Source organism: Tetrao urogallus, assembly GCF_951394365.1.
Source record: "Tetrao urogallus genome assembly, chromosome: 1".
NCBI lineage: Eukaryota > Metazoa > Chordata > Aves > Galliformes > Phasianidae > Tetrao > Tetrao urogallus.
The window spans coordinates 62,072,914-62,129,430 of NC_136813.1; the positions used below are offsets into that span (position 1 = coordinate 62,072,914).

The 56,517-nt window shown below is 42.3% G+C and overlaps 2 protein-coding genes across 2 annotated transcripts; both read left to right on the forward strand.

The window, feature by feature from the left end:
- Positions 1–1,324: 1,324 nt before the first annotated feature.
- Positions 1,325–29,419, forward strand: RFX8 (regulatory factor X8; the record flags this gene model as incomplete). The annotated part of the gene is made up of 15 exons (XM_079543169.1): positions 1,325–1,374; positions 4,164–4,287; positions 7,252–7,313; positions 8,403–8,489; positions 11,644–11,703; positions 14,104–14,167; positions 15,158–15,286; positions 15,371–15,448; positions 15,911–16,024; positions 16,734–16,884; positions 18,513–18,571; positions 22,099–22,255; positions 24,958–25,052; positions 26,109–26,223; positions 29,154–29,419. 15 exons carry the CDS (start codon positions 1,325–1,327, stop codon positions 29,417–29,419), a joined length of 1,611 nt encoding a protein of 536 aa, XP_079399295.1.
- Positions 29,420–36,121: 6,702 nt separating this feature from the next.
- Positions 36,122–50,978, forward strand: CREG2 (cellular repressor of E1A stimulated genes 2; the record flags this gene model as incomplete). Its single annotated transcript, XM_079538986.1, has 4 exons — positions 36,122–36,514; positions 37,638–37,807; positions 48,263–48,376; positions 50,831–50,978. The coding sequence occupies 4 exons, from the start codon at positions 36,122–36,124 to the stop codon at positions 50,976–50,978; spliced, it is 825 nt and encodes a 274-aa protein (XP_079395112.1).
- Between the last annotated feature and the right edge of the window lie 5,539 nt (positions 50,979–56,517).

Genomic DNA, 56,517 nt, shown 5'->3' on the forward strand with positions numbered 1-56,517 from the left:
ACAACAAAGAAAGTGAGGCTGTGTCATAGCCGAGCTTCAGCAGCTAATTAGCACTGGGAAGCCATGGGAGTTTCTGAAAAGCAGAGCTCTGATGTAACACAACTCCATCCACTAGGAAGCTTTCAGTTGCTCCAGCCATACATAATTTATTTTTGTCAGTCACATGGTAGTCAAGCTCGTTCTGCATAATGGATACATGCAATGGAAAAGTGCTTAAAGGGTTTCGGTGGAGGAGACAGCCTTTTCATCTATCTATATCAAAGAGAAATTAAATAATTATGGGAGTTCACGGCATCCTAGTGTAAAACTCTAAAACTCTATACAAAATTGTGTTTCCAATGTGTGCGAATCTATTAAAACTGTGCTTACGTTGTTCAAATATGCTGCTGTGTAATTGTTCATTTATACCTCTCTCCAACATCTCCTTACCTCCTGATTTACATGCAATTAACTTCTTACCTGTAATTCCTATTAAAAACCCTGTGCAGTGATACACAGGACAGGTACTGAGCAGCTTCTGATGCCTGGGGACAAATCCAAGGTGCAGGATCATGGTCATTTGTCTTAGTTTCAGTTGGGATGGAATTGTTTCCTTCAAAGTGTCTGGTATGATGCTGTGTTTTGGTTCTAGGAGAAAAACAGTGTTGATAACACACTGATGTTTGTAATTGCTTCCAAGTTGTGTTGTACAGAGCTGTTTGTAGGGAAGGATCCGAGGAGCTGGGAGGAAACAGAATAAGGACAGCTGACGTAAACTGAACAAAAGGATATTCCATACCATATAGCATCACGAAGAAGGAGTTTTGAAGGGGATAGGAGTTCATCTTGCTCTCTTCTGCTCAGGTGGCCTTAAAGGCCATCTAGTCCAACTCCCCAGCAATGAACAGGGACACCTACAGCTATACCAGGTTGCTCAGAGCCCCGTTCAGTCCAACCCTGGATGTCTCCAGGGATGTGGCATCCACGACCTCTGTGGGCAACATGTACCAGTGCCTCACAGCCCTTATCATCAAAAACTTCTACCTTGGATCCAGTCTAAATCTCCTCTCTTTCGGTTAAATTAGATAGATAAAACAGTGAGCAATACAGTGCGTCAGGTCATGGAGCCTGCAGCTCGAGCCGAGAGGCTCGCACCACCCGGCTCCCGGCACGGCCGTGCCCGGTACCCGGTACCAGGTGCCCGGTGCCCGGTGCCCTGTGCTCGTGCTGCCGCCGCCCCGCGTTCGTGTAGCGGCTTCGAAAGGCAGCGCGGCTCGCGAGCACCCGCTGGCCGGTAAGGAACGGCTCGGCGCGGAGTGGCTCGGCTCGGCACGTCCGGCCCGAGATGGCGGAGGGCAGCCCCACCTCCCTCCTGCACCTCTCCATCACCCGCTGGTGAGTACTGCTCCTTCCCGCAGCTCAGCCCGTGGTTTTGGGGCGGCGGGGGCCGGTCAGGACCGCGATGGGACGCGGCTGAAGCCGGGCTACGGGGGCAGCCCGCTTTCCCTCCCACGGGGGTCTGCAGGAGCTCCGGGAGTAAAAAGTCTGGGTCTGGACACGATTTGGCAAGACAGAAGTTTTGCTGAATGCAAAGGCTCCATCGTGGCGGTGGGGCATGAGACATCCGATGAAAGTGGGTGAAGTTCCCTGAAAGTCTGTCTTCTGACATAACTCGTACTGACGTAGAGGTGCCTTGAGGCTGCAGGACCACCCCGATCGGAGCTGGTTGCCGTGACAGCCTGGCATACAGCGATGCTGAGCGACTGACACTCCCTGAGGTCATGTTTCCTTGGAGTGAAGGCAGTGGTTGGGCTCCTCTTCAACAAGGTGCTCTGTGGAGTGGAGTAAGGTAGTCACCATCACTTTTACAGGGCTTTGAGAAGGAGCATCACCTGCCAGATGACAGGGAAAGGGAAACCAGGGCTGCTTTCTTCTTACCCCAAACGTGGCTGGGTCTGGCTAGTGAGCCATGCTGAAACTTCAATATACTTTTCGAAACTGTAGATAGACTATTTCCATTTCAGAAGAACTAAAGAAAAGGAGTTGTGGAGATCATCCCACAGCTTTGAGACACCGCGTAAAACTGAATCGTAAACAAGCCTTGAAAAGATCAACTGCTGTTTCTTTCATCACCATAACCTTCTGAATCACCTTTCTGTGTTTTGAGGGTTTTTGAGTGTTTAGCTCCATTGTATGGCTGGTGTATTGACAATAGCAAGGCAGACTTAGCTTCAGAAGAGGCTTCATAGCAGACCATGTGATGTCCCAGCTTCACATATAACAGGCAGCAAATCCCAGCAAAAGGTGAAAAATGGCTCACATAGTGATCCCAATGGACAGTGTGGACAGGAAGGTGTGGTAGAACAGGAGATATTTCCTCAGGTGTTATTTTTAACCTTCCCTTACCATTCTCTTCCCTTTTGCTCTTACTGGTTTTGCTGTCAGCTTTGCTTTGATGCACGCACGTGTTTGGTTTGCCATTTGAAAAAGGCTCGTGGTTTAATGAATGATAAATTCATGGAACAAGATTCCCAAATATTTTGTCAGCAAATAATTAAATGCTGAGATGAAACTATTGGCAGAAGTCAGCTACAGAAGCACAAATTAATTCCTTCTGCACTTCCAGTGACTTTTGCAGTGAGATATTAAGGATGAATTTGGACTTAGGTTTAATCTCCTCTGGGACTGCCTGATTATGAAGAGTTTTGAGACAGCTGCCTTAGAAGAACCGTGTGCTGCTGTCAGCTGGGATGCAAAGCCAGGGCTCTGTTCTGGGATAAATTGATTTTTAGCCCCATGGTGTGAAATGTCCCATTGGATCTCTCAAAGCTGGAGATGGGGAGGAAGCAAGAGATGAGCAGACATCACGGGGCCATGGCATGGTGATGCCAAATGGCATCTGCTACATCATATCACTTTGCTGCAGAGCTTACCTATTATCTGCTACCAGTAAAGCTAGTGCTTTAGACAAACACTGAGTAGCCTGAAATCAGGATATTGAGAATGTACTGAGTTAAAGTCTGACCTGCTTATCTCACCTGATGGATATGAAAAGTCTGTATTCTGAACCAACCTAATTATTGACACAGACAATTGAGGCACTGTGCTGTACCAGCGTTCATCTGATGAAATAATAAAATATGCATAAATCATTGGTTATAGCAGAAGTGGAGTCACTGTAAGACAACACTATCACATGTGCAGTGTGTCATGCTCTAAAAATTAATCCTCTCTGCTTCTTTGCTCCTGTATTTGTACTGCAGGGAGCTATTATCCTCTGGCATCGAAGACATTGCCGCTATCTCGTAACTAAAGGTCTTTATTCTGGTGAAGTCAATAAGTTGGGCTAAAAAGAAACTAAGTTCACTTCTTCCTTCTTGGAAGGAGTGCTGATGCAGTGGCACAGGCTGCCCAGGGAGGTGGTGCAGTCACCATCCCTGGAGGTGTTTAAGAAATGTGTAGATGCGGCACTGAGGGATGTGGGCAGTGGGCATGGTGGGGGTGGGCTGATGGTTGGACTGGGTGATCTGAGAGGTCTTTTCCAGCCTTAATGATTCTATGCATCTCTGAGTCTTCATCCTGTTTAAGGAAATAGTTCCACATTTAGAACACAGTTCTGTTCTAAACTTGTGCTAAAAGCACTGAGATTGTATAAGAGCAGTATTTGGACCTTCATAATTTGTGCAGTCTCCACCCCAAACCATCATGTTGGACATTTTAGAAGAGAAAAGGCTCTTATTGATGTTTTGGTAGAGTGGAGACCTTTAGAAGATAAAAGTTATGTCTTATTTAAGAGATGCTAATATCTCACGTAATGGTTTTAGTGTTAGATTAGATAGTACCACTAAGTTGTATTTCTTTGTTAAAAACTATGAGATCCTGTCAATTTCTTAGCAGAGTCTCACACAATTTCTCTTACACTTTGGAAAAAAAGAAAGTTGAAGGTAAAAAGTTGAAAACTTAGAATGTATATATGCCTATGAAGATGTATTTTTTTTTTAACTAAAATACAAATCAGCATAGAAGTGATAGTCCTTACTTTGACTTTATGTTCCTATAAAATAGCAGTTAGTATTAACTAGTCCACTGTAACCTTGACAAACTATCAAAATAGTAAGTTAACAATTCTTTTTTTCTAATTCTGACATAAACTGATATTTTTTTTTGTTTTGTTTGTTTTAAAGGATAGCTGATAATTTCTATTTGTGTGAAGGATGTACCATACCACGTTGGCTGCTGTATGAAATGTATCTAGAAAACTTCAGTTCCAGTGACAACGACAAAGTAAATTCAGCCACCTTTGGAAAGGTACAGAATAGAGAGGATTTGTAAGATTAGAAGCTGAGTTCCAAACAGAAAATAAGATGCTTGCATTTAATATGCGCATTGTGTATCAAGAAAAATTAAATAATAGAAAAGGACGCATACATAATATATTATTAATAGGGTAATTCAGCCTAAGAGCTTAGGAAAGACTGTGTTTGAAAGCTTCTATGTTATCCTTTCTTCTTCTTTGGCTTATCTGGATGTTGTATCCATGTTTTCTGTGGCGGGTGTACTGAGATTTGTGCTGATCCAAAAATGACAGCTATATTCATGTCTTTGCTGATATACTTCTAGTAAGCTCTCGTGTAGATACAGATATACTGGGGAAAAAAAAAAAACAAACATTGTCTGTAATGGAATTCATTTTCTTCAGGGAAGATGTGCATGTTACACTGGCAAAGATCTCTGGGCTCCCCAGGTCAAAAAAGACAGGGTGTCCTGGAAGGAGTCCAGTCAGGGCCACAAAGATGATGAAGGGCCTGGAGCATCTCCCATATGAGGAAAGGCTGAGTAACCTGGGTCTGTTCTGCCTAGGGAAAAGAACACTGAGAGGGGATCTGATAAACATTGATAAATATCTGAGAGGAGAAGGGAGACAAATGGGTGAAGTCAGGGTCTTCTCAGTGGGGCAAGGACAAGGAGTAATGACCTAGAACTTGAAAGTAGGAAGTTCAGTACTAACATGTGGAAGAGCTTTTTTTATGGTAAAGGTGACAGAGCACTGGAACAGGTTGCCCAGAGGGCTTGTGGAGTCTCCTATGGAGATATTCAAGACTCATCTGGACACCTACCTGTGTGACCTGTTGTAGAGTATCTGCTTTGGCAGGGTGGTTGGACTTGGTCTCTTGAGGTCCCTTCTGTAATCTTTTTTTTAGAAGGCTTTTCCAGGGTAAACAGTGCAAGGTTAAGAAACCAGTCCTGAGAAGCTGATTCTTCTGTCCTTAAAAGACCCATTTGGTTGTTACGTAATTTTAAACTTCCTTTTTTAAGTACACTTAGGGTGATTTTGCTCCAAACACACACTAAAAATTCTTCACTGAATCTTCCAAGCAAAACAAAAGCAGATGTAAAAAACAATCTCCTTTAAGAAGTCACACTCTTCCACTAAGTGGATGTTGATACAACCCACAAGGCAATTACCACTTAGAAATCCCACATGCAACACATTCTCATAGCTACTTGACTTTATTTGACCAATTAAGGAAAACAGAATTGTGTGTGATTGATATTCATGATTTTGTGTTCAGAACTTCCTATTTTTACAGCTAATAGTTTTCCAATAGTGCCTGTGATAGGAGCTGTTTTAGCATTTTTAAAGAAAAAATTCAAGAAGAAGTTGTGCCTGGAATCAATTTTGTGTGTGGATAAACTCATTTTAGGAATCATTCATCTCAATTCAGTTGAACCTGTTTCATTTTGTTTTGTTTTTACTGGGTGATAATCACTCTTACTTAAGGTTTGAGTGACCGATCCTACACAATTGGCTCCTCACAGCCTAATGGCTCGTCATCCATCAGCCAAGCCATGGGTGGAACTGGTCTGGTTTGGTACAGAGGTCTGCCATGAAGATCATCACCTTACCATCTCTTGGTAGTCGATGGAGAGAAATAAGTAGTTTCATACAGTTCCTCTCACTCCTAATGAGTCTTCTTGGTCAGCTCAGGTGACTCATGCCTTGGAACTGCCTGCTTTTCTCTATTGACCATGGAGTCAGCCAACAGTAGCTTACACAAGGAGCCACGTGGCTAAAATGAGTCCCACCTCAGCATGAGCTGCGGCTGTGCAGCAGGAGACTGAGGGGCAGGATCTGCAGTTACACTGCTTTAAAATACAGGTGCACATGTAAGAGGCTAGTCAATAATATGAGCTACTAATAATTTGTCAAGCTGCAGTAACTTGACCGCACTGCAGGTAAGGATTTTTGCCATCAAACCTTGTGTGAGTGAAATGGCGGTTATTTGAGATGGCATGAATTTAATCTGCCTGGTCCCTCTGCTCCGATATGCCACTGCCTGTAGAAGAGGCCCCAGTTCACAGGACGGCCTTTTGGGACAAGGGGAGTATGTACCACGTTGAGAAAAGGAGCAGCTGAGGTGGGTGCACACAAAAATGTGCACAAAGCAGAACCATACCAGCACTGTTATCACCTGCAGGTCAGAGAATGCGATCTGTTCTTGTACAGACCCTTCAGCCAACAAGGTGCACTCTGCACAAAGGCAGCGTTGGGCTGCATTGAAGGATCACCTGGCTCAGTGACAGCATTGTGCCCTCATTCCTGTACAGCTCCAGCAGCCCTTGTTAGGCTCTGCCTTCACAGGAGAGCTCATGCAGAATAATCGTGCTGAAGTGAGGTATTACCCTGACACTATCGTGTTATTCTGTAGGGCTTAACCTTGGCAGATGCTGCCTGACCTCAGTTCATATTACCACAGGGGTGGCCTGGAGGTCGCTGTGCAGTGTGGGGATGCAGCCTCTCAGAAACATGAAGCCAGAGCCCAACATGGAGTCAAAGCTCCACGTACAAGTGAGAGGGTTGTGTGAGTGAACCCTGCTCAGATGTGGAGGGCTGGACAGGGGGAGAGGAACTCCAGCCCCTCCACAGGCTTAAGACAGATGCTCCTTGAAAATCAAGTTCCCCTTGCTGTGCTGCACTCAGTCAGCTGTGGGTGGTCTCCTGGGCGTGCTTCAGTGCAGGCAAACCAGGCTGATGTGAAACAAGTCTCACCTGAGGGAGGTAATCCATGGAATTACTCACATTACTATCCACAAAAGCCTGATTGAGTTCAGTTCAGTAGTTCCCATTTGAGAGGTATGTAGGGACAGGTATTAGCCAGCAAGTGATGGGAAGAAAAATAAATGATCAAGCAGAGAAAACTGTAATGGGTACCCCTTTGTGTTTTTTGAATGAACTTGCTAAGAATCTCTAATTTTCTGCTTGTTTTTTAGCTTATCCGGTTAGTTTTCCCAGGTCTGGGGACAAGAAGGCTGGGTACAAGAGGCAGTGCCAGGTATTGCTTCTGAATCCTTTGTTTGCAAAACATGATGAATGATTGCTCTAGTAAAATTAAAAAAAAAGAAAAGGCAGAATTCTCAGCTCCAGCTCTAATATATCTTCTGATCTCTTTCTCCATCTCCTTTCTTTTCCCTCCCTTCTCTCCCTCTAGCGGAAGCATGAGTATTGGGATAGATACGCTTTCATTGATTCAGCATCCAAATATATATTCACACTCTGAACACCCAGTCTGGGAGAAACAGTGCAATAAAGGGCACTGAAATGCAGTCATTTTACAAGCATTTGGAGTAGCTGTAGAACTCTGGCTTTGAATGACGGGCCCTTACTTGATCTGTGATTTTTCTCCACTGGCCTGGACTTGCTGTCAGCTTGATATAGCAGTTTGGAGTGCTTGGCCATAGATGCTTCCAGCATTGGTTGGGATCATGTGTGGTACTCCGCATCCTTGTGCAGTTGTTTCCCACAAGCAGAAGCTCACCCTCTACTGGCTGCTGAAGGCCAGGAACCTCCCCCTTCATGCTGCACCAGATGCTGGTGTACTCTTCCGAGACCAGAGCAGAATGATAACACCAGGATGGGCATAAAACTCTAGCAGTTCTTCTAGATTTCTTGGTTTTACCTTCCACTCATGGGCTACCCAGTCCCTTACCTATTGTAAGCCACTGTGCTGCGAGTGCATACTGTCCTCCGGCTCAGTGGGGACATGGGGACGTTTGCCTGCTGAGAGGTCTGTGACTTCTCTAATTATCCTGTGCAAAACTGTTGCACTATATTTGCTGGCTTATGTTTGTTCATTTAAAAGAACGTATCATTCAAGAGCAAAAAAAAAAAAAAAAAAAAAAAAAATCCCAAACAGCTAAGTAGAGCTTGTTAAGTCATTCTAGAAACACTTGTGTAAATATTTTGTGCCAGGGAAATAAATTTCCAACAGAATTATAAAATAAATGTAGCGTTTTTGTTTTCACTTTGTCCTTTCTAATCTGAACATGCTTTCAGTAGGGGAATATTAATTCTTTGCTAACTGTCTTGGGAATCACATGCTTGTCAGTTCATTCTTTTTTTTCTTTTTTAAATTACTTTCTAGATATCATTATGATGGAATAGCTATCAAGAAGGAGTCCTCCTTTTATGGACACTATTGTTTTCTTCTGTCTCAAAAAAATTATCGCAGGTTTGTTTTCTAAATAGTTCAATCATGAAATGTCACATGGTAATTTAGATATTGTCTGTATATAGAAGTCTGTTATTTCTCTTTGCTGAACACTGTCAACAGTATGAGTATTTTCTTCCTCTTATACATGCTATAGAAGTGCTGTGACCTTAAGCAATATCTCTAACAAGAAAATCCAATTTGAAAAAGTGCCCTGTCTAATCAGATTTCCATGAATTAGACAGTGTAGAAAGGTAGATCATGCCAAACCTAAAGGAAGAACGTAACACGTTGAGGCTCTAAATGGAAGCTCGGATAAATGACAATTGCTTCTTGACACTGTAGCACTTCTGCTGGTTAACAGTAGGCTGAAGGGATATGTATTACAATATAAATGACAGTGCTCTTTTTGACAAGTTTTATACACAACAGTGTTATCTATTTTTTTCTAAAAGATCAGGCATTTTATTTTAAAATGTCAGGTTTTAAAGTAACCTCTTGTTGGAGATGATATATCAGACAGGAGTAGAAATTGTCTGCAAAAACAGAAAAACAATCTAAGAAAGGGATGAATGTAAGATAGCGTAGAAGCTAAGTGGAGACTTTATCTCAACCAAGTTGTAGGCAGGATGATGAAGGTCATCGTTAAGGTCATGGTTGAGGTAAATGAGCTTCAGACTTGCATTTCTCCCGGGGAGAAAGGAAAAAAAGAAATGTGTATACAAATGAATTCTGTACTTCGGTTTCCATTCTTTTAAATGGGGCTATAATAGCTCTCTACGGCACAAATGTTCTAGGGATACAAGATAGACTATTAAGCACTCAGATATTCTGGCGATGATGAAAGCTGTTTCACTGTCTGTGGTATTTTATTGTATAGTTAATTGAATACACGCTGCAAGAGAATGGAAAAATTATACCCGCGGGTTTGCTGCCTGTCTTTGCTGGTTTGATGGCAGAGCTAAGCTGCAGCAGCCCAGGCAGCCACAGCAGAGCAAGGATAAAGAGTGGAACAGGGCAAAGGCTCAGGTTCTGCACACAATCAAGTGGCAATCAGTTGTTTTGAGACCAAACAAATTATTCATAGGCAACGCGAGGCTCATTTCACATGAGAACCTTGCTAAAGTGATATCCCCAGCTATCAATGCACACTATATTAAATATATATACATTCAGATAAACATCAGCTTTCTAGCTGCAGTACTCTTAAGTAAGCCTCTTAACTATGAAATTGTTCTGTCTGACACTTCCTTCACTGAAGCTGTTGTGTGAAGCCAAAGAGCTGCATTTAGAGCATCTTGCACTCCAAACTCAGCCACGTGCCCCCATCTAGAGCCAACACGTGCACCAGCAGCACCCGAGTGTCACTGCTGCTTCTTGGTGCCTGTTAAAGGGCAGCAGAAGAAAACAGAGAGAAGACAGTAAAAAACAAACAAATGAAATGCAGCCAGAGACACTTGGTTATCATAACCCTCCTCCCACAAAATAACTAAGGAAATAAATTAGGCCACATACAACTTAAGCAGCAGCCTCAGTGAAATAAGTCAATTTCCATCTGTTCTTACAGTTATGTACTACATGCTTTACAAATGCACAGGAACACAGTAAGCAAATATCTCATCTTTACTGCCTTCTCTGTAGAGCTCAGTACTTTTGGAAATCAGAATTAATTTTTGTCATCCAGTAACACCACCACTGAACAAACAAACAAACAAAAAAGCCATCTGTGGAATAATTTTTTTAAAGTAGAGAAATGAAAGTTGGAAAAAATAGTAATAAAAAAATTGAGTATTTTTCTACCCGCAAGGACAAACGTTGTTCTTGTAGAGTTAAATTGATGGCTGCAGCAGACAGTATTTGACCCATGACACCACAGTCTGGAAGAGTGTGCTGGTGTGAAAACTTCCAGATACTAGTGAAGCAGATTATTAACATACATTTACAGTGCAGTCCAAACACTTGTCTTCAAATCAGACCCAATAAATTGTAGAGACCTCACTGGCTTGATGCCATATCCCCCTGGCAGAGACAGGGATGTGTGCCATAGCAGTCAGCATGTCCCAAGTGACTACTGCATCCTCCTACACCTGGATCGAGTCTGACAAGCAGGTGCTTCTTCTGGAGCTTCTACCTGAGGGGAAGGTGGAACTGAGAGCCCAGCTGAGAGATGAATGCATCCACCCAAACTCCCTCTGGGCTGTTAAAGAATGGACTGGTGTCAGCACTACAATCCACTGTCTCTAATTACTGAAAACAGTATTTCTTGACCTTTTTGAAGTTACCAGCACTTGACGTGGAGCTGGTAGTAAGGAACTGGGGCCGTGAAGGGTCTGGCACATTGAGAGCTTTGCTTGTTGGTGTCATAAAAACAGCCATAAGATTATAATGGTTGCCTTTCACTGCAAAGAAGGCATTTGCCTCTTGGTAGTCAACCAGGCTTTGGATGTGTCAAGTTGCTGGGATGGAATGAGTTCACACTAGGAGTGATGAGGATTCTCTTACAAAGCACCTGTGAGCTGGTCTGTTTCAAAATGTTGAGTTTTCCTGAAGATATTCTGTTACGCTGATGATGATGTGAAAGCAGTGCAAACAAGCAGAGCTGTGACCAAACAGGTCTCCAAAGGTATTATGGAGATTTAAGAGGGTGTGGGATAATTTGAAGTACACTAAGGTGACTTTTAGGAATGGGAGCTTTGAGGATGAGGTCTCCCTACAATGGCAGTTGCTCTGGTAGATCAAAGTGGCTTGGAGTATGTCAGTGCTAAAATAATGCCAGTGAGTTTTGGCTTTGTAAGAGTAGAATCATATCATAGAATCACCAAGGTTGGAAAAGACCTCTAAGTAAGAATTAATTCATGATCTAGTAAAAGGGAAAGACTTGGGTCTCTGACTTTCTAGTGAAGCAAACCTGTAATTTTTCAGTTACAAATTCTAGTGTGTTTCTAGGATATTATCTTTGCTGATCTCAGTGTAATCTGTCAATCCCATTCACCATTCTCCCTTCATTAATTTTCCCTTCTTCCTTCCCATTCACCTCAGTCTTTCTGCCATCCCTACAGTCAGACCTCCCCTATCAGCTCTCGTTCCCCCTCCCCAGCCTCACAGGAGGCAGAGCTGAGCTCACTGCCCTCGTCTCCCATCCATCCTCCACTCTCTGTGCTCTGTCTTTGCCCAGGCAGTGCTCTCCAGGGAAGAGTGTTTCAGCGTGGCAGCCAAGCACCCCTATGGGCACTGGGTGAGTCTGGACGTTTTTTGCTACGATGCTTGCCTCAACTGGCAAAGGTGAGGTAGGGACAGGTGGAGGAGTAGTGACAAGGAAGGCTTCAGCCTGCCACCCAGCAGGGGGCAAACGGACTAGGCAGCCCACCAAAGAAGAGGTGAGGTGCTGAGGTGTGTTGCCATAGCAGCAGCAGCAGAATGCAGCTGGCTGCCTGCTTGGGAAGAGCGGGAGCTGGAAAATGTTTGTTAATTGTATTTCACAGGCTTTAGGAACCTGCAAGAATGAGACATTTGACAGCAGTGCATCTGTATTGACCCTTTCTTTTGTTTGTGGGGACCAAACAAATGCAGTATTAATGTTGTGCCAGGCCTTTGGTGGGTGGAGTCCTTTGGCTTCCAGCACCAAAGTGGTGATGAAGGGAAAGGGAGGTGACGTGTGTACCAGCCACCAACAAGGACTGCACATTTTGTGCAAAACACTGGCTGCCACCTTCCAAATAACAGTCCCCAGGAGTTTGAAATGACTTCACAGACAGGGAGCACATATCAGCAGCAGATGTGGGGCTGGCTGGAGCATGTCCCATGTCACAGGATCACAGTATTGCAGGGGTTGGAAGGGACCTCTGGGGATCACCTGGTCCACGCCGCTGCTGAAGCAGGTTCTCTACTGGTTGCACAGAAAAGAGTCCATGCATGTTATGAATATCTTCAGAGAAGAATCACAGAATCACAGAATTGTAGGGGTTGGAAGGGACCTCCAGAGATGATTGAGTCCAACCCCCCTGCCAAAGCAGGTTCCCTACACCAGGTCGCACAAGTAGGCATCCAGGCAGGTCTTGAACATCTGCAGAGAAGGAGACTCCACCACCTCCCTGGGCAGCCTGTTCCAGTGAAGAAGACTGCACAACTTCTCTGGGCAGCTGCTCTGTTATCCCGTGCTCTGTCACCCTCTCAGTAAAGTTTTCCTCGTGTGCAGATGGAACTTCCCCTGTTGTACTTTGTGCCCATTGCCCCTTGTCCTGTCACTGGGCACCGCCATCCACTTGGCACCCGCCCATTAGATATCTATAAAATGTGATAAGATCCCCTCTCGGCCTTCTCTTCTCCAGGCTGAACAACTCCAGATCACTCATTCTTTCCACAATACAGGAGATGCTCCAGGCCTCTCATCTTCTTTGTAGCTTTCCACTGGACTCTCTACATTAGTTTTCTGTCTTTAATGAACTGGGGAGTACAGAACTGGACACAGTAGTCTGGATGCTATCTCCCTTGTAGGCCTTTCCTCTGACTCTGATTAAGAGAACCCAGTCCTTCCATTGCCATTACCCAGCTCCATGCAGTTCAGACCTTCCCTAATGTTGAGGGTTACACCTCCTGCTCTTCCCTGCCCATCCCTCCTGAGGAGCCTGTAGCCATTCGTCTCTGCATTCCAGACTTGTGAGCCATCCCACCACATCTCACTGAGGCCCAGAATATCCTGGCCCTGAGACTGGACTAAAACTTCCAGTTCACCTTCCTTATTTCCTATGCTCCGTGCATTTGCGCTGAGGAACTGAAGTTGGGCCAGAAACTGGCTTACTGGCTGGTGTTCCTTTGTGCTGCTTTTCAAGTTCTCACCCACAGATCTCTGTTCTTGTTGTTGTCTCTGGGCAGCCACTGCTCATACTGCTTTCACCGTTCCCCTTCCCCAGCAGTTTTAGGCTTGGCAAGCCTGTAGCCAAAGTTGTTCTTTGACAGATGAACCACATCAGTTCACAACAGACCAGATTTCTCAGATAGAGTGCGACTGCCTTTCTCTCTTGCAGGATTGACTTCATCAACACAGGCGTAGGAGGAGGGAGGAGATGACAAAGCAAGAAAGCAGCCTACTGCTGCCCAGCTCATGGTTTTCCAGCCAAAAGCTGATTGTTGAGCTTTTGCAGGCCCATGAGAATACTGAGAGTGTGGAGCATCAAGGAAGACTTTCAAAGTAGGCAGGGGGCAGCCAGGAAAAAGTTGCTGTCTGCATTAATAAAGGGAACAGAAAATGGGGTTACTTTGCAATCAAAGCTCAAGGATGATTATGATTTCATTATTTCCATGTATATGATTTTTATTTTCATTCCAAATGAACTGCCACTACCAGTTCAAAATCACAAATTTGGTACAAGAAGTTGGAAGAGATTGTGCTGCTAAATGGCTAATATCTTGCTGTCTGCAGTGAGTGGCTCAATTTTATCTTGAAATTAGTCTCCAGATTCATTAGAAAATCCTGGGACCACTGAATGATGGGAAAGGGAGGGATTTTGTTTCCTAAACACACTGCTGTCTACTTCAGCCTAGAGCTCTCCATCCACTTTGAGATTGTTTTCTCACTGAACACTGTATAAATTGGTGGGTTTTTTTAAAGGGCTTTATGTTCTGTATTTTACCACAGTGCAGACGCCTGCAGTTCTGGAGATGCAGCTGGTTACAAGAGCAATAGCAAAAGAGAAGGAACAGTGAGTTTCAGATAAATTAGTCTTATAATAAAATGCTTCTCTGTGTGCTTAATTAGAAATGCTATATAATGTTGTAATGAAATACAATTAACCCATCACACTCCCTGAAATAACCTTTGTCTGTGGATCCTCACTAAATGCTTACTCCCCCCACTCCTGATGTAGCTAAGTATTTTTGTTGTCTAAATGTCAGCTCAAATAATCTTTGCTATGCCGAGTGTTGAAATTGTGGCCGACAGCCCAAGTTTCCAACACTGGAGGAGTTAGTTGGGCACAGCCTTCCTTGCCTGAAACCCACCACTGCAGGCCCTCATGCTGTCGAGCCAGTGTCCTTTCAACTCAGTGAGACTATATTGGCATGGGAAGTCTTTAAAACACTGTGAAGTGATTAAGAAAAGAGAATGGCAACCCTGCTTGCCAAGGAGTCTGATGTTAGGCTAACTGCTGTCAGCTCAAATGCACTAGGGAATTGGCCTGACTCTGGGGTTGTTGGAAGCCAACCCACAGAGCATGAGCAGCAGCATTATGGGATCACAGCAAGGGAAAAGGAGACACTGTGTGTCTTTCTTGTTTCTTCATGGTGCTCAAAGTGTGTGTAACAACAGCTGAAGAAAACCTTGCTGTCACCTTTACAGCTGAGCCAACAATCTCAAGCCTTATTTAGAAGATTGGAACTGTGAAAATGAGTGCTATAGAAAATATATGCATAAGATGTGCGTAGCGTGAAATATTCACTTGGTTTGAAAACAAATTATTGTTGTTCTGTTTGGAATTTGAACTTTTAGTCAACCATGCTTGCTTGTTTCACCCACCTCTATTTTTTTGAGCAAAAAGAACAAGCATTTCTGTGAATAATTACATCTCATTAAAAAATAGTAATATACAACTTCAGGAAAGTACTTAGTAACTTTAACAGAAGTGACAAGATAATTGTGTACTTCTTTTTTTTTTTTTAATTCTTTCAAATTCATTCTGATGCTTTGGAACAAGGATTTGCACTGTTTTCCATCAGTCACTTACCTGAAAACTGAAGAAGACAGACTTACATACATTTTGCCTGAATTTGGGCTAGCCTGCCCTTGGGAGCAAGAATTACTGAACAAATACCCCTATGAGATGGTATGTTTAAGTATCCAGTAATCAAGCCATTTAGCTCCTTGACTAGATGATCATTTTTACATTCTTCTTGCTCACTTTGTCCAGATCATACAGGTCGCAAATGAGTACAGTAGCCACTGCCACGATATTTTAGAGGTTGTGAAAATGCAAGAGCTTGACAAGGTACGCCTTTGCTTCAGTAACTTTCCTTGCATGATAGCAAACAAATATGATAATGAAATTGTTTCTTTGTAGCTTATTTTGTTGATGGTTTTATCTAAAGAAGACGTTCATTTATGGACAAAAAGAGCACTCATTCAAGATGTACTGGAATTCTTAATGTGACCACCTCTTAGAATGTGATGTTGCGGGCACAAAACACAAGGCCATGGATGCATATCTCCCATTATATCCTCATATCCACAGCATGTCTCTTTGTCTTCCTGCTCTTTGTTATGCTTCCTTGCCAGGTTCACCCCAGGATGCTCCCACTAGTGTCTGAGCTTGGCTCAAGCCAGGTGGGGAGCCAAGCTCTGTGCTCATCCTCCTGCTTCTGTGCTGATGTGTGTGTCCTTTCACTGAATCACACTTCACATGTCACTAGTGTAAAATTGGTGAAAATTCATAAAGGATTTTGTGCAATAGGTGGAGGATTGCATCACATCATTTTGGAGGTCTCTACCGCCTGAAAAAATAGCATTTATCTCCTTGCCAGATATATGCCAGCTGTTCAAGTACTATGACAGATATCTATTCAAGGTACTGTAGACATGTTTGTTGTAATTACTTTAAGATTTTTGTCTTTTTGGTAGTTCTAGCTGGAGAGAAAGACCAGCCGTTTATTGTGTACCGTACAATGAGATTTTCTTTTCAGTCTATATGTATATATAAATTTTGAGCCAGCGAGTTTGGATTTTGAAAGGAGACAGTGGAACTTGAGACTACAGCCATTTGCTGCCATATCTTCAGTTCACAGAATCACAGAATATGTGAAGCTGAAAGGGATCCGTAAGGATCATCAAGTCCAATTCCTGGCTTCGCATACGACCACAGTCGAAAGTTCTTAACACCAATGGAGGATGATGTTATGTGATCTGGGGTTCTGGAATGAGGATATGCATCTGAAATTCAGCCTGATAGCTGGATTCTAAACTACAAGAGGGTTATTTTTCCTTTGATAACTTTACTGTATTTCTCAGTGACATTCCACGCAGACATACAGTTTTCTGCTCAGAATAATTTACTTCTTATTTACAGCAGGTCATCAAGCAGCATCTAGTAATTAATTCAGGAGATGCTGCTTGCTTCTAGGACCTTTTTCCTTCTGCTAATAAATATAGTTTAATTATTGCCATAAGAGGAGGAAAACAATGGGCTTCTTTCATGACATAAATTGTAATCACAGCTAAAACATGTTTCATGCTGCTGTAAACATCTGTACATGCAGTTCCATATATTTACATTGTAGGAAATGGATAATATTCTCCTTGGTGACTTCCTGGAGGAGGTGTCTGTCCGCTATCTGAAGTCAATCAGAATGTTCAGTAAAAATGTTAAACTCTGGCTGCTTAATGCTTTGGAAGAGCTTCCAATGTCACTCCAAACATCCAAATGTGAAGGTGAGGAACAGAGTGATTTTCATAAATAATCTTCACTTCAATTGCAGAAAAGATTGGGTTACAAGACTCTTAAATTATTTTTTAAACATTTTAGCTGATGACCTTGATAGAAGAAAGGACTAGAGTTAGTTGGCTCACAGTTAAAAATAAATGGTCTCAATTGGTGTGAGGACAAATTTAAGCCCAAATCATTCCAAGTTCCTGGTTAATTAGAGTGTACTTGAATCTTTTTAAAGACCTGTCTTTTGCCATGTTCACTTTGGCTGTGTTGATGACTTAAAAAGAAGCACCCTGCCCTCTGAAATGTAGGTATTGTTCTGTCTCTTTTCCTTGCAAGTGGTTTTATGCAGATAAATTAATTAATGAATATAGGGCAGTTCAACATAAAGTAGAAAAAAAACCCTAAGGGCCTATAAGGGAAAATGTGACTCTGTCATTAGAGCAGGATTTTAAAATCTTGTAGTATACAAAGGTGTGTGATCCTAAGTACGTACATACATACGTGCTTTGATTTATGTATGCAAATGTGTTCATATGTACAAAATGTTCAAGGTCATGTTGGGTGAGGCTTTGGGCAACTTGATCTAGTAGAAGAGGTCACTGCCCACAGCAGTGGAACTAGCTGATCTTTAAGGTCCTTTCCAACCCAAGCCATTCCATGATTCTATAGTTTATTTATTACATAGAATCATAGGATGGTTTGGGCTGCAAGGAACTTTTAAGATCATCTAGTTCAGTTATGCTGAAGAAACCAGCTAAAGCAAAATGCTGCTCAGTTTCTCCGTGAATGAAAACCATCTCTACAGTGAGAAAGATGGGATCCTGCATGGATACAGGACTGCTTGCACACGTGCTGAAGGATGGCTTGCAGTCAGCCTCAAATCTGGCAGTCCTTACATTCAGGCAATTGATAGAGCAAATTTAGTAATTTGTTTTTAACACATTTGTGTGTATGAAAGTAAAAGTAATTAATCAACCGGAGTGCTTTCTATGCATATTCTGAGCTTTGGGGTTTGTACAAACTTTAGAGAAACAGAATTCACTTAAAAACCATTGCCTGTCTGCAGATTTAAGTTGCTTTATACTTGATTTTCCTGCAACTAAGAATCAGTTTGTTATATTTTATTCTTAAAAAAGATATTCTTGGACCACAGAGTTAGTAATTCTAACATTATGGACAGGATCAAGTAGAGCAACAGAAATCAACTTTTATTAACAGTGCTGAAGTATTATAGATACATAAGGGTGAAAATGCAAACTCTAATCAAAACAGAAAATTTAGTATTCATGCTGCCATTAGTCCTTATGGCATCTAAAACCATACTTATAAAAGAACGTTGCTCTTGTTTGAGAAGTATTTCATGGAAAAAAATACTGGAAGTATTGTTCCTCTGCATCATGATTAACATATTTCTAGTGAAGGAAGAGCAGTAATCTGGGCTGCTTACAAGCTTTAATTTTGTGGGTCCCCAGCATAGATAGTAGCTCAGCTATCTCCCTGTGCTCTGAGTTAGCCTGTTGCTCCCACAGGGATCTGCTTTACAATTTAAAGAGATCTGCCTGCATTAATGTCTTTAAGAATGTAAAATATTAATGATATAAAACACCTGCCTCTTCTTCTTTAACAGAAGTTACAGTATTTATAAAAAGACTCAGGAGAAAGACAGATCTTTCTAATATGGCCAAGGTATGTTCCAGAATCCATGAAACAAAACAGCTGAGCACCTCATGCACTCGAGAAGCCCACACGCAGTAAGGATCATTTATGAGATGCTCCACTGTAGTAGAAGAGCAGCAGGGCACAGGTGCTATTATCTGTATACTAACCATGGTCACCCTCCTACTTATTTCTGCCCACAGTAAGTATGCTGAGGGGCCCTTTGGGCTCTTTGAGAGCCTCCGAGATGTGGTTAGTGGTTGCTATCCTGCAGTTACTCAGTGCTGCATTATTATGATGGGCTGCGCCCTTCCTGTAGCTTCACTTCCATTGCTGTCCTTAAATACTTGCAAAATCACAGCACATGCAGTACAAGATACTCCCAGTATGCCCATCTGGCTTAAATGACTTCACTTCGTCCTCACAGCAAAGGAATAAAAGAAGGGAACTGTGACTCCTTGGGTTACACAGCAGCATCCCATCTTTCCTTAATAAATACAGTTTTCCTTTATGGGAAAGCTTCACCACAACCAACAGCATATAAAATTTAAACCTCACAGTTCAAAAAAAAAGCAGTTTTGGAGGCGTTTTTTAATTTTAAAAAATGCATAAACGTGCATAGGTGTCCTAACATGGGCAAAAGGTCTACATCTATCAAGTGCCAAGGACTTGTAGTTGCCATTTCCTGCAGCAGCACTTTGGAGATGCTGAACACTAGAAAAAACTCAGCTTCATAACACTGTATGCTTCTTAACAGTACTTCTTACCCATCTTTACATTCTTACCCATCAAACCACTCAGTCCCACAAGACTGCCAACTATTCCCAGTCATTTGGACCGGATTGCTGTAATTAGACTTTATGCTGTTGTGCTTGGGCTTGAGGCATGACATCAAGGTGCTGGTTGTAGCTTTTTTATTCTTCCCTGCACATTCCTAATGCATGGAAGAGCTGTGAAGACTCAACATTTAATTTACACCCTTGAGATTTAGGGAAAAAGAGTTTTAACCTAGCTGGAGGGAATTCTCCAGCAGCAGCCTCTAACTGCTTTACATTGCGCACTGTTTAACCTGCACTAAGTGAACATTCTAGACCTGAGAACCTGGGTCAGGTCTATACTTACAGTAGAGGACACTCTGAGCCTGGTTCCTCTTCACGTTAATTGGCACTCTGTGCACAGGTAAATGATATTTGCACCTTCTCCAGAGCCCCTTTAAAATACATACAAAGGGCAGAGGAGCTCCAAAGTAACTGATGATCAGTCCCATTAGTCCCAATTTAAAAACAACAGCTTCAACAAGTGAAAAAATGTGAGCCTTGTAAATCAACATCCCCGTAGTCTTTCAGCAGCTGTAGCCTCAGGTATAACTTCTGACCTTACCCAAGGCATTTATACCGGGCTCCAGAAAGCAGAGCAGAAAACAAGAGTCAGATAAAGATTATATTGCAAAATTACCCTATCCATCTAATGCATACCAGAAGATGGCTAGCTGGATAACACGAATATTTAAGATGTTCATCATGTGAGAAACACACAGATGCTTCATGACGAGGTGAATGTCACTCAGAGAAAACCAATCGGTGTTTTAGTTGGTCAGACCAGTCCCTAGGCTTGTGTGTGCTTTATTATTTGCCCTGGTTGTCCTCATCAGATACTCAGATAAAGTAGGCATGCATAGAGCAAGTGATGTTCTACTCCTGAGACCCATCTAGCCATCTGAGATGAAGGTTGTATCCCCATCCATCTTGGGGTAGAGAGCCCCAGGATTTGATTATTTCTTGCGAGAAAAAGTACTTTCTTTCATTAGTTATAAAATTTGTGCCCTTTTTCACGCAGTTCTTCCTCTGTCGCATTCTTTCTCAGTTATTTCTATCTCAGCCTGAGGTTTAATTCTCTCATATGGGAGTCATTTGGTCTTTCTAATCGTCCTTCAAGGTTTTCTCTCTCTGAAAAGCACATTGAATTTCAACCAGAGACAGGTGGTCAAAGCAGGTGACAGTGCTCCTAATGAGAACTGTTATTGAGGGACTGTGCAGCTGCAGCTTCTGAATGGTGTAAACACTCTGTGCCTTGTAGAGCACTTTGCAATAATTTAGCCACCTGGTGAGAAAATCTGAACAATTTTGGCAGGGTCAGCATTCAGAAGAAAAAGTAACTTTCCCATCATGTGTAGATAAAGCAGGCTGATATTTGCTACTACCTGGATGTACGGAAGTAATTAGAGTACAAGAAAGTGCAAATTCTCTGTGAGAAAGGAATGTGGATATAATGCTTGTCATTTCCAAGGGCTGATTCCTGTCTTTGATAAGCTGTATTTAAGTGATTCAGAGCATTATGGTTTGTGAAGTGTAATGGGTAAAGAAAGAGAGTGGCCTAGCATACAGGAATATGGAGCTGTGTTCCCAGTGTTCTCATTGTGTGCTCTTGCTGCAACCAGCAGCTCTTCTTCCAATGCTGGAAACTCCATGTAAAGCAAGAAAAGGAGCTTTGTCTTTAACTTGATTGAAAAAGACTACTGAGAGTCAGACAGCTTGTGATATTTGAGTAATGCTAACACAATAGTGGAAAACCAAAGTGCTGGATTGGGAGTTATACTTGCAAATAAGTGTGGTGTGATAGAAAGTAGTGATCTCTACCATGCACCCAATGAATAGCAATTGTTCAAATGTTCATGAACCCTGAGGTCTTCTCAGAAGTTTACAAGAAAATATTTTTCCTCTAGTAGACCAAAGTTAGCACATGGATTATATACATACAAGCCCAAATTCAGCAGAGCCTGTAGGATCTCCCACATTTCAGTATGAAAGCGAGAGACTAAATGTATGGATGGATGAATTGTAACAGACTCAGATTTAATTCCTTTCATTATTTACCACTTCAAACATTTCAATCAGGATATTAGCAATTAATTAAAAAAAAAAAAAGAGAGAGAGATGAGGATAAAAAGCTAGGCTGAAAATCCTCTGCAATATCTGTGTGTGTAATATTTATAGGGACAAATATGAAACCAGATTCATTCACAAATGACTCACAAGCAAAGAAATGGGACAAATTCCCCACTAATATCACTTTAATTAATACTGTATTTTTAGTCTTATTTTTACCTTCTCAAAGGATAGAAAAACTCAAGAAAACTCACTTTTGAATGTAATTGAAGCACATATTAAGGACAAGTGACAGTGAGGAAAAATAAATCCTAATAAATGGTTTCATTTTTTTCAGACAAAGTACCATTATTTGGCATAACTACAGTAACTGCAGGCAAAAATATTGCCCAGATACTTCAAGCATCTGTCAGCCTTGTCTGCTCCATCACAGACACTACCACAAAGTCTCATTGAAAATAATATCACCCAGAACAAAACCCACTCAAAGACAGCTTAAGATTCATCTCCTTTGATGCTTTTTTTTTCCTTTTTTTTTTTTTTTTTTCCATTTGGAGTCTAGTGGTAAATGTAAAGCCTCACTTCTAACTTAGCACTGAAAGGGAAGCTTTTTTGACTGAGTTGAGGGCTTGTGAAAGTGAAAGACATTAACTGTTTTCTTAATAAATGCAGACAATGAGGATAGTCTTGAACAACAACAGCAAAGTCACTGTTCTGATCTCGGATTTGAATGCTGTCATCGATCAGGGATTGCTGGATGTGCCTGGAAACCTCTTTCAAAAGAAGTATGGAAATCCAGATGAACTGCAGTACAGCATAGAAATCAAATGTAATTTTTTCTATATTTTCCTATCCATATAAGCCTCTGCCTGACATTGCTAAAGCTCTAGCATGTTTATTCATGGCATCTGCCCTACTGGGAATTACAGCCTTTCAGTAACCCTAAGTACTGGAAAAGAGCCAATAAAATTGAGAATGGAGCACACAGTTATATCCGTTTAATTTTAAAGGTTAAGAATGAAAGGCTTTGATTCTCTCTTAATGCTTTCTATGGCAGCGGGAGTGGGTTTTGTGTTCCCAAATGATACACCTTCCAAAAGAAGGCTGATAAACAGGGACATTTTATGATTTGCTTTGATAAAAAGGAGTTTCCTAGAATTACATTTTGCATTTTCCCATTGTTAATTGCAGTCACGAAATCACCTCCTGTGGCCAGATTTTACACACTCTATGCTGAACTGGATGAGGACCTTTTGGCTTTCACATCTTTTTGCTCTGTTAGGGCCTGCAGAATAGATGCTGTGCTGTAAACACTAAAACACATGGTTTACATGCAGCCATGCACGATACATTTGCCAGTCTACCGAAAAGCTATGGGAACATAATGGCAAGTTAATTCTAATATTAACAGACTGCCATTTAAATCATTAGTAAGAAATGGGTAAGATGGGCCGTCTGTGCTTAGAGCTGATGGAGGAATCCTCAGCTCTTTGTTCCTGGCCCGCCGCAGGCGTGCTCCCTGATAGGGGATGCACCACCACCTGCCTGTGACGGCTTTTGGCAGGAATAATAATTCTCTTTGTTCATAGAGCCATTAAGAGAACCATCTGAATAATGTTGATATGAGACTTAAAATCAAAAGCAATGCACAGGAGTTTTTCATTACATTCACTCTTTTTATTAATTATTGTGTTTCCAGAGGTAGATTCATTGCATTCTCAGTTTCCATTCCTTTTCCAAATTGCTATTAATAATAAACAAGGTTTTACAGACCCTATGCATATGTTTTCTGACAATAAAAACTGTTAGCTAGAAGGGTATAGATTCAGAGAGGTACAGTCATGATGCACCTTGTGGCACAGAGTGGTAGCTTCTAATCTTTTGGGGGAACATCTGCACTGCTTTTTGTCAATGCTATATATATTTCCATAGAATACTATGGAATATCTGCAGTTACTGTTTTGAAACAATTCTCTCCTCCGCAACAGATCTTTCTTTTTCAACCACGTAGAAGCTTAGATAAGAAATTTGGCATTGCATATAGCCATATTTCAGCTTGCACCTGTGCAAAGTTTACTCTTTCCACTTTGTCCATGATAATTATGCCAGTGCAGGCACAGTAGTAATGGCTATGGGGCCAGACAACATGCATACCAGGGTCCTAAGGGAACTGGCTGGTGTGGTTGTTGAGCTGTTCTCCATCATATTTGAAAAGCCATGGGTGACAGGTGAATTCCTTGGAGACTGGAAAAAGGGAAACCTCACTCCCATTTATAAGAAAGGGAGGAAGGGTGACCTAGGGAACTAAAGGCCAGTAAGCTTCACCTCTGTTCCTGGGAAGATTATGGAACAGATCTATGGCTCTACGTCCAGGTGGGGGCCAGTAATGTGTGGTATACCCCAGGAGACCATCTTGGGACAAATACTGTTTAACCACTTTGTCAGTGACATAGACAGTGGGATTGAGTGCATCCTCAGCAAGTTTGCTGATGACACCAAGCTGAGTGGTGCAGTTGATACAGAAGAGGAAGGGATGCATCCAGAGGGACCTTGATAAACTTGAAAGGTGGGCCCTTGTGAACCTGTGTTCAACAAAACAAAGTGCAAGATTTTGCACTTGGGTTGGAGGAATCTCAGATATGTATACAGACTGAGAGAAGAACTCCTTGAGAGTAGCCCTGCTGCGAAGGACTTAGGTGCCCTGGTATATGAAAAACTGAACATGAGCCAGCAGTGTTTGCTTGCAGCCTGGAAAGCCAACTGTATCATGGGCTATGTCAGAAGATGGGTGATTGTCCCCCTCTATTTTGCCTTCATGAGGCTCACAAGGAGTATAATGTCCATCTCTGGAGCCTTCAGCACAGGAAAAATGTCAGGCTTTTGGAGAGAGTCCAGAGGAATGCCACAAAGATGATCACAGGACTGGAGCAGCTCTCCTGTGAAGACAAGTTGAAGGAGATAGTCTTGTTCAATTTGGAGAAGAGAAGACTGCGGGGAGACCTCTTTACAGCCTTCCAGAATTCAAAGGGAGATTATAAAGATGAGGGAAAACAACTTTTTACATGGATAGATAGTGATAAGACAAGGGGGAAAACTAACGGAAGGAAGATTTAGGATAGATATCTGAGGAAGTTTTTCACTGAGAGGCTTGTGAGGTGTCGGAACACATTGCCCGGAGAGGTTGTGGATGCCCCATCCACAAGGATGGTGTTCAAGGCCAGGTGGGGTGAGGCCCTGAGCAGCCTGATCTACTTGGGCTAGCAGTTAGCAACTCTGCCTGCAGCAGAGGGGTTGGAATTTGATGCTTCTTGAGGTCCCTCCCAACCCAAGCCATTCTATGATACTATGATTCCATGATTCTATAACATAAACTTGAATTCTGAGTAATTTCTAAGAAATTGCACAGTTGCACTAATCAAAATGCTATAAACAGAGGTCTTAGTATATTTAAAGCCAAATATAACAGAAAAAAAAAAAAAAGCTAGAAATGGCAGCAAGCCAATCACTTGATCTCCCTTCTATATTTCACAGGTTTGAATGACCTATTATCTTCACTGGCACATTCTACAGATATTCGAGTTCTCCTAACCTGTGTATATTCAGATCTTCAGGCTTTTGTCATTCAGGTATAAAATTAATTTAACAATTTCAGAAAAGGAAGAGTGATCACACCATTTATCCCTCTACACTCTGTCAAAAGTTTGAAGGAGATACATTATATACTAGCAACATGACCAGACTGCAGATTTGCATAAATACAATTTATGCATGCTGCAGAAAAAGGGAGAATTAATTGGCATACAAAAATTCCATCTGTGCGAACAACTACAAATGTATTTCTATGCATATATCCACTTCAGTGATTACAGTATTCGGTCTCATTTTGTAGATGCACCCTGTAACACTGCCTTATAAATCAAGATCTCTAAGAAAAATGTCCATATAAAAAAAGAGAACACTTAATGACTCCTGAGATTGTTGATTTATGAAACTGTTGATTTTCAGAAGGTTGTAGGAGAGTGAGAAATGCTAGTGGAATGGTTCTACCTCTCATGAAAGATTCAAGTATGATCATCCTTCTGTATAGACCTCTCCCTAGGTTACCAATTCTTGCTCCCCTGGTCCATCAGTGATCCAGAGCTGGCAGTAGTTTGATAGTAGCACTGCATTCTGTTGGTTGGACAGACCAGTGAATCTGGGGCTGGAAGGTAGTTAAATTCTTTTTTTCTATTTATTTTTCTGAAGAAGCACGATAAACTGTACTTACTTCTTCAGCTTTTCTTCCTAATATTTTGAGTGGGTTTTATAATTAGAAATAGCATTTTGCAGTTCTGTGGTGCCTTCATCTCACAGAACCCTCAGCTGCAGAGAAGACGGAGGTTCACAGTTATAGGGTGTAAGGCAATAGCCACAGCAAAGGAAAAATTCAAAAGATTAAAAAAAAAAACAACAAACATGAAGAAGTTACCCAGAAGGGTGGAGAATACCTCAAAGACATTCAGAACTTGGCTGGAAAAGACCTGAAAAAAGATGACATACAAAGATCCCTTTCAACCTAAGTTATTTTAACTTAATTTTCCATCTCTGTATGCCGTCTGCACAGGAAAACAGTCCATAACACAATAAGGGACTCTTTTAACCAGCTTCATCATAAAGCATCTTTTTTTTTTCTCTATTTGCAGCCAAGCAGGAATAAACAGGAGTTTATAAAACTGGCAGCTGATTTCCAGTTGAGATGGAACTTCCTACTGAGCACAGTAAGCAAGGCGATGACACTCAACTATGCAGACAGTTTTGGTAAGTGAGAGCTTTGTGCCTGTCAGCTGATGTGACCTGAGATGGCAGAGGGACCTGATCGTTTCAGCAGATATGCAGTCAAGCTATAATCCAAATGAGCATCACCTCTCTAGGATGAGCACAAGGGAGAAAGGGAGAAAGATGCAGCTGGAGATGGCAGGGGAGCAGGACTCCCTGTTTTGGTAGAGGCCATCATTTGAGGTGAAACAGATAACAGCATCCTTAGATGCAAACCTCTCTTCACCCCCATTGCAGGAACTCCATCAGGAAGGGGTGATGGAGATCTGGGGCACCAGCAGCCCTAACCACAATAATTCCATATATATCAGGTGGTAGCTTCCAGATTCCCATATTCTTTCTGTACAATACAGTAACAGCAGATCCAAACACTTATCAAAAATGCAGTTAGTTCTTCCTAGAGAAGGTATAGGCTCCTTCCTTTTGCTTATGCCTTACACTGACACATTAGACTGATTGAAAACTAATCACTCCTTCAGCTGGATGCATTTTGTCTCTGTTGTAGTGCTCAGAGCTGTCTAGCACCAAATCCAACACACACTACTGTAAAGCAGAAGTGAGAGGCCTTTGCAATCGCATTTACTGAAAGTGCCTTGAAGTGGTACCACTGTGTCTTGAATCAACTCTTCTATATTGCATCAAACCCAACTTCCTTTCTCTTTATTTGTAAGACCTTTCAGAGGCTATCTGTCTTTCATTTATTCTGGAGCAATGCACTGTCTCCTCAGAGTAACATCTCAACCCAGACTGCATGAACTACCTTTCAGACTTTCAAAGAAGCACCTTCGTAATTTTTTGTGTTCTGTTGGAGGGAGCTTCACACCAACAGCCAAAAAAGCCTCATTATCGTCTTAGACATACCCCTTCAAAGCTTAGGGCTTTGTGTTTCCTACAAAGACATAACAAAGTGGTATGCTAAGGTTGCTGCCTTTTATATTCTTCAGCATTCTTTCCCTGTTACTGGATGTGTTTGTGTATATACATGCACAGCCCTTTTCTACACCTAGCTGTTACCTTTTGCCTCATAATTAGGTTGCAAACTCCCTGGAGCAGGATTGGAGGTTTGCTCTCTGACTACATGGAATACAGCACAGTCGGGTCCCTTGTCCATGGCCGGCTGCATCAGAGGAATAGTAACCACATCTATCTCTGCAGAAGTGTTCTGCACAAAACTCCCCAAAGTTAGATGCAATATTTTGTGCCATGAGTGAAAATTGTGAACGAATTCCAAGAACAGCACTGGAGGCTCAGTGTTTATTAAAATTGCCAATGATGATGAAATCCTCTTCCCACCTCGAGAAGAGCTTAATGAATCGCCTCCCTGTTCTTTAGTTGTTAATGGCTGGGGACACAATTAATACCATCTGATCTAAAGCATCCTATCCTCTGCTGAGCCTTCCTCAAACTAGTTACAAACAATATTTTCATCTCACATTATACAGTCTTATTATTGTACTTCATTAACATTGAGATTTAATTCATTTTCACATATGACAGAGTTTTTAAAGCGCCTTTTAATCTTTCTCTGTGATGTTCCAATTAAATTGGTCATTATCTTCTTTCCTAAAAGCAGTGGTTCCTTTAGATGTTGGGTTATGTGATGTAACAGTGTCCCATCTTTCCTAGGTCTCTATTCCCACATTTCTATTTGAAGCCTTAGTGGGCAAGGCTTAGTTATTTTAACAAGCCACTCTGCACTCAGGCCATTGCTTTTCATAAATGTCTTAAATCTCAGCATTTCATAAAAAATGGTGGGGATCCTGCAAGTCAAAATATGCTGCATCCACTGAGGATCCACAATTAATTAGGCAAAATGTAGAATTTTTGGCAAATGTGTGTCATGTTAATGCAGCATGCATCCCCACAGCATAAGTCACATAGCAGAAACCAAATCCAAACTCACTTCTGGCTGGGGGTCTTGCTTGAAACTTAGCACTTCTGACACACATAAAAGTTACTTCTGAGCTCAGGATTGTCTTTTGCCCTATTCCAACCCTGCCTCCTCATGGATGACGCTCAAGTGCAATCGAAGGAACCTGCATTTAGTCCCCTGTAAGGCTGAAAGGAGCAACAGCAGTCAGGGCACAGGAAGTCATGGGACTTCACGGCATTAAGGGACATGGTTTACTGGTGGGACTCTGTAGGTCAGGTTGATAGTTGGGCTTGATGATCTTCTCCAACTGAGATGATTCCACAATTCTATGCTAGAGCTCTTCTATTATCACCTCTTTTCCGGCATATGTGCCTCTCCTTGTCTCAGACACAAAATCTTATATCAGCTGACCACCAACATTTCCTTTATTAGTATCTCCTCTGAGGCATTCAGGGGACTACAGCCAAGCCAAGGTGGCTGGACAGTCACCTGCATACACACTGTAAGCACTTTCAACCACAGGTGCCAGTCAAAACTCAGTGGCCTCCCTGAGTCCTTCTTTTGGCTTTTGGCAACTACAACTTGGTATTCTGGCATACACAGCTGCAAGGTAGGCCATTTAATGTCATAGGTATGGAAGAAACTGAAATCTGTAGGAGGGTTAGCTTGGTGAGAGGTTAAATAATTTATCTGTGTTAGAGGGAAATGCAGACAATGCATGCTAGTTAATAGGCCTTATAAGAGCAGTGAATCTGGGGGGATGAACTTGAATAGAAAAGTGAATAAACACAAGCACATTTTTCTCTGTTGGTAAAATTTGGGAAAAGGTTTTTTTGTTTATGTTTAAAATCCATAGTCAGTGCCCATTTTGCTGTGGTAGTTGAAGGTAGGTCATTATGCAAGCATTATTTGATAAGTGCTAGACTGCTACTTTGTCTAGCCCATCACTACAATGAAGCTCTTCAAAAAAAAGAACATCAGGAAGGTATATGCAAATTAAGAGGTTGCTACAACTACTTCTGGTTTTCTTTAAATCTAGGATCCTGGCATTTGTTTAATTTGCTACTCTTGGATTACGTTGCTCACATCTTCCAGTCCTATATAGAGGAGGAGGAGGAGGGAGAAGAAAGTTTTTGTGTCACCCAGCAAAGCGACCAGCCTGTTCTGTGGGTTTATGAGCCCAGCTGCTTCGGGGGCTACTTTGCAGAGGAAGAACCTCAAGCTCAAGCTCCTCAGTCAACTCTCATAAGTTTGATGCTGAACCAGAGTGACATCAGGTTGAGCAACGTATATTCAGAGTTCTGAGTTGCTTGGGGGAGAAAGCCACAGAAATCAAGGTGAGATAAAATATTAACTCTGAAGAAAACTTAAGGAAAAAAAAAAAAAAAAAGCAATGCAGTAAGTTGTGGAAATTGGGAGAGGTGTAGACTTTGTAGTTTTTCATGTGTGTGAAGTAGAACTAATGAAATATGGGTTTGCATGGAGTTATGTCCACTGTCATCCATACCTCAAGCCAAAAGCCATCCTCCCACAATTCCAGTTAATGGATTATAAACTTTACATTGCCTATCTCCCACTCACCCCATTCTTCCTTCGTTCTTCCTTCGTTTACCAGAAGACTTTCATCTTTGTGTTAGATTCCCCAAGTGTCATCAAGCAAGAGCAGCCTTGTTCTGCTGGGTTTGGCACAGCTCAAGGGTTAGCAGGCCAAATGGAATTTACTGATCAGAAGAGAAAGCACATAGCGTAGCCTTTCTCACTGCTGACAGCACTGAGAGACTCTTTCCTTCACCTAGCTATTAATTTTATCAAAAGATGCCGAAGTGTGAAATACTTTGAGTCTTTCTGCTGTGCCAGACTTTCTTGCAGTCAGCCCCCTGGCTCCAATTAGCAGCATAAGGGGTGACATGCAGGTAGAAAACAAAATGTCTGAGTCTTCTTAGGACACAAGGCTAAATCTTAGGACATATCGGAACACAGATCAAGCCTTTGTGGTTAATACAAGGGATATATTCATCACTTGTACGTTCAGCTGTTTTCAGATTTCTTTTTTGTGTAGTAACAGCACTTAAGACTCAGAGAACACTATGTTTTCTAGACTATGGAAAAGAACAAATGTCAGTGGCACCAAGATTAATAAGGAAATAACAGTTTTGAGGTGATCATGCTGTTGTTATTCTACTGCTTATCCTTCCAGGATGTACTCAGCTTCCATAAACTAGGACCAGGACTGGAAATCGACTGTTTTAAAAAGCATCTTTATTAGTTATAAAGTCTCTTGGAAGACACTTGCTTTTAAATATGAGATATGCTAAAACTAGTTCAGTAATGAAAAGCAGGAGAAAGACACAATGGAAACAAACAAGAATGGTTTACATACGTCATGGGCATGTTGGATAGATACTTTCATTTTTGAAATGGAATGTAATGAGCTATCCCCCCCTGCCACCTCAAAACAAACTGATCTGGATGCAGAATATGGCCAAGGAATCCCTAAATCAACAGTGGTCAAAAATTAGGAGATAAACCAGTAGAAAGCCTATTCAATATCTTTCCTGCTTCCTATGTTCTTTCATTGTTCTGCCCTTAGGGGCATTTGTGTGGCCTATACAACAACTGCAGTGCTCTTATACAAGTGACAACAGACAAAGATTTGACCCTGGTTTTGCTTTGTATAAGTGATATGCCAACAAATAAATGTGTAATTTTTGCATATTTTGTATGGGACCTCAAGAACAGAGCAAGGCTGATTAGAGTGAGGGACGAGTATCATAGAATCATAGAATCATAGAATCACCAAGGTTGGAAAAGACCTAAGAGATCGTCCAGTCCAACCGTTCACCTATTCCCAATGGCTCCCACTAAACCATGTCCCTCAACACAACATCCAGCCTTTCCTTGAACACCCCCAGGCTCGGTGACTCCACCACCTCCCTGGGCAGCCCATTCCAGTGCCTGACCACCCTTTCTGAAAAGTAATACTCCCTGATGTCCAGCCTGAATCTCCCCTGCCGTAGCTTGAAGCCATTCCCTCTGGTCTTATCACTAATGACACGAGAGAAGAGGCCGACCCCCAGCTCACTACAACCTCCCTTCAGGAAGTTATAGAGAGCAATGAGGTCTCCCCTGAGCCTCCTCTTCTCCAGGCTGAAGAGTAGTGCCAAAGTAGGAGCAAATGACTACAAAACCCAAAATGGGGAGCAGTATGACTTGTCAAGGTATCAAGGAGGGAAGGAAAAAGTGAAGGATGGAGAAAGTATAGGAAGAGCTTAGAGAGGAAAATCCTGCCAACTAAAGGACCTGAAACCCTGGGTTCCATCAGTCCATGTGCAAAATGCTGATAGTGGAATGAAAAACAGAGCCCAGTGAGAGCCTGCTAATGCTGTGCCTCAAGTGTCTGCAGCTAGTGAAGGAGATTAAAAACTGGAACCTGCAGCTCAGAAGGGTTTCAGGAGCTGTGATAGAGTGGGTGAATATTTCTGGCACTGGTGTCCTTTGAATGGGTGGTAGCGCCCACCTCAGCCATTGCAGGCTCTCTCTCCTTGGGTGTCATACTAACTCCACAGATTGATGAAAAATGCAGTTCCAAACCATCTCCACCACCCACCACTTTGCTCATATTACCATATTTGTAGACCCCCAAACTAGACAGCCTGTAGATTCCTGTTGCAAAAGAGTTTGTCTTCTGTGACTTTGGATCACCTTCCCATTCTCCCAGGCAGCCATCTGTCCCTGCCCCTACTAATCCCCTTTCAGACAGAACATGTATACAAACCCACAGCAGCCCGAACAGCAACCAGCAGCCAAGATGCTGTCTCACGGATGGTATTTCAGCTGCATGACTTACTGCTCTGTATATCAAGGGTGTGTTTTGTATTTTTTTTTCCCTTAAATCCTTCACCTCACACAGCCTCTTCAGATCTCTTAGGCCTGGTGCCTCTCTTTATCTCCCATCCTCCACTTCTTCCTCTGCCAACAACACCAACCTCCGTATCTTTTTCATCTTGTCCCACAGAGCATTTCTGTGCCTTCTCTACAGCCTGTTATGCTCAGGAAAAATCTGTTCATCACACCTCCACCCGCATCTCATTGAAATTAGTGCTAAAAACTCAGTTCTGCTGTGAAACCCTGGAAAAATGAGAGGGAGGACTGGTAACAGAAATCAGAAGAGAATCTCCCAAGCTTGCCCTTGCATCAGCAGCAGCAATATGTGCCTGTGTCTTAGCACATCTCTTCATGATCTTTGGGTTGCCACCTTTATTTTTCCTTTTCCTTCCCCATCTGTTTTTGGTCCCCCACCTCTCCTTCAGTGCTGAATATAAATTAAACTCCTTAGCAGAGACACCATGTTTTTCCACGCATTTTGAGCAATGCAGCATATACATATCTTGTAATTTGAAGCATGAATACTGTTAATAATCTTGAGAATGGAATATATATTGCAAGCTGGTGACATCTCCCAAGGAAAATATTTTAATATTTAAAAAAAAAAAAAAAAGGCAGAGGGAGGGGAATGAGACAATACAAGATTTAAACAAACTGGCCTGATGGACAGCATTGCAGATTGAACTCTATCCAGCCGAGCGCAAGTAGTTTGAACTAATAACTGTTGGAACCCATGGCACAAACAAAGATGCTCTGAGTGAACTTAAACACATAAGAGGGCAGCTCAGAGAACGTCAGACTGATCTTCACTCCTTATCACAGAGCTTCCAGTCGCTTTCTTTTAGCAAGAGTAGCAATTTTTCATCTAGAAAATCCTATTTTGTGTTTCCTCTCTTTGTTCACTTGTTACCAAATTAAAATCCTATTAAATTGCACACCTGCAGTGGGTTTATCTGCAGAGCACTGTGCTGTGGCTTTTAATCCATTTCCACGCCTCTGTACCATACAATATACTGCAAATCAGAGCAAAGAGGCTGAGGGAACACTGTTCACAGCTCTTTTGGCAAAAAACAAAGCAAATACTTTGATTTGTTAAAAAGGGGAAAAAATAAGGAAGTATTAACTGCTTCACTTAAGTGAATAGGGAATGGTCATCTGAATAGTCTGTGTAATCCAGGATACAGAAATCAAGTAAAATAATTAACTAAAATGATCGAAAATAAGAGCAAAGTGTTGACCCTGCTTTAATTCATTGACAAAATTTCCACTGATTTTAAGGAAGACAGGATTTCAGTATGTAAAAGCAGTCCCTGGGAGGGAGGGGGCAGCACTATGATTATTTGTTTTGGAGAAGAATAGTTGATAGTAGCCACATAAAGTGTGAGCACCAAAAAGGTGCTGGCACTACTTTTACACCTCTGCCATCCTATGAGGAAGCTCAGTGCGTATATCCTCCTGTTGCTTTAACTGATGTAAAGTAGGTTGAGTATCAGCACAAAAACGGACAGGAAAAAAAAAAAAAAAGCAGAATATGAGGCAGGAAAGTAGAGAGAAGACTTTCTTGTTTAACAAAGTTGATTTAACAAAGATGATGAAGTTAAACAAACTGGCTTTAACAAGATGATTTACATGATTTACAGTGCCTCCAATCAAAATGCTTGCATGTTTCTTTTCTAACTTGCAGCTCACCCAGGTCATTTGGAAGACAAAATAGCAAAAACTTCCACTCGGTTGGATGTTGTGGTCAGAAGAAAAGCGCTTCTTACTCAAAGAGATGGACAGAATGTTTCTTTTCATTTTTGCCTCCCATTCCCAGTTAATTTTCAGAGAAAATCAGCCTGACTTTCAAAAATACTTTATAAGCATAGGCCAGTCTTACTTTCTAATACAATTTTAAGAAATAATATTTTCATTCTCTTAAGTTTAAGATCTTCCTCTGTAAATACTAAATGCCAAACTGTGCTAGTGAGACAGCTATTGCAAGTTGTCATGTGTTTTGGTTATTAGACTTCATTTGAATAAATCTTCAGAATGAAAAGGTGAAATGTGTGGTTTTTTAATTTTATTTCTTGGAGTTCAGACATCAAGTAAGCAGAAGGCCCATCTGAAGGCATTGTGTTAAACTCATCTGGAAACTGCAGAATAGATTGATGACCCTGAATCAGTGCTGCTTTGTAACAGCAGAATGCAATTTAAAATTGACATTTATTGCACGTAGAGCTTAGCCCTGATTTCTGTGTCTTGAAAAACTCCCGCTTTGCTTCCCACTTGTGCGGGATACAAGAGTCGATATGTCAGACCTAATTCTATTAACTGACATCAAATAGGTTGTTATTGATTTGTTTATGTCAGAAACTAAGTTGTTGGAATGTGCTCTACAAGCAGGGTATGAGCAAAGAATCTACAAAGAGGAACCTGGAGCAAACCTATATGTTAAGGTAAATTTAGAGAATGAAATACATGTGGCACGTGCATCACAATGCACGAGGAATTCAACTAATTGTCATGTGGAAACACTGGGGAATTGGGTTTCTTAGGTGCTTTTGAAAAGCGTGTCCTGTGAGAGGAGGCTTCCTGGGTGTGCTCATTGTTTCAAGAGGGGACAGCTGCTCCATTAATTTTAATAAGGGACATTTCCTTAGCTAGAGAGAAGCATTCCTCAGGAGTTTATCAAACTTTTACTCATTTTGTGCTTGAGAAATCTACATTTATTTGTTCCTTGCATCTACACTCCTCAGCTCAAGCACTGAAATGGGAATCGGTAGACAAAATAGCACAGCCCATGCAGTCAGGACCATATGCTAAAGGAACAGCAGGAGAGCATTCAGTTCCCAGGCTGAGAACTTGGTGGGGAAATTACATACACTGGGGATGTATCTTTACTGCCTGAAAAATGAATTTCAGCCTTAAGGCTCGCTGCACTCCTTCAGCGTAATCATACGGTGAGGATAAAGGAATAAAATAAACAAAAAGAAGTTAAAAGTACTCAGCATTTCATAGATCCTTTACGCATAAGATGAGATATGCATTTTGCTCCCATGAGGCAATCAAGCAGAAGCCATTGACGAACTCTGAAATCTGCTCTTCACAGCTTTAAGGGATCTGCTACATGTCCCTGAGAACCTGCAATGGAAGAATAGCATCACAGAATCATTAAGGTTGGAAAAGGCCTCTCAGATCATCCAGTCCAGCCGTCAGCCCACCCCACCATGCCCACTGACCACGTCCCTCAGTGCCACATCCACACGGTTCTGGAATACCTCCAGGGATGGTGACTGCACCACCTCCCTGAGCACCTTGTGCTACTGCCTCACTGCTCTTTTTGATAAGAAGTGTTTCCTAATACCCAGCCTGAACCTCCCCTGGTGCAACTTGAGGCCATCACCTCCTGTCCTATTACTGTTACCTGGGAGAAGAGGCTGACCCCCTTCTCTCCACAACCTCTTTTCAGGTAGCTGCAGGGAATGATAAGGTCTCCCCTGAGCCTGCTCTTCTCCGGACTAAACAATCCCAGTTCCCTCAGCCACTCCCCATCAGGCTCGTGCTCCAGACCCCTCACAGCTTTGCTGCCTTTCTCTGGACACGCTCCATGGTGTGGATATGTTTCTTGTAGTGATGGGGCCAAAACTGAACACAGCACTGAGGTGGCCTCAACCGGTGCCAAGTGCAGAGGGACGATCACCCCTCTGCTCCTGCCTGGTCGCACCATTTCTGATACAAGCGAGGATAACTCAGCCACCCGGTGGCTTTCTTGGCCACCCGGGCTATTTCATACAATTGAGTTCGCAGTGCTGCTCTGAAGGGATCTACTGCCAAGTGAAGCATCCCTGTGGGGTAGAGCCGTTTAAATAAACTCCAACATTCACATCTTTGCCTGATTAAGACCTTGCCCAGCGAGCACAGCACAGTGCAGCAGCTCCGCGCACAAGCAGGGCTGCACGGCGGAGTTGTGCCCCGCGCAGTGCAGAGCTGTCCAAAGGCAGCGAGCCGTTCCCGCTCTCGGCACTCTCTCTCCGTATCACACACGGGCCGGGCGGATCCGGGGGGCGTTGCGGGCGGCCCCGCGGAGCCGCACTCGCAGCGGGCGGCCGCGGGAGGGTGCTGCGGGCCGCGCCGCAGAAGATGTCGGCGGCGCGGTGCTGGTGGTGGCTGCCGGCGCTGCTATGGGGCGGCGCGGGGGGCTACGTGGTTCTCAGCTCGGTGTCCTGGCCGCTGCCCGAGGCGGGGGGAGCGGCAGATGAGCTGCACAGCTCCTCCACCGAGGAGGCTCTGCCCGGCCTGCTGGAGGAGGCGGGCGGCATCTGGAAGCAGAGCTTCCCGGCCTCGGCGTACCGGGAGGACGCGGCGCTGGGTCCCGGGGCGTCGGCGCGGCGTTCGGAGCAGGGGGCCGCCCCCTCCCGGATGTTCTCGTACCGCCGGCAGCCCGCAGCACCGCCGGGCCGCGCCGCCACCGCCCGCCGCCTCGCCCGACACGGCGCCTGGGGCTTCGTGGCCTCCCGGGCCGCCCACGGAAAGGTACCGCGGGGAGGGGGTGGCGGGTCGCTGCCGGGGGGTTCCGGCTTTAACGTGTTCCCCTGCGTGTTCCCTGGCGCTCTACTGAGACAGCTTTGATAGCTCCTGAACGAGCCCACAGCGTGGGTAGCTTCTGACCGCTTCACTAGCTGCTGACTTGGTCTTGTTATTTTAAACTTCAGAGAGCTGGGCTGAGCCAATGGGCGCCGATGTTAGCGTGAAACAACACGTTTAACACCGTATCATTAATTACACGTATACAGCTGTGCACAAAACCTCTGGTTCCACGTCAGGTTGACAGAGATTCTCTTGAAGCCCTAAGACTTGAGCGCTGCTGGTTGATGCACTCAGCGCAGCCCCTTGGTAGGACAGCTCCCATACTGGCTGCAGTTACCTGGAGGATTGCGTCAGGCTGGCGGTTAGGGAAAGGGGCTGCACCAGAGGCGTGGAACAGGCTGCCCAGGGCAGCCATGGAGTTCAAGGAGCGTTTGGACAGCGCTCTCAGACACAGGGTTTGGATTTTGGGTGGTGCTGTGTGGAGCCAGGAGCTTGGCTTCGTGATTCATGAGTCCCTCCAACTCTGGATATTCTGTGACTCTGTAATATTACTGACAGCTGCTGGTTTTGTTTTGTTCTGTTTTTTTTTTTTTTTTTTTCCCATTGCAATTCTTAATAATAAACAGGCATTTTTAGCTTCAAAGTTATACAGCTTCATTAAAGTATCCCTACTAATGTTTATGAGGACCATTTATAAGCACTATAAACATTCAAATTCTAAAAGTGTATGAACATTAAAAAATGAAAAGCATGCACTCCAATAATAACATCATCCAGAGTTTTCTTATTAAGTGTTCACACTTAACTTGATTTCGCTGTAAAGGATTTTACCAGCTGCATTGACTGATAATTATACTATTTAACATGGAAATGACCATGAAGAAAGAAATATCTGAAGACATGAGAAAGTAGTAATTCAGTAAAAATGTGTCTCTTGATGACAGCAGAAGGTGGGAGACTGAGCAGCTGGGGGTTGCTGTCCTTCCTTCTAAATCTCCCTGGGTAATGACCAACACTGGGAACTGTCTGTGTGCAGAGATGCTGACGATGACTTATTTGGGTTTTGCAGATCCAAGGAATGCCCTATGGGAACCTTTTGCCTGTCAGTGACGGTCCTGTCAATAACAGCACCGGGATCCCTTTCTTTTATGTGACACTGAAAGATAATGCAGTGGCAGATCTCCTTAAGGATCCTGTAGCGTCACTGACCCTACCAGAATCAGATGGGAATTTCTGCAGGTGAGAACAAATGCAGGCAAATACCCTAATGATTCTATGATTCTGTTCAGGAGCATGGTTTGGTGGATGACATTGGTGGTGGATGGATAGTTGGTGATCCTAGAGATCTTTCCCAGTCCTAAGGGTTCTATGATTCAGTGATCTCTCCTTGGAGGTGTCTCCATGAATTCTAGGCGTTCAAGATCCAATTATAAACCATAGTGATCTAGTCAGTAATGTCTGCAGAGTTTCAAGGGCTGTTGAAGTCAGAGTATCATAAAATCATTAAGGTTGCAAAAGAGTTCTCAGATGAGCCAGTCCAACCACCAGCCCACTGACCACGTCCCTCAGTGCCACATCCACACGGTTCTGGAACACCTCCAAGGATGGTGACTGTACCACTTCTCTAGGCAGCCTGTGCCTCTGCATCATTGCTCTTTCTGAGAAGAGATGTTTCCTGATATCGAACCTGAACCTCCCTGATGCAACTTAAAGCTTTACCTCTTGTCTTATCATCTTGGCACTCTACACAGATCATCAGGTTCAACTGCCAACCCATCACAACCACGCCCACTAAACCATGTCCCTAAGTGCCACCTCTACCGACACCTGACAGCTCTGGACGTCCCACTGGTTGGGTTGTAGCTCCCCAGGAGGGATTTTGGTAAACAACAATCTTCCATGTAAAGGATGCTGGGTTTGAGATGTACTGATCTACAGCCGGTCTGAGATAAACAGTGAGCTTTCTTTCTTTCTCCCTAACCACACAAACAATGAGCACAAGCTGAAGTGTTACATGTTAAAATGTATGTATGTAAACTCAAAGCTGATAGAGTTTTCCCCCACCATGCTTTCCTCTGTGAAAAAGACGTATCTGCACCATATGTTTGTTTACAGTCAGGCATGCAACAAGTGTGGCTGGGTCAGCCTTGTGTGAGGTGTCATTTCCAAAGGCCTCTTTACGTGACGAGGTAGATGACACCAAAACTGTGTCAGACAGGGCTCCATTAGCAAAGCAGATCATAGCTGATATAGGGAAATAGATAGAATAACTGGGAATTACAGACTGCCTCAGAAAGAAATGAGATCATAAGGTCCTCTCTGGGGGAAGAGAGGTTTGTCTTAGGAACTGCATCCCAAGCTTACCTGATTGGAGCTGAATGTCATCTCAAATTTCACTCCTGCTATCTGAAGAGAACATGGGAAAAAAACAGTGAATGGCAAATATAAAGCAAGGCACTGTTCCTCTTGTCTGTATTTGTCTCCAGAATATGCTCTTTGTTTTCTTAAGACTTAGATGGTGGTAAAAAGAGTTATGTCAGGCTAATGTCCCATTCCCAAGGAATGGAAGGCTGCCAGGAACGACGGCTTCCTCTTGCAATGTAAAGCACCAATACATACTTTCCATCATTACATTTATTAAGGTAAATAATTAATGTTTATTAAGGCCCCAGGAAGACTCATTGCGTTCTTCCAGTGCTTAAAGGGAGCTTATAAACAGGAAGGAGGCCAACTATTTACATGGGCTGATAGTAATAGGACAAGGGGAAATGGTTTAAAACTAAAAGAGGGGAGATTTAGATTGGGTGTTAGGGGGAAATTCTTTACTAAGAGGGTGGTGAGGCCCTGGCACGGCTGCCCAGAGAAGCTGTGGTGCCCCATCCCTGGAGGCACTCAAGGCCATGTTGGATGGGGCCCTGGGCAGCCTGAGCTGGAGGGGATTTGGACTGGCTGGGCTTTTGAGTTCCTTTCCAATCCAAACCATTCTGTAATTCTATGATAATTCAGCTTTGAATGGTTGAAAAGGTCAACAGAGTGGTGGAGCTAAGACTCCATTACTCCACATTACTCTGTTGCTTAAAATTATTTCATTAAATATTTTGAATTAATAATTTCAAATTGTAATTAAATTTATCAGTTGTTTCATAAAAGGCTAATGGAGCTTATTCTTGCTTTCTAAGCTTTTTCATTCAATCAAATAATGAGCAGAATATCTAGATCAAGTACTTAAAAATGTATGGCCATCTCCACATCCCAGCAGCAACACAGATGCCCTATTTTCAGAGGCTCAATGCTCAGAGCAGCTGCCATTGATGTCAGCTGTTGGTGATGAGCACTTCTGAGAATTACACATGCATTTAGGCACTGGAGTGTGGCCTTTCATCCCTGACTTTAAACATCCACTTTTGAAAGTCCTTGGCCTTTTATGTTTTAGCAACGTTGCTGCCTGATTTACCTGCTTAGGAAGTGCCAATTTACCAACAAAGGAGAAATGATTCATGATTTATAAAAACACAAAATTCAGATACATCACAACCCTTCAAGAATATTTATTCACTGTCATCCTATTAAGTACCTATTAATTTCCCTAACTAACCACTGCTCTGTTGCTCAGTATGTCTGTGCTTTGTGCTGCAGCACTCTGGGCACTGGTAATGCCTATTTCAGGACAGCTGAGGCCTCTCTAATTGCCAGTGGCCACATCCCTACGCTTCTTGCTCCCTCTTTCTTTTGCATCAACTCAGAAATTTGCTTGACCTTGAGTTCAAACAGAATTCTGAAGAAACTTGCAGTAGCTCACTGGGAGCCAGAGAAGCACAAGGGAGAGCAGAGGTGGGAGAAAATAGGAGACTCCCTTTTTAGCATGTAACCACACTTTAAATATTGAGCTTGCTACTCAACAAAATACAAAGATTCAGAGTCTAATCACTGTTCCTTGCATTATTTATTTGTTTTCTGTTTACTTTTCATTATTTCATTATTGCAACATCTCAGCCTTCTGCAGCACTCCAGTACCCCACAGGAAAGCTTCAGAAGCTTCTGCCAGGCTTCTTCTATGCCAAGTTGTCCAGAGCGGCCGTGTGAGAAACAGGGAGCATCCTTAGTGCTGGGCTTTGTGAGGTGATGTAGCAGTCTTCTCTCTCCTCCTTGCTCATGCCTGTTATCCTGGCAGACCTCATATTTTGCTAGATGTCAAGGCAGTATCTGTGAGGTTTTCTTCAAAAAAAGAAGTGCCATTTATAGATGGTATTAATACCAGAAGTTCTCTCAGTCTAGGACATTATTAGTTGTTTTAATTCCAAAATAATTATGCAAAATAGCTGAAGGAATAATGCTCGACGTGAGAAAGTTCATGTCCTTATATGCCAGCAGTGAATTTGGCCTTGTAGCTTGTTTACATGTATAATTTTATTAGAATGCAACTATTAACCTACTCTAAGTTGTGCGACTTAAAATAACTGAAAGCTGTTTGATGCTCATAGTCAATGCTTGGTGTTTGTGTTTGGTGCTCTCCTGGAGAATGCTCCTGACCTATTGCATACAAAGGAAATCTCTGGCCTTTTGCAAGAAAACATAGCTGACATTTCGATAGTCTTCTTGTATCTAATGAGTTTCAAGTGGCTTGTGTGCTTGTACATCAGTTTGATATTAAATTTAGTAGTGAATTTCATTTGCTTTGGTTCAGAATATACTCAGGTTTCAAACCTTGACAATAAATATTCCCCCTTTCTGGGCTGTAAGGGATATAGGGCGGCCTTTTTTGTTTTCCAGCCTTAGTACTTAATCATCTGGGGAAAAAGAGTTAAAAAGCTCAAACTGTGCTGGCTTTTAAAAATGAAAGAAAGAGAGCTGTGATAGATGGTATCAGGGTTGCAATGCATGCTACTGTTGCAACTATAGCCTGGATTCCTCATCTCTGACCTAGAGATTTCCATTTCCCAGAGGGATACAGGCTGTTCCTCTCTCTGCAGACGCTTTCTGATGGTCAGGCTGCAGGAGTGTTAGTTAGTGGTGACACTCTGTCTGATCTGATGGCAGATAAATGGATAATGGAGGCAAGAAAAATTAAATGGTTCAAGGCTATAAATAGACTACACAGGCATGCCTATTCTGCAGAAAAACTGAAAAGATTGAGTCTTATTCTTGCAGATTTCAGAGAGAACAAGACTGGGGCCTATACTAAAGAATAGAGAGGCTATTGTTCTGAATAAATTTCCCAACACACAAGCTGCTTGGAAAGAGGATCTCTTTCCAAGTAAGATCCTGGACCTGCCTTATTACTGCTGCAGTCTGGAAAACAGGCAATTAATTTTAAACATGTGTCATCTCCTTGACATCAGGTTCAGCACATTCAAAGGGACCAAATGCAGCTTTCTGAGAGGAGGAACAGTTGCATGGCTGCCATAGGCTGGTTTTCACACAAGGGGAAAAGAAAGAGAAGTGATGAGCTAAGTCCTTAGGTTCGTTTCCCTTTGCTGTTAGCTTGAAGATGGTGTTTCAAATCCTCACTGCAGACTGGGAGCGATTTTGAGTGACCCAGATTCCTCTGCTGTTTTATGACATGCATCAGAGATGGCTCCTCCAGAGCCATTCCACCAACCCTGTTTCATCTTCTGCTTGAGGTACAACACTGGCATGAACTAAAGCATCTCCAGCATTTTTGGAGGGCGGCAGGCCACCAGGAGGACTGCTAGAGGAGAGCACTTTGGCAGGTGCGAGTTCCTGTTCTTTGGCTGGTTGCTGGCTTACACGAATTGCAAACTTTATTCTGAGCCAATCCTGAGAGAAAGACAGACTGCTTTGGATGGCAGGCACAGCCCTTGAGGTGTCAGTTGGTGATCTGATGTTTATCTGCCTCTCGGCACAGTCGCTTAATCCAAGGATGAACATAACAAAGCAATTTAGCATTGCACCTTCACACAGGGAGAAGTCACGCATACAGAAGACAAAGGCTGAATCTAAACATCCTTCAGTTTTTGGGAAGTTGAGAACCCACCTCATGGTGTTATGTGGCACAGACACATTTCTAGTTCAGGTATTTATACTGGCTCTTTTCAGTCATATGCAAATAATTATGTCAGTAGCTCTTCCTGAAAAAAATCTGTACTTAAAAATTCAGGAAGACATTAAATTAGAAAGTCAAATATGAAACCTACTATCATCATGACCCAATGCACGCAATATAGCTCCAAATTACTTTGTTGTTTTTTCTCCTGTATTCTTAAAAAACCAGCTTCCCAAAATCCCTGTCTGGTACACCAACATGTGTTTCTCTGACTTTGCTTACAGAAACAGCTGATGCTATGATTCTGGTTTTTTTTTGTTTTTTTTTTTTTGTTTTTTTCCTGTGAATTGTCTGTGGTTGAACTATATAAAACCTTCCTGGCCTAACCATACAGTTCAACTAAAAAAATTGGTTGTTACTGTCAACAAAGACAGGCAAAGAATCTGTCATGACATAAGAAATTACAGTTAAAGCATTCTAGAAAGTATTCTCTTCTAGGAACAGCAGAATGACTTAAAGCATTCAGACAGGTAGACTATGATATCATCACTTGGATGAAGAAAAGCCATTGTACTGTTCAGCTCCCAAGCCTGACGTCAGGTCCAGCATGGAAGACAGCTCTTCTGAAAGTCAAGATGTCTTTTGAGTGTCTCTGCTGGCTCTCAAACGTTTGTCCAAGCCATAGCAGAGCAAAACTGCCCTACCATATCCAGCTGAAGGCCAGTAACAGCTTTTCAGATTATGAAATTGCTTTCAGCAGAGATTTTCTTTGACGTTCATGCCATGTGGATTAGCAGCACCAATGCACTCTTTATGCCTCAGAGTCTCCATCAGTTAGTGACGAGCAAATGAAATGAATAAGGAGGATAACTCGCTTTTCAAAATTAATCAGATTTAATAAGCAGAATTATATGCACCCTGCAATAATTCCCAAAGCACATAGCATTTCCTTTGTTATTTCATGTAGATTTTAGAAGACAAGAAATTCTATGATGCCATACTAGCTATTTGGGACAAGGCAGATAGGGGTCCTATGCAGGAGGACAAAGTGCCTGCCTTGTGTGGGTGGAAGCAGATGGGGATCAGCAAGTTCATCCTCAGCCAGTCCTAATGGCATAGATTTATATGGATGCAGCTACCACTGCAGGACAATCTTATGCCACACATGAGGTGCTCTAAAGTACCAGGAATAGGAATAGCAATAATAGAGCTTTCTTCTTGGCTCCCCCTTTCTACAACTGCAGAAAACTTTCACAGCTTCTTCTCTCTTTTGTTCTGCTCAAGAAGAAATAGAGGAGTAAAGTTTTCTCCTGGAAGGATGGAAAGTGCTGTCTTTTCAGGGGAGAAGAGTAGCTCTTCAATGGGAAAAGCAGGCTGGGGAAGAACAGAGAGATTCCCATCTATAGATCCCTGTTTCCTCCACCAGTCCCTGGAGCATCACTGAATTCTTCCACTTTCCTACTGATTCCTTCTTGGGAACATTTGGTGGTTTTTCTCAAACGCTTTCCGAACTCTTCTTCTGCTTTTACTGCTGATCTGTGCCAGTCTGTTCTATCTCAGTGGAGTTAAAGGATAAGGATAAAGGTAATACATGGAAAAACCCAGAGCCAGAGAATATCTCATCAAAGAAGGGATCTCAAATAAAAAAAGGAACCCTAACAAAGTCCCAGTATCATCGCCTTGTGAACCCATATAATGACATCAGCCTGAACCATACATTCATCAGATCAGCGCTTAGCTAGTTTTGGTATAGGAACCTTCTAATTGTAAGCTACAAGCTGGCTTATGCAGTAAACAATTTAATGAGTAGGTGGCACTCTTTGCCCTGAACCAGTCCTGAACTGTGACTCAGAAAGTGCAGAAGTGGTATGCAGTAAAATAAGTGGGACGTGTTCATCAGCAGTATGCTTCCCATCATTGCTGAGAAGCATATTCACTTGGACGCTGGCCGGCCCGTAGCTCAGCAGAGCTAGCTAAGATGGAACTCTGAGGGCCAGCTGAACGGAAGCGAATGCAGCTCCCTCTCCAACTTCACATGCTCACAGGAGAGAACTGCCCAGGGTGGGTCAAACTCTGCATACCTTGTTTGCTCACCATAAGCAGAGGGATGGAGACAATCAATTCTTCTTTCTTCACAAATCAGATGAATAATTAAGAGAATGTCTCTTAATGCACCGTGTTCTTACAAAGTGCATAAGCTGAATCCTCTTCCATTTTCATCTGGCTTCAGTTAATTTCTGCAAGAAGGTGTATATATTTTATATAAGCATAAATAAATAAACATGTTCCCTATTGATTTGTCTTGTTCCACAAGTCGTTGCTTTTTCTTCCCTTCAGTTCTCATCACAGCCTCCATGAAGACTTCTCCAGGGCTGCAGATAATTCTCTAGCTGGGACCTAAGAAGCCATCCATGGTTTCCTTGGCATGGAGACAGTGCAGTCAGCATGCCTTCTCTTTCCATGGCTCTGCCTTCCCACAGCCCCCATCAGCAGTGCACAAATTTGATATAAAGCTGTTTCTGCATTCCTTGTGCCAACCAAGGCAAAAGGAACCCAAGGACTGAGAGCTGAATATGGATTAATTTAGGTAGAAGGCAAGAAATAACTAGGGAATGCATGGCTACACCGCTATGGATGTGTAGGAGGGATACTTTAGCAAATATACCTGTAAATTTATCCTTAATATCCCTTCATTATCGTTAGTAAAAATATAAGCCGTGTCACTGGCTGTATCCCCTTACTCCTAAGAAATAAAACCTGTGTGTACATTAATTACACCAGTAGCACCAATGAAAAGTCAAAACCCGTTCACAACACAGTTAGAAGAGATTTAACTTCTAGTGTTTTTTGATTATTTAGAAACCATAAAAGTAATTATTCATTACTAGGGGAATCCTATGCCAAAAGTGATGTAGAAACAGATTTATTTCAGAATATGAAGAGCTCCTTTGATTGAAACAAATACTAATGTTAGTGTAAGATTAGAATACAAGGTCAGCGTTCTGAAACAGAAAACCTATGATAAGAGGCAGTGTTAAAAGCAAAGCAGCCAAATAATAATACTAGATTCAAATGTGTGGTTGTCCTTGTTCAGCTCTTCTAAACTTCATCGTGCATGTTTTTAACAAATAATTTGCCTCATTTCCCAGAAAAATGAACTTCTGCCTCTCCAGAGCGTTGCTCGGTTGTACAAAATTCAGTCTGAATAACTTTTACTGGGAATGGTAGTATTGTGTGTACCAGTGTAACACTCTGAGAAGAGAGTAACATACAGAAAACTAAAAACAGAAGAAAGAGGCAGAGAAAAATATACAGCAATAAAAAGATTCCAGATATAGCTGTACAGTATGTAGGTTTTGTCATCAGCCACATATGCAGTGTGCAGTTTTTCCTGTAAACCAGGGAAAAACCACATCTGACACATCTATCGGGCAAAAAAAAACTCTTAAGAAAGGAGGGCAACATTCACTGCATAACAGCAACATCAAGTCAATTGCCAACTCAAAAATCAGCAAGTACTGAGAATAAATATTTGCACAAAAAGATCAAATAATTGCCATTTGAGAAGATATAAACCTCTTTCTGCTCCTACCTACAGCCACATGGATCACCTTGATCACTCTGTTAAATGAAGACATCCTTTAAAACAATCCCTGAAAGTAGTTAACATTTTACCTAGGGGCTGTACCAGACAAAAGCAGTTACAAATAGCCCTCCTCACTTTCTGTTGTTTTATGGCACTACTAGGCTATGGATAAAATGGTTTTCATATACAAAGGATTATTAGTTTAAAGCAAATATTTTGAACTGCAGTTTTGCTAGTGAGAATTCCCTTCCATATTCTGAAGACTCAGTGAGTTAAATGTATAAAAATACGTAGGGTGCCAAGGTGATAGGATGAGAAGGAATGGCCTCAAATTGAACCGGGGACATTCAGGTTGGAAAATGGGGAAAAATTCGTATTAGGAAGAGTGGTGAGGCTACCACCAGAACAGTGAAGTGGAACAGTCTGCTCAGGGAGGTGATGGAGTCACTGTCCATATGTGTGGATGTGGCACTGAGGGATGTGGTTAGTGGATGTGGTGGTGATGGGTTGATGGTTGGATTAGATGATCTGAAAGGGCGTTTCCAACCTTATTGAGTCTATGATTCTGCGACCATGTAGACAAGTCTATACTATGAATGTACACTGGTAAAATTCCTTGTGTCTGGGTAAGGAATGTGGATTTTCAGGTATTCAGGATGCCATTTGTTATTTCATAATTAAAAAAAAAAAAAATGTACTGCAGAAAATGGGGCCATTATTTATTGACGTGAACAGAAAGCTTGAGCTTGACCCTTAGTGGCTGAGCTTCCTCTCATGCATGGCAAGGGAAAAGAAGCACAAGTGCAGTTTGTCCAGACATCGTTAGGCTGAACATCACCTTCAGAGAACAGCTGCTCCATCCTGAACAGGATGCTGAAAACACACCCCAGAGATGACGTGACTGCAAACGGCTCTTTGGATCTCAGGCTACAGACTGTGCCAAGTGCTCACTGGGCATAGCTGAGTATCAACCAGCTCGCTGTATTTCCTTGCATATTTCTGTTTGTGGTCCTATCTATAAAAGCAGACACTTTATCCAGTAAGCTATGCAGTCTTTCATAACCATCTGTGGGGAATCTGCAGGTGTTAAATTAGCTGCAGGAGGATGCCCATATGTTTCCTGCATGTGATAGGCACATATTGAGAGTTACAACAAAAAAAGCCATTGCAGATTGCACACAGTTAATGCTAAAGGGCTCAAGCCGAGATCCTTAAGTAAAATTGCACACAAATGAGATGTAATTTACTGCACTGCTTCAGATTAAAACTGAGCAAGAAATGCAATCTTCATTTCCTAAAGTAGTTTTCAGGGCATATGTTTGTAAGTGGGGACCCAGTCTTGGGCAATGCTGAGCAGTCTCAGTGTGCTGGCAATGAGCCGTGGGGCTGTTCAGCACATCTACGGAGCAGGCCTTTGTAGTCATTTCATGAAACTTTTTTGCAGTTTGTCAGTTTACATATGATTTATATCACTGTACTGTAGAAGTCAGAGTCAGCAGTTGCTCCGTAGCTACTAATGGGAGTTATTTATTATTACTGTATAGAAAGCCAAAAGGCAACAAGTATCTACCCTGTCTTAGTTTGAAGGATGAGTGCAGTTGGATATATTTTTTTAATAGACCTTACTTGTCTCTCTTTCTTTTTTTTTCTTTTTCTTTTTTTTTTTTTTTTGGCTCGTTCTGTGATGAAAAGCAATGTAAAGCAGTTGAAAAATGGATAAAAATGAAAAAGAATTGATTTTCTAGGATAGGCAGAAGGAAAAAGGACGCACAAATACAAGCATGCATAGTTATTTTGCAGGCACGGTCATATGTCATCTTACTAATTCTTTTCAGACTCTTGAATTCAAGTCTGTATGTCTGGAAAACCTGCCATTTTCACATTTAAAAATATATTTATGAAGGCAGTTTTTAAAAGCATACATTAAGAAAATGTCTACAGTAGAGATCTATGTCAGGTGAGTATTCGATCAACAGACCCCCTGAATGTTACAGCTGATGGCAGAAAAGACCTGCGAGGTTTGAGAAACTTTTGCAGTTTTGAATATTTATGCAAAAGCAAATAAAACAAGGTATTACACATGAGCATTTTTCTCTGTGCACAGAAAAAACGTAGTTGATCCGGAGGATCCAAGGTGCGCCAGACTGACACTCACAGGACAGATGGTCACAGTGCCTCCAGAGGAAACGGAATTTGCCAAGCAAGCAATATTTTCTAGGTCTGTATGTGATATGCATAGAGTATAGTACAGCCTGCAGTTTTGAGACAAATATATAGATGTGGCCATTTGATATGGAAAAGCTGAGAAGTAACAAGCCTGATTTACTTTGGGGACAACAAAGTATGTTGAGCCTTTGCTGTTTTGAAATAACAAGCAGAGCTTCGTAACCTCGTTTTACCTACTGAGGCAAGGAATACGGAGACACAGTTACTAAATGTTAGATGTAAGTAAAACATGTTTTGTAATCATGTGGCTCTGAGGAGAGATTCCATGAATACGGGGTGCATTTGTTAAGAGGGACACTGCATTTAGCAATTCTTCCTCACCACAGCACAAGGGTTGCTCCTAATCCTGACAATAGCCAGAGCAGAGCTATGCTTCCTTCCAGGTACCAGTCTGAAGCCTAATTCTTCTGTGATGCCAAACCTAATGGTTGGAAACAAAATTATGGATTGTCAGCTTCTCATCTCCTGGAAACTTTGCAGTCTGATAGCAAATAATTTGTCCTTCCCAACGTTGCAGTTCTTGACACCTTCAAATGAGCTACAGCGGAGAATAAAAGAGTGTGCTGTCGGGCTGTCCTGAGAGAAATATAGGTCTTGTAGCAAGTGGTTACAGAAAGAGTCTGTGCACAAGAACTGCTTCCAAAGCCATAATAGTTACAGAACACGGTCTCCAGTCAACAAACACCAGCACAGCCCTGACACCATTCACCTCACATCCAGTTGTGCCCCACACCCTCAAGTGAGACCTGTTTTTATCAGAGTTATAGGCATCAAAAGCTCAAACTTCAGTTGGGACACACCTACAGCACAGGCTGCCAGGGATGGCCCTCCAGGTCATGTCCTGCCCAGTACAGCAAGTACTGTGGGGAAACTGGGATGTGCTGACACCCGGCATGGCCCAGATGCAATGTTCTCTCTGGCCTGCTAGGAGGGATCTGGGTGAACAGGTTTTAATAGGGTGGCATGAACAACAGGGTCAGTCTTGAGAAAATGGGGAAGCTGCGAGAGAAAGGCTGGCAGGGCAAATTAATTTTTTACAGGTCTAGGTAGCAGTGGTCACTGGCATAGAAGAAAAGCACACCAAATGAACATGATCACAGGACAACCAAACACAGTCCCTCGCCATAAAGTCCAGTGTTGCTGACCAGTGCTTTTAAGCAGTCTTTGTTTTTTCTGATGCTCTGTAAGGAATAAACATATACACTGCAGCTGCTCAAAGGAATCCTCATGGGAAAACCCTGAGGCAGCTGTCAATGTAGCTGGGTGGTCGTGGAAATGAATGTAGTTGACTGCAAGGAAGAGGGCACTGCTCTTAAAGGCAAATTTGGTTGACATTTTCAGAGTGCCCCGTCATCCTCGTAGTAATTAATGGAACAACAAAGAAGCTGCTCCAGGTTATCACCTGGAGGTGATGCACGGCTGAGCTGCACCCTTAGCAGAGCTATAAGCTTCTCCCAGAAGTAGGTGGTAAACCTTCCACACCACCCAATAGACCAGAAAGAAATAGCTGCCACTTATGCAGTGCTTTGGGTGCCTGTAGGACACCAGCAAGTCTGCAATAAAATCAGTTAATTTGCTGTGGCTGCTCAGAAATTGGTAAAGATTGTAATAGTCCCTGTGGCTTGAGTACGGCTGCATCTCCAATGACCTGCACGTGGCCTCAAGCCTCCACCCTCCTTTCTTACAAAAAATACAGGCTCACCAAGGGAGGAAGTGGAATACTGAATAAAACCACAACCTCAGTTACCCTCCTTATAAGCCTTTAAGGCCACTGTCTCTGGTGGACCACTATCCTCTGGAGCCAAAAGGAGAGGAGCATCTGGGAACAGCTCAATGAAGCAATAACACACCCAGCAGGTTGCTGCTGGTTTTTGCTCATAACCATGCAAAACAAAACAAAACCTAAATTCTGTCAGCAATGCCCCTGAGATGCCCACAAATAGCCTAGGGGCGGCTGACTGGGAAACAGGGAGTTACTGGAACCCACTCATGAGACCCTGCTGGCAGGAGTTCAAGCGATAGCAAATATGGGGCCAAGGACAGATGGATGCTGTATTTACACAAAGCCTTTTCTACAAAATTTGCAGAAATCAGATTACTACAAGAGTTTCCTTTGAAGAGATACAAACACAACCTTGACACGTGTTCAAAAGTTCTCCTTTAGCTGATTTTTATTTACTTATAAACCAAACCACATTTGCAACAAATTCTCTGTTCTGCAACAGAGGAAGGAGGTATTCATTGGCTACCTTAAGCTGTAGTTTTACCCATATTGAGGTGTGGAACATCATAAACCTTATTTCAAAGCAGGGCAAAAAAAAGATGAATGATGGTGACTGTCAGATCTCGAGTTTCCTTCTGGCAAAGCACAGTAGGCTGAAAAAAAAAAATGAGACAAGGCATATGATCTGGCACATCGTTTAATATTTCTTTTTTGTCCTTCCAGGCACCCAGTGATAAGAAAGTGGCCTCGTAGCTACGAGTGGTTCTTCATGAAAATGAATATCGAACACGTCTGGCTTCAGAGCTGGTATGGAGGTGTTTCTACCATTGCAGTAGAAGAGTATTTAAAAGCAGTTCCAAGTAAAGCTTGATTGAATGGGCTTTGATCTACGGCGCTTTCCTTTCTGAACACTTAAAAAATTTCACTCTAGATGGTTATCTTACAGTGATATATATATATTATTTTCAAAAGGTTTCAAAATAACTCTGTCTTACGTGGAGCAGGGTGAAAATAAACCAACACAGACTTTCAAATTATAAAGGAGAGGTAGATAGCAGCCCTACCCTGCAATGTAGAAACACGTCATTTCAAACAGGCAATGTATCATCTTGAATATATCTGTTTGTTTAGACCTTTTTTTTTCTTTTTTTTTTTTTGCCACTCACTAACTATGGTGTTCTGTTTCACAGAAAAGGCAAACTTGCCTATTCACAGCCCTCCATGTATTGTGGAAGTATTATTGCTGCTCAGTCTCTCTGATATAAGTGCTCTCATCTAAACCTAATAACTACACCATTAGATATTTAAGTTGTTAAAAGATTGTGCTAAAGCTGCTCTCATTTGCTAACTTATATTTTCTACATGTATTTCTTCCTAATTGTCTAATTTAATATTTCACTTGGAAATTGAGTAGAAAGGCTCCAAAGACCTTTTGTGGAAAAAAATGCAAGCTGCTCAAACAACACAACTTCAACAGAACTTGTCTTCTACCGACACAAAGCTGGTTAAACACGTAAAGAGACAAAACCAAACCAGGCTTACAGGGATTATCCAAATACAACTATAAACATTCTCCTAAGAAGACGTTAAGTATTCTTTGCTAGTCTGTTCCTGTTATGAAACACAAAAATTTTATCAATAGCCTGCAGTCCCACTTTTTTTTGCACCCCATGTCCAGCCACCACTTTATTTTTGACTCATTTATGCAATGGACGTTTGTAAACCCTCACCAACTAATCTAGGGATGGAGCCAGTCCCTTAGTTCTCATTTATTCCCTGAGGTTTAAAGGGCTTGTTCATGATATTTTTTTAAAGAAGTCTGAAGATAGATAGATATTTCAGACCACAGAATGGCCTGGGTTGAAAAGGACCACACTGATCATCTAGCTTGCTATGCGCAAGGTCACCAACCACTAGATCATCAAAATACTCATTTTCCTAGTGTGGAAAGTGCAAACTTGTTTACAAACTCACTGTGAATAGGCAGTGAATACGCATCTTATAAAATAATCCCAAAAGAGTACAGAGCAGTTTTAATCATCTTCATCCCTTTCTTGAAATGTGCTGGTAATCTTATTCTGCAATTCCTAATGGTGTGATAGTGCAAAAGGTCCCATGGCTAGCATGTCACATCAACACAGTTTGAAAACCATATGGCTGGTCTCCCTATTACGTTAAGAAAGAGGCAGATTGAGATGGTTTTCTCTGAATCCCTGGGAGGGAAGCAGAGCCGTTGGCACTAGCCCACATCAACGCAGGCATGAGTAGTGTGGATTTCTCAGTGAGTGACCTGAGCTTTTACAGGTTAATCCCTGGCCAGCGTTCCAAGGCAGCTCAGGGAGCTGTGACCACCTGGAAGCCAATTAAGTGTAGCAGAGCTTGTTTTGGTTCAGGCATGAAAAAAGAACATTATCCTCTGAACAGACCTGGGCACCGTGCTGTTTTAACTTCCAGGGCTACTCAGATTTTGGCCTCAAGTCTGCAGGCATCTCTAACGTTCCTAATATTCTGTAAGAACTGAAGGAAGATGTGGGGAGAAACTTTCTTTAGACACTTGGTAAGCATTTTTTTCTTGTCTTATTGCCAGTGAGTCTGCAGATCTCTTGCAGAGGTAATTACACAAGATGAGGAAGTGTCCTGTCTGAATGTATTTCCCGTATTTTCTTGGCAGATGAACAGCATCCTCCCATCTGAATTTGCCCCCAAATCTGGTACTGTGTAGTACCGAATCAAAATGGCTGGTCCTGTACAAATGTACAGAATACCATTCAATGAAATCATTCTTGATTGGAATAATTTTGCCATGGACATCTTTGTGCACTATGGATTTGACACTGTCCACTAGGATTAATGGGACTTTCAAAACAGAGGTCAGTAGGCAGAGTTCTAGGCTCTCTAAGAGAATTTCCACAGGTCCAACCTACACATTTCTGTGCAACTGTAATTAGACAGTTTGTCATCCTTGTTACTGCTATTCCTAGAGAAGTCTGAACTTCTCTCCCTTTGCCCCCCACAAACACACACATAGGGTGAGCAAATCCAATGTTTAAGAAAGCTAAGGAACAGTGAGAATTTTAGAAACTTTCACTTCCATCCTTAGACATCTTGGTAACAGGGACGTGGTCTTAGTATGTGTTATCCATTACTGACTAACACTCTTGCCTTAAAGCAGTAAGGGAGCGTGTCCACAATATTTAGATAAAGAGCTTTAACCGTTTAAGAAGTGTGTGCTATAAGAAAGGTTTTGAATTTATTCTACTTGCTGTGTCCCTGCACAGTTAGATTAATTGGAGATATATACTGTGTTATAAATTGACACATTCATCAGAGAGCTTTTCTATAGCGACAAGCCTTGAGATTCTTGACAGAAGCTCAAAACACAAAGTAGAATGGCATGTAAAGTGACAAAAGAGCCTTCATAAGGAAACACTGCTGTAAATCACCTGCTCGCATTTCATGCTTTCTTCCTCCAAGGAATAGCTTCCATTAAAGTTCTTGAAAGTCTACATAAATTTATCAAAAATATGACGTGCAGATTTTTGAATGGAATTTTCCAGAGCACAAAAAGGGGAAGACACAGTCAATAATTTGTTTAACTGTTTTTTACATTATTAGTTATGCACGACTTCCAATTTTTCCTTAAAGAGGCAAATGTATCAAGTGGAATTGGTGGTCATATGCCAAGTGACATTTGTAAAAGCTTTTAATCAAAAGAGTCTTATTAAGATAGCATAATGAGATCAGATTTCCTTGAGACTGTAAAGGGTCTCATCTCACTTCAGCTTAAGTTGGTAGCAGAACTCCTATTTATTTGTTGTGCTTTGATTATAAGATCAAAGAAACATTTTTAGAAAGTCTGGATAAGCCCTGAAAATTTTGTTAAGTATTTCAGCTAGTTGATGTGCAATGTATTGCCACGTATTCCGTATTTTACTTATTTCTTTAGCTTCCCCAAAAACACTTGTTGCACAACACCTATTATTTAAAACTTCAACTGGGTTTTTGCAGTATTTAAGAGATGCATTTAATCATGTCTGTGTATTTGCTGAAAAAAAGGAAGACAAAGTTCTGAATCCTGGGCTCAAATGTTTTGCTAAATTGTGCACACATCATGCATGCACAGTACTAAGCACAGCTAGTCTTAACTGCTGTTCTTATTTAACCAAAGAATACTCCATTACTGATGAAATTTTCATCACTTAGCTGGAGGAAGTTCAGTATGTTTTATTTCTGGATGTGTACTGTAATCTGCAATGCCTTTTGATTTCTAAAGATACTGAATGTTAACAAAATACCCATCAAGGACAACATGCAAATAAAACAGTTTTCAAAGAGGAACTGCAGTTAGTATATCCTTAAGTGTGCAGGATGGTATGAGCCCGAGTAGCTTACTTTTTTTGGCAGCTATTCAAATTTCTGCTTTTTTCTGTTTTTCTGAACCGAGCTGATTTCTTCCAAAGCACTTCTGGGAACAGAGAATCAGATCTATCTTGGTGTAGCTTCACATCTCTCCAGGGATGAAGCAGCTGGGCACATTCTATCTTCCTTTCGTCTTCTCAGTTATATCAGTTCTGTTTTCATCATGGCAATTAATTGTTATTATTAACAACAATCGTTGTTCCTGTCTGCCAGGAGACTGAGCCGGCACCTATCAGGTGTGCATTAATGGTGTTTTGGAAGATTCCTCAGTGCTATTTTTTCCACTGCTAGCCTTACTCTTGTAAGTTCTTGTTACAGCTTGTTCTTTTCTGTCTGCTTCCCTCTGGCGAGATTTCTTAAGCCCAGGCTGACAAGTTACCCTTTCATACTGTTTTCTCGCACCTCCTTTCAACAAAATTCAAGCTCCTCCACTAAAGTCTCTACTTCATTAAAAAAAAAAAAAAAAAAAAAAAAAAGGGCATAGGGAACAGCCTGTGCTTCCTTTCTATTTACACCTTATCATCTTTGTCTTGTCATCGGTTGGACTTCATTCTCTGTGAAGATCATGACAGTAGTTTCCTAACCTGTATAAACTATAATCAGCATCATTTTCCTGTTTCCAATGACTCCATACTCTTCAAATAACAGTCCATACAGATGTTCCTTTCATTTTCACTTACTTACTTATTTTTTACCTCTATCCCTTTTCTGGAGCAACGTCTATTTTGATTACACTAAGTACCTATCACTGTTTTTCAAAAAAAATTCTCACTTGAACTACAGTTTTGGGTTCATTAAAAATACTCTTTTTCAATCTGCTTTTTGCCAAATACCTTCTGGCTCCTTCAAAATTCTGTTGCTTGCTGTTCTTCAACACCATCCAGCCTCTACCTCCTCTGCTCTGCCACTAACTCCATTCACCATGTGCCATTTAATATCCTCCAGCGTTTTCCTGTATTTTTTCCTTCATTAACTACTCTTGCTGTTCAGATTTCTTCTCCACAGCCCCTTACTGCACTCCATAGATCTGCCCTGGCTGTCATCTTGACTTTGTTCCTTTGATCTTGTTCTCACAATACTCAGTGCTTTTGGAGAGAGTCCCAAAACTATACTGCCAAGTATTTGGGGAGAATGCTTGAGTTACTTTAAAGAATAGTTTAGGGTTTAATTTTTTTTTTTTTTTTTTTTACTGGATTTATTTTACCAACTGTGAGCCAGAACGTGGAGCACAATGGCCTTGATGCTGACAGAGCAAAGCAGTCCTGCTGGCACCAAGGGCTTACTGAGCTCAAGGCCTTTGTCTGAGTACATCCTCCTCAGAAAGTAGGCCAGGCACTGCCAGATCTACAGTCACAATTAGGAAGAAGACTCTACAGAGATCTGTCAGTGTTGTTGGACAGTGCACGTAGCTAACTGTGATGAAGCAACGACTGTTGACCTTTCAAGGAAAATCAAATGATGAGATTGTTCAAAAAGGCTGATGAAAAGCTGATCCATTTCAGTAGCTGCAAAAGTACGCAGAAGCCTTCATAGAAGGCTTAATTAAGGCTGGAAAAGACCTCTCAGATCACCCAGTCCAACCAGCAGCCCATCCCCACCATGCTCACTGCCACCATGCTCACGTCCCTCAGTGCCACATCCACAAGGTTCTGGAACACCTCCAGGGACGGTGACTGCACCACCTCCCTGGGCAGCCTGTGCCACTGCATCACTTCTCCTTTTGAGAAGAAATGTTTCACAATATCCAACCTGGAATATCCAGCAGTCTGCCCAAGGCGGTGGTAGAGTCACTGTTCCCAAAAACGTGCTATTGTGACGAAGGAGGCTCAAATGCCTCTCTTATCTCAACTTTTAGCTTTAGCGACTGGCTTCCTCTCCCCTGCCCTGCCACACACCGCGCTCTATTTCTGGCAGCCTCCGACCGTACCTGCTGCTGTCCCTCCCCGCTTCCTGCCCTGCAGGCCGCCTCTCCCTAGGGAGGACGCTTATTC